Genomic DNA, 72,089 nt, shown 5'->3' on the forward strand with positions numbered 1-72,089 from the left:
TCCCTCTAAACCCATCACCACCTTCATAGGACACTCTCTAACAGTTTTATGCCCTTTTTATACTGTGGTGTCCAAAACTGCACACAGTACTCGAGGTGAGGCCTCAATAACTATAGAAAACAGCATAAAATGATAATTTCATATCTAAACTATATACCTATTGCTGACAACTGATCTGTCTAAAAAGGAATGAAAAAAAGAGGTTACTGTATTTCTAACACACAGGGAAACACACATTTCGAGGAAAAAGATTAGGTTCTGGTAAGTTATAAATGGAATCACCCTTGTCATCTGAATTTTCTTTCTAGGAACCAAACATTGTCAGCTCCAATTAAAGCTTCACTGTCACAAATATTCACTTTGCTCTCTGCTGAGCATCACATTGGCTGCCCATCATTCCAGTGAATTCTTAGCCTTGAATTAGTCCCTAAGGGTCCCCTCTAGGAGAGCAGAATTAGTTGCCCGAGGCAAGGAACTCTTATTAAATAATAATAATAGTGTTACTTAAGCAGTGAATTATATAAACTAGCCGGGAGGAAAATGCAAACTGAGAGGCAAGCTTGGCGACCTCAGCAGCTAAGAACCAATCTTGTTCTTTTTTAGCATTTACAAATTTTCTTCTCAAGGTACATACTTAGGCCTTTTTTTTTTTTCCTGTCCGTGAGAACCCCAGAAAGAATGTACTTGCCACATGCCTCCTTGTGTTACAGTATTGCCTTGAGATGTCAGGACAAATTCACTCATGTCACCCAGTTTTTGTTGAAAGAAATTGTACCTGCACACCAAGGAGTGCTTGAATGAAGCTGGATATTTTAGATATAAACTGAAAACTTTTCAATTGGTAATAATGGATTAAATATTCATATGGACAAAAGCAGATTCTAGTCAGCTATTTAGGATGCCAGGTACCTCACCTGAGCATTAAATAAGGAAGCTCGCCTAGAGAAGAAAGTGTCTCACCGAGAGAAGAAAGTATCCACAAGGACAAGTTCTTAACCATGACACTATAATCTCTGCAGTTTACTACCTTTTAAATGTAGCTTTATTAGCAGGAGTAGTTCCTCTGGCAGTGGTATTTATTAGTGTAAAGTAAAGGTAGTAGTTGTGGAAAATATCCTAGTGTGCTGTAAACATAGAGTGAACTGGACTTCTTTTGTCACAGAAAGATGGATGTTTAAGACCAAACTGTTTATCCTGTAAAGCCACTGTGGTACTTTAATTTTTCCTACATACTTCTCAGCTACAGAGTTTCAGACTTTATCACAGACACTGCTCTGCCAAGGTGAGAACAGTTAAAATATAAAAAGTGAAAATAATAAAAACCCTAGTGAATAATTGTTCAGCAAATAAGTTAGGAAATCAGACACAGCATTTACAAAAGGAGAAAATAAAATATTAAAAATGGCTAAACTGACTGAAATCTTATTTTCACATCATCAATAACTCTGGTCTTGAATGTGATTTTGGTGATCAGCCACAAGCTTTAGCAAGGATTTCAAAATCGTTTCAATCCTTCCAGATGCTGACATGGTGGTCCTATGGGACTCCAAACGCTAAGGTGCTCTGAATAACTCCAACAAAATAAATAAATAAATAAATAAATAAATAAAACTTCAAAGATAATTTTGCTGTGGTTTAGATTGCTGAATCACAAAATAATTCAGACAGGCTCTGTTCCCAAAATGTTTCTATTGGAATATACATTCTGAAACCAAGAAAGCCAGTAATGGACACCTTTTCTCTACAAAATAACTGAGATTATCCTGTTAGTGAAGAAAAAAAAAAAAAAAGCTACATAATAAAAATGAGTGTTTGGACAGAAGCACTTTTATTAAGGTATTCCAAACAAGTATATAGAATCAGTTGTTTTTTAAAATAATTGATTTTTGCTTTTAATACTTTTTCATGCTTTCACTGCTGCTAGCAATTTTGTCTTCTTTTTCCTTATTATGCAAGCAGTATGTTCACATGAGTACGCCAGTCACTCCAAAACACCGTTATCCAAGGAAGGCTGCAAGATGCCTTTCTTAAGAACTCTGTATTTTGGTAGCATATCATTAAGATGATTAGAAGCATTGTTGTAAAACTGAGGTCTCTGAGGTGCAGCTTTGTGGTTTGTTAAATTTGCTCTTCCAAAAAAAAAAAAAAAATATATATATATATAGTCCCCTGAAAATATATTTTTTTTATTGTCCCCTGGGAGAATGTGAAAGGACAAGGTAAATGTGTTTTTTATACATGAAGTTGAAAAATTAATTTAACTTAATTTCTTTAAATAATAAGCATCAGAATAAAGCAGCAGTCTAAAAATAAATAATAGTGTTTTGAGCAGCCATGCCATTGTAACACAAAGCATGGTGAGGTGTGTCTATGTGTAAGTTAATTAAACAATTAAGTTCTCAGTAGCACATGCAATAGTTATTCACCTTGTCCACCACTGAAAGACTCTAGAGCTTGGACAGATGTTTGAAGCAAATTATACCTGTCACTGCTTTCTGAAGGTCTTCTTAGTCTCCCTCAACCAAGATTAAACAAAGTCATTTTTTGTCATTTAAACATGTTGCCACTTCTTTCTCATTAAAAATGGATATTCAAAGAAGGATGTAAAGGTAAAATTTTCCACTTTGCTATGTCCCCTGAGCATACGAAACATCAGAGATATGTGCTAAATACAGCTCTGGATGTTCCCTAAATTTACTTTTTGCTCACTGCTACATCTGCTCTGATTTTGATTGGAATTTTTGTTACCATGGTTGTTCACTGTATCTATGGAGCTTGAAGTAGTCATGCCATCCAATCCTAAAGTTGTCTGTGTTTGGAGGGAGGGTGAAGTTCAGCACTGGCAATTTTGTTGTTGTTGACACAATCAAGTGTTGTGTACATACATCATATTATCATTGGTGAGCTTATTAGGTAGTGTATCTTTTCATTTTGCATCACTAGTATTTCTGTGAAGGACAATGTACGTAAGTAGTTACAAAACCTTCTAACTTGCTTGGCCTACTTAATACAAATGATCATGGAGGTAAACTGTTAATCTGAAAGTCTGGACCCTTTATACAACCCAACCTGTAAAAATGTTAACTGTATTTATATTCATTGTCTCTATATCTACAACCCAGTGTGAATTTCAGTTACTTCAATGGGACTATCAATTTGAAGGTTTCGTGGTTAGGATTCATGGGACTGACTCAGTGAATTAATCCCATTGGTGACCTAGGACCATAATGATCTTCCACTATAATGTATATGTTTATGGAGCATGAGTACATATGGAAGCACTGAGTTTCCCCAGATGATTATATTATACTCTAACAAGTTTTCAATATCACTGGTAAAAATATGAAGTTGAGGACTATTGAACACTTTTAATTTCCCCAGTGTATCCTAATGGCTGAGCATCTGGTCTAAATAACTTTGTCAATAACTGGAATGAAGTGTTTCATATCCACCCTTTGTATTTAGTAATCTCTAGTGAGGTGGTTTGCCACCATCTATGGGGAAAATGAAGTGATAAATGGATGTAGTAGATTGAACCCTGTTTTTCTGTGTAATTAATCACCTGTGAACAATTTGTAATGAATTTTCAACACATGTTCATCAACAGCCCTTGCATGTAATCACGGCATTAGGGTATGAACTGATGATCATCTCTTATTGAGTAAAGGTGATCTAGTAGTTAAGCATTAGACCAATGTCTAGCACTGGACCTTAAATCATGTAGTAACTTGTTCTTTTCTGATTAGAAGGTATTTTAACCTCAGACATATTTTGTCTGTAGATAGCACATAGGCAGTTTAGGAGCAAAAGTCATTAAAAAACACATTTGTGTTTGTGCTGGTGTAAAAATTATATATTCTTTTTTTTTCCTTACAGAAGCTTTTCCCTAGGTTTTGTACACAAAAAACATCAACCAGTAGAGGGTTTTTTTGAAAGAACATGTGTGGGTGTTCACTTTGTCTCCTTCTTCTCTTTTCTGAAATTTAGGTATAGGGTTATCTCAACAGAAGACTCATATCACAACCAGATTGATATATTGAGGACAACTTGGAATCAGGCATGAAAAGATAATAACAAAATTTTCTAAGTTTGTTCTAAATGATATAAAACTAAATTGTTAGGAGATAAGTTCAAATTTTGCATTTTCAAATATGTGCAGTTTCCTATAAAAGTCATTATAATTGGAGGCACATAATCTAAAACATATTTTTCTGTTTTAGTTACAGCAAGAAGTGTTAGAGTAATTGAGGCATTGGAAATAGTCACACATTTTCATGACAATGAGATACAAGATTCCAGAAAGGAGATGCAGTCAAAATGATTGAAATGTGTCAAACATTAACATGATAAAATCACAGATGTCCTTCTTGGACATCTTGGGAGAATTATTCACTAAAAATTAATAATGACAGTGTCAACCCTGAAATCTGTCACTTTTGTACCACCACTTTTATGTCAGGTTTTCTAATACTGACCCTGAGCAGTACAATGTTCAGGAGCAAAACTATTTTAAGAGAGTGAACTTTAAGCTACTCAGGGAGCTAGTTAGTAGAGTCCCTTGGGAGTTTGCTCTAAGGGGTTCAGGGGTCCATAAGAGCTGGAGAAGAACCAGGCACTTTTTAAGAACCACCTTTTGAAAGCACAAGAGCAGGCAATCCCACTGTGTCTCAAGTAAACAAGAGGGGCAGAAGACCAGTTTAGCTGAACAGGGAACTCCTCATGGAACAAGAAAATGTGTGATCTCTGGAAGCAAGGTCAGACTTAACAGGGAGAGTAGAGAGCTGCAGTTGAAGGGAGAAAACAAGAAAAGCCAAAGCTCAACTTGAGTTGACAATGGTCAGAGTGGTGCCAGAGTGCTGCAAAAAAAAAGTTAGGCGGATTTAGGTATGTCAACAGAAAGAGGAGGTCTAAGGAAAACATTGGACTGATACTTTGTTGTATCAAAGTATTGGACTTGTGTCCAATTGACTTATTTGTTGTATCAAAATGTATTGGACTGATACTTTGTTGTAAGATTGTCACCCAGCAAATAAGGATGAGGAAAAGGTGGAGACATTTAACACTATTTTTTTTTCTACGTTCTTAGTATTAATGATAAATATTTGGTTGGTTGGTCTTGAGTTGGAGGGCCACAACTGGGGGAGCAGTGTATTTCTATTTGTGGTTACCAACATTGTAAGGGACGAGTTGTATCAACTGAATGTTCATAAGACCATGGAGCCTGACAGGATTCACCCTGGAGTACTGAACGACTTAGTGGACATTATAGCTGGACCCCTGTCAACAATTTCCCAAAGGTTGTGGGAGTCTGGAGGTATATTATATACAGCATTAGTGTGGCCTCGCCTTGAATGTTGTGTGCAGTTCTGGGCTCCACAGTACAAAAAGGATTTTAAGATACTTAAACAAAAATGGGCAACAAAAATGGTAAAAGAGCTGGAAGGCATGTCCTATAAGGAGAGGAAGAGGACACTTCGGTTGTGGAGTTTGGAGAAAAGGAAGCTAAGAGGTGACCTCATTGCTCTCTATAACTTCCTGAGAAGGGGGAATGGAGAGGGAGGTGCCGGTCTCTTCTTCCTGGTAACCAATGATAGGATGAGTGGAAATGGCACAAAGCTGTGCCAGACGAGGTTCAGACTAGAGATTAGGAAAAAATTCTTCATCATGAGGGTAGTCAAGCACCCAGGACCAGACTTCCTGTCAGGATGGTCGATGCCCCATGCCTGTCAATGTTCAATAGGCCTTTGGAGAATGACCTTAATAATATGATTTAACTTTTGGTTATCCCTGAAGTGCTCAGGGAGTTGGACTTGATGGTCTTTCAAGGTGAACTATTCTAATTTCTAATTTCTAATTATTTGTGATTTCTAACTTCAGTTTAAGCAATGTGTTTATCAGACCACGGAAATCTGATCTAGTTGTTTCTCCTAGTTGTCAATTAAATCCTGTCCACCACTTGGAACAAGAGATGGGTTTATGATGTCACAGCCCCTTTTTCTACATCTTTTTCTGTCTGCTTCCCCCCCCCCCCCCCCCCCCCCCCTTTATTTCTTGTCCAAGTCATGTTTCATTGGCAAGGGCACTTTCACTTTTCCACTATTTCTGTGGACCACTGAGCACAGAGACAGGTAGACTAAACATCTTAGAAAGGGATTAGAAAAAATTATCAGCTCATACTATTTGATGAGTGCTTTGGCAGAGAAGAGGGAATGAAGAAGAAAGGAGCCCAGCCTGTTTCTAACCTAGACGTGGTGCTTGCATTGAGTCCCATACATGATACAAGGGGCACTATGAAATATAAAGTACTACAAGGTATCTTTAGTGTCTGACTCAATGTGAATGAGGCAGTGCCTGTTTGGTTGGCTGATTTTTTTTATTTTTTTTTCCACTCAGAATGAATATTAAGCAAGTGGTGAGCTTCCATTACTAGTCAGCTCTGAAAGATGTCCTCTCTACATACCTGTTAAACTTTAAAGGTCACATTTCTCTTATGAGAATTATGTATTGAAGAAATTATCAAGTTATTTATATCCTCTGTTAGTAGGCCTCTGAAGTACTAAGACTTGTCATGCTAGGTTATAGCTTTTCACTGTCTTCTTTTTTCACTGTCAGCTTCTCTCTCTGATGGTATCTATTTGTGTATTTGATCTATACTTCCCTCTAGAGTGAAAAAAACACTTTGTTCCTTTTTTCTTTTTTCTTTTTTTTTTTTTTTTTGTAGATTGAGTCATGGTCTAGAGTTCCCAGGAATCACTAAGATCATGATGACGAAATGTGACAATTATTTTTATTTATTTCTTTGTTAAAGCCTAAGTATTTTTTTCAATGTAAATTTCCTCATTCTACTTAAAGGTGTGGTGGTTTTACCTTGCTGAGCAGCTGAACTCCACCACAACCGCTCTCTCGCTTCCCCTCCTCAGAAGAAGAGGGGGAGAAGAAAGTATGCTGGGAAGAAAAACAAAGGCTCATGGATTGAAATAAGGATAATAGAATTAAAGGGAAAAGGAAGAGGAAAAAAAATAAGAAAAGGCATGTGCAGAAGCACAGAGAGAGGAAAAAAAAAAAAAAAAGCACACAGAACTAATTATTTTCCACTTCCCATCAACGAGCAATGTTCAGCCATGTCCCGGGAAGAAGAGCCTCAATACCCATAGCAGTTGTCTGGGAGGACAGGCATCTCCATAACAAGAGTTCCCCTCTCCTTCCCCTTTCCCATCTTTCATTGCTGAGTGTGACATCATATGGTATGGAATAATTGGTTTAGGTCAGCTGCCCTGGTGATGTCCCCTCCCCACCTCTTGCCCACCCCCAGCCTAATGGCTCTGGGGGAACTTGCAGGGAGTCTTGGTGCTGTTCCAGCACTACTCAGCAATAGAAAAAGCACTGGTGTGATACCAGTGCCGTTCTACCTACAAGTGCAGAGCACAGCACTGTATGGGCTGCTGCAGGGAAAGTTTAACATCCCAGCCAGACCCAGTTCAAAAGGTAGGCATACTCCTAAGTATCTAGATGCTACTGAGGAAGCTTATGAGTTTAAAAGTTCAGCATGGGTCAGAAAGTTGCCTTCCAAATCTTTAAGAACAAATGGGCTCTAGGTTTTTTTTGAAAGGAGGAGGAAACTCAGGTGAAGATATTTAGAAATATAACTTTAGAAGTTACACTTCCAGATAGCTGACTAAATCCTGTCTAATACTGTTATTGCATTTCTAAATGATGAATATTTGAGACTTAAAAAAGATCGAACTATCTACAACACAGTTAGGAATTTGTTTCTGCTTCCCCGGCTGTTTTCTGATGTTGCTATCATGAGACCATTTTGGTTTTCCATGGTGGCTGATATTACATATAGAAGACTATATGCCAGTCCCTCACAGGAAATCCAGCCCATACAGACACACTGACAATTAATCACTGTGTAAGAAGATCTATTCCTAATAGTCTTTTATCATATCAGCTCCACAGATCATACACACTAAAAACTGTGCTTTTCTTTCTTTTTATATCTTTTTCTTTTTTACTCTTTTTCTTTGTATTATAAGTGATACATTTTTTCAGGGTTTAGCAAGCTTTAGTGTCATGTATTAAATTTTACAGTCATCTAAAATCACCTGGCAAGAAAATGGAAAGTCCAGCAAAGCATCCTCTTTATTGAAAAAAAGGCATTAACTGATTTGGAAAACAAAGGCTCAGAAAATATTACATTCATTATGATTTGACTTACATCTGCATAAATGATCATGAACCTGGAGCTGCTCTATGTAAGTGATCCTGAGCAGTTGTTAGTGACCTCTACTGGCATCACAATAAGGCATATAAGGCTTTTAACAACATGAATACACTTTGCTTTTATGAAGCAGCAACTTATCTACACTGGACTTGAAAACAGTTTCTCTTTCAGGTAAAGATGCCCAGTTCTTTGTTTAAAATGTGGTGGCATGTAATTTGTTACTCTGCTAGTTAACACAAGAGGCAGTCAATTTCTGTCATTTTGAATATATCTGAAACCAATCAGTCATGGAAGGGATTTCTGGAGTTAGTTGGTAGCAGTTCTGCATTGCATATTTATACTGGAGTTTATGTTACTTTGGAAATATTGGCCTTGCCCAAAGGATTTTACAATAACAGCTACACTTCTTCATGTACATTTAATATATTCATTTTTTTGCAAAACTCTATATTACTTAAATGTTAATGGTTAATTTATTTGATTTGCATACATTGTTTTTTTACCTTTATTTCCTCATCAGATTATAAATAAATCCAGTTTTCCTGACTGCATGTATTTGTCACAGCACATGTTCTTATGTAGTTATTACAGCACAATGTAGTTATTACAATGGTGCATATGCCATTTGTTTCTCCTCTGTAAAATTATTAACACTATTTAAAAATAGATGAATATAAAGATGCAAAAGAGGAAAATCATAGATAGCCTTTGGAAACTATTCTGGTTCAAAAGAAGCAAAAATGAAAAGTCAATAGAAGGGTTTCACAAAAAAAAAAAAAAGTTGTTGTGAGACATGGAAGCATTTGGCAGCTGAGAAGCACATATCAACATGGAGACACCAAATAAGATGATCCCTAATTGTATTCATTTCCTCTGGGGAGAAATCATGGTGGGTTTTCTTAATTATTTTTTTTTCTGTAATTCTACTGAATTTCTGCTTGAAAATTCATTTCTTTAGGAAGACTCCACAATTCTTTAAGAATCAGGTGAAAAATGTGGGAAATGTTATATGCCCAGTGTATTAATATTTCCAAAAATTTATTAGAAAACACTAAAATGAAGCGCTCAAAGAATAGTTTGTGGTATAAGCAGTGTTAAGTTAAACCAAAATATTTTGATCAATTTACTAAAAAGCATCCAACCATTATAGACACAGTATATCACAGCCTCTACTCAAACATTTTGAGGATTTTTTTTTTGTATTTGTATTTGTGATTCAAGTGACATTTTCAAAAACCTTTAACAGTTTTCAACTAGTTAAGTAGAAAATTTCTTTCTTCAAGGCATTTCCTTGAAGAAATTTCTTTAAGAAAATTTTCTTCTGACCACTTACAGAGGTAAGCTCTGGAAATTGTGGTATATATATCTGCAGTGAAAAAGAAATTACCTTTACAGCCATGCACACAACAGCTTCAAGAAGGCTGTATATTTCAGAATGTCAGTAATAAATCCTGAACCATCACAAAATAAACAGATTGAATATAGTCCAGATCATCAGTGATGAAAAGTTATTGCCATTTGATAGTTTGATTGCTTATGTGAATTGAGTTGATGGCATCAATCTAGCATGTAGTGGGCAGTGCTAAAATACACTGCAATTGCTGAGGAGTATTTCTTGGTACAAGAGATAAAGAGTTCCAGAGGGCTGAGGGAGAGGACTGGAGAAAAGAGAAAGTGGGGAACTCTTTGAAGCAGCTTAGCAGAAGAGACGTGGAGAAGCAGGAAGTACTCAAAAATTAAAAGTCATTGTGGTGACTATGACTACTCTGGGTCTGGATATTTTACTGTGGTGTCAGCGGCAGAGGAATGATGTTGGAAAAGGCACTCAACAGAAGACTAAGAGAAATCAAGTTGGTGCCTGATCTAGGAAACAACCATTGTGATTAATTTCTGGATTTAAAGGCAAGATCCTGCCCTACTACTTCACTGTGAAGCCAAACTCAAACAAACTCCAGTGACTTCAGGATATAATGAATTAAATCACTGCAACATCTATCACCAAATCTCTAAAAGGAAGTGAAGGTTCTCTTCTAATGAAAGAAGCGAACAAATATATATGTTTGCAGGTATCACTGAGAAATAGAATATAATAAATAGTCTGACTGCAAATGTGACACATCTTTTCAATTATGGGAGGTTATGGCCTTAAACTATGCTATTGATATCATTCTGCAGATTATTGCATTACACCCAGGTGCTTTCCAGTATGAAGTGTTTTTTGCATATGTACAATTTGGTAAAAACTTGCTTGAATCAATAACAATTTCAGAACTCTGAAATATATTCAGTGATTTCATTCCAAAGCGTTCCTTGGAATATAGATTTATTGCATTATACAATGGACAATTAAACATAGGATGATAAACTTGTCCCCTCATCTATTCATATTAACTGACTGGAAATGTTTTCTTAGCTAATTGCACAAGGAAGATAAACATCAATTGTTAGGCTTAAAAGCTTTATGTGCATTTTGTTTCTCGTGACTAAATGTGCTCTGAGCTTCTTTGTTTCGGTGAATGATTTCTTTCTTTATATCTCTAATCTGTAATCAACAGTTTGTAAACATCAAATATAGAGGCTTTCAATTTGTATTTACATCAATGAAAAGTAAACACAAAATGCTTCTAGAACAGAATATAACACTTACTTCACTTAAGCATAACTGAATACCCAAGATTCAGGGTAACAGAGAATCTAACCTTTGAACCGCAATATTTAAAACTTGCATAGCTTGGTCAAAGGCCAGAAAATACATAAGTAAATAAGTAAACAAACAAATAAGGAAAACCTGTCTAACTTAGTCTCTATAAGCAGTAAAATTCAGCTGTCAAACATGAATAAAAGACCATGAAGCACTTTTATCTTTGTCTGCCACTGGCTTTAGATTTGTATAAGGATTTAAGCAAGATGGTTCGAATAGCAACCATTGCTGTTTTTCCCAGAATCATCTGCAGTAGACAAACACATCCTCTTGCAATTGCCACTATAACCATGGTAAAGATCTTCACCATAAAACATATCCCTCTATATACATGTATGAATTGAAGGTATGTACATGGGCCTGGAAGCTGAGTGTTAGGGGGGAAACGAAGGAAGAGACATATTCATATGAGGCTAACCTGGGAGTTAAGGCCCAGATAGCACTCAGTAAGACTAACATCATTGCAGAAACTCTGAAAAGCTTAAAGGAATGGAAATGTTCCAGTTAAAGAAATGTTTTTCAGGAAAGAACAATTTCAATCAGGTTGCATTTCAGATGAATTTTAGGTGTAATTCCAATGCAATCTGACTTGCAGTTAGTGGTAGATTGCCTCCTGGATGCAGTTTTTGGCTTTGAGATGGGCAAAGGAGCACACTTTCCTGGAAAAGGGGCTCAGTTTGTGAATCCTAAGTGGACTTGCCAGGTAGACTGTGCCTGGAAGATGTGGATACCGGGGGCTTCCAGGATCTGTAGTGCCAAGGAGGCAAATGATGACAGGACCTACAGGATCCTCCTCATTGTATTGGAAGCTTAGAAGCCACAAATTTGGAGTTTCTAAACCAACTGGTAAACCAAGGCAGCAGCTCTGTGGAATTTATATTAGCATGAATTTCACAGGGGGAAAAAAAAAAAAAAAAAAATGTAACAATGGAAGGAAAGCCTGTTTAGCTCAGCTTCTCTAGAAGTAGATTTCTAAAAAGAAACTTTGATACTTTTAAATCTATGAAATGATGGCCTTGTCAGATATTGGCAGGTGTGGAGGTGGGTGGTGGACACAAAGAAAACAAAACTCGGAGTTTCTGAAGTCATTTTCAGGTACTTTAAGCAAAAATGTCTGCTATGTTTTGCATCGCATGTTATGAGGACAAGTGGAAGCTACCAATAGTTCTGTATCTTGTCTCCTTGCACAGCAAGTGTATTCTCTCTATATATTAAGTAGTAATTTTCAGCACACACAAACACAAAAAGAGGATCCTTTACTCTTCTCTTGACAGCAGAAATATAGACAGAAAGAAAACAGCACAGAAATTTTACCTGAGTGTGACAAACATAGTATTGACCTTTGTCTTTTAGAATGAAAAGGTAGCCTTGTGCTGTCAGCAAGCAACAACCTATGATTTTTATGCATCAGTAGAAAAAAATAAATAGGAAGAGTTTTCGGGGAAAACACAAGATATAGCAAATTCACAGCCTGCACTTACTTTGAAAATTGAGTAGTAAATGATTAAAACTTGTATGCTCAGAGATTAATACTGAGTACATACTTGCTCTAAGAAAAAAATATTCCTCTTATTCTGCTCTTTAGAAGTAGAACACTTTTAGAACACTTCAGAATCATTGATATATTATAATCACCAGTAACAACCAATAGCTTAGAAGAATCTAAGTTTAGAAGAATCTAAGATTTAACAATCAACTACAGCTGTGCAACACTCGCAGGGGTTAGAAAGGTATCTTTTGGTCCATTATTTAATATTGCGTGCGCTACACTTCCCATCAGTTAAATTCCTATAAATTGGAGATAAATTAAGCTAGAAAGTTGAAGAGCTCTGAAAAAAAAAAAAAAAAAAAGGCGAGGGGGAGGAGGAAGAGTACTTCCCAACATCAAGGCTACCTGTGTCCATATAACTAGGGAACCAGAAGTATACATCTGGACATTGTCCAAAGAAATATAAAATCATATTTGGAATTGCAGTCAATTTGTGCTCAGTCCCTTGACAGAGATGGAAATGGAAAAAGAGCAAAGATAGCTTCAGTACATTTTTGTGCCTCTGTAAGACCTTCACCTTTGCTGTCCAGATCCCAAACAGCATAGAAACTGCTCTCTTCTGCACTCTTAAAGGTTTCTTGGAGTCATTCTGACAGTTACTTATGAGTGAGGTGCAGCTGTGTTTAGGCTGCTAGATGAGTATTTGGAGAAATAAGTTACTGTTAAATGGATTGAATATGGGCTGTATTACTTTAAAACCAGAAATGAGCAGCTCCAATGATTCTAACATTTGTTCATGTTGCAGATACAAGGTAACAACAGTAGTAAAAAAATTCCAAATACCCCTTCAGGCCAGAGATAAGATGAAGCACAAGTGTCCATACTGGGAAAAACTCTGCCACACCTGAACTGTTTTACATGAAATAAAACTGTCATGACACTGGACAGGCCAGAGATAAGATGAAGCAGAAGTGTCCATACTGGGAAAAACTCTGCCACACCTGAACTGTTTTACATGAAATAAAACTTTGTCATGACACTGGATTTGTATACACAATCAATTGGTAAAAATCTCCTTTTTTAATCTCCTCTAAAAATATCCTCTATTAATGTACCATATAGACCCTCTGCCTATATTTTTCTACAGTATCATGTTACAACTATTGCTGCAACATAGCCTAATGCAAATTCAGACAAGAGATGAATTCCTGGATCCTACTTATATCTAAGATGACATTCAGTGGTGAAACATTACGCTATGCATATGACTCTGAACCATCCTTAAGCAAAAAATAAATTTCTCAAAGAGAAAATGTCCTTGCAGGGTTCAAAGGCCATTTATGTTTTTGCTTTCCCAGCATTAAATAGCTTTAAATGGCTTATTAACTCCTGAAAAGCTCAGCTGGAAGACAGCTCATGTACATGTATATTTGCTGACGATTTATGAAAGTAACATGAGCGAGAATAACTTTGTTTCATTACCATATAACCTCCTTAAGAGAGAGCTCTCAGTGACTTTATAGCTTTAACTGTGATTAATTATAGCCATTGAGAGAATCAATCTGACAGTTAAAATAACGTTTGTTTTCCATTCCTTAATATTTTCTCGTGAAGAAGCCATCCTAGATATCAGAGCAACGTTATCTGTGTGTATTCTACTCTCCTCTGAGGAAATGACTGCAAAGGCCCATGTCACAACTCTTTTATGACTTGTATTCTCTTAAAATCTTTTTTTTCTCCTTAAAAAAAAAAAAAAAAAACTCAAAAAGTAATGCTATCTTTCAGTTTTCATTGAAATTTTTCCTGAATTGATTTTAAATTGTCTGGCAAATTGTGGCTGCACTTTTCATGCGTTACTCATTCTTTTGAACACAAATGAGAATGAGTTAAAATCAAATAAAAGCAAACAACAACCCAGAGAAGGACGATTAGAATAATTTTACCATGAACTGAAAAGACTGAAACTTCCAGGAAAACTTAGCAAACCGTTAACACCTACAGGTCTGCAGATCTCTTGTTGCTGAAGTCCCTGGCACTCAAGTACTTCCAGCTGCATCTACAATGTTAGTTTTGAAGTTCAGCAAGAAAAATTTCTATTGTAGCAGTGTGACAAAGCCAAATAACTCTTTCACGAAGGGGAAATGTGAGATGAAAAAGTAGTTCTGGAACAATTTCTTCTGGCATTGAAAAATGTCAATGTATTTCATGAAGAAATTTGTTTCTCTTTTTGTTTTCTCTTTTCAAGTTTGTTCTTGTTTAGGTCATTCAGTTAGGCATCTAATCTTTGCTGTTGTCTGCATTTTTTCTATTCTGTTTATGCAGCTTTTCAGTCAGATTCACAGCATATCTGATTTTGTCCTGCACGTTGGATAGGAAATCTGAGCATAAAACTCAGGACTGAAAGCCCCAAGTGACCAAGGAGGAGGAGGTGATCCCAATCTTCTGTTGCAATGACACCGGATGCTTGTTTTATGTTGCAACTGAAGTGTAGCACAGAGTAAGGAAAAATGGGCACTGCAAAGTCCATGTGGGAGTTACGGATATGAATTTGGGTCATCTACATTTCCATGTTTCTCCTTTGGTGTGAAAGTCTTCCTTAAAGGAAGGAAGGAATTTCCTAGACTTAAAAGTTGTCTTATACAAATCTCAGACCTAATAGTAGCTTACAAGTTAAACGAGCTGTAATTGCAGATCACTTGGCATCAACGTAAGCACCAGGCAGACTTTGAACTGTTCAGGTGAGAGACAGCTGGCGGGAAATAGATTTGGAAAGAATTTCCACAGAAATAGGTGAGTCTGTAATTTTGTCATCTGGCATTTGAAAGTTTGAAAGAGTCTGGCGTAGTCTTCATTTGGAGTTCAAAAGGGACATTTGAAATTCCTTGAATAAGTAACATTAGAGACATTTTAGACTTTTTTTTTTTTTTTTTTGAGAGAGCGATTGGTAATTTTTAATATTTTTGGTAATTTTAAATATTTTTTTTTTAGTTCCTTGAAATATGAACAAATAAACACACAGATGTACCTTTTTTTTTTTTTTTTTAATCTCAGCGTAAGATTTCTAAATGCAAGGTGTTCTAAAGAGAATCTTTAGCAAAAAGTGAAACTAAATCATTTTTCCAGTTGAAAAACATGGTACCTCCTTGTTCCTACTAGATCTTTAGACAGTGGAACACAATCCAGTAAAGCACTGAGAGCTGAGCTAAGCTTTAATGAGACTATAAATGAGTGTGAAGTTCTTTTGTGTACAGAGGTCAGAAGACCATAGTCAGAGCTTGAATTTCAGTTTCAGTATTTGGCTTTTCCTGCTATTTCTTGTTATTTGATCCTTGTATGTCTGAAGCATGCAACTTACTTTGACTCTTCTGTGCTAAATTTTTTAGTTCATAGTACAAGGATTTAAAGGAAATTTAAGTGGAATAAAGCCAGAATACTCAGCAATTTGAAGGATTAAGCCTTTTTCATATAGCCATACTTCTTTTCTTTAGAGCACTACCACTTCTCCTCTCCTTTTCTTTGAATAGTAACATTCCAGAAGGATGATGCAGAAAATGGAGTGATTGTTAGCCAAATTTTTATTCTAACTGATGCTTCTGAAACATTTCTGTTATAATTGACAAAAAGCAGCACGTAGGATTCTAATTCTTTTATTCTTCTGAGTTTCCCAAACCACTTATCTGTGTTTTGACATCAAACAATTCAACATTTTCTTCCTTCTGAGAGCCACAACCTCAAATGCTTTTAATTTCATCAAACCAGAAACTTATTTTTTGGTTAATCATTCTTCTGAATCTTGGTCCCAGAACCCTTAGCCAACACTTATCCATACATTGCTTGTCAAATAATGTATTGCAGCTCTCAGGAGTTAACCGGATGCTGAGGATTGCAAAATATTGTAAAAAAAATATTGATAAGGGGATGGTAAACCCATGCTTACCTTTAGACAAATAAAAAGGATCGTATTTGCAAAAAGTCTGAGAAACACAACTGTTAGGGACAAGAGCAGGCATGTGTGGCCAAGCAACTCTTAATGTGTACTTGAGGTGTAAATTGTCATACAGCCTTCTCCTCACATGCTAAAAGATAGCTGAGCAGATGCTAGTTCCAGCCCATAGGCTAGGCAGTGCAGTAAACTATACGGTAGAGAACTGAATTCAGATTAACATGGTTAAGGAAGCACTGGAATTCAAGATGGAGAGTCTCCATACCTCCAGCTTTCAAAAAGACCACAGCCACTGCTGGGCTTATAGATTGACAGCATCATTATGAAGGCAGCTTTGTGCTTGAATGCCAGTGGGAATTCTGGTGATCATGGAGTTTCAGAAGGACATTCAGAATCTCAGCGAAGTCAAAATGACAAAGCTTTTTTTAAAAAGATATATGGATAGCCTGTGTCTTTCCAGGACTAGATACAGAGTACACTCTGTTAAATAAATAAGTGACCAGTTTGACAACTATCAGCTTATGAAAACTAATTTGAAATTTTTATTTTTGATCTTTGCATGTAAAACTGTTGCCATTGCTTATTTTGTGGTTTCTCTACAGTTCAGTAATGAGATAAGTGATATGTGAATGCCTTAAAGGAGGTGCTATGTGAGGAGCAACTCTTTTCGTACAAGAATCCATGTGCAAAATACTATTGTCTGAAGAGCAGTCAAAGAAGCCTGTCACCAATGGCATTAATGCATTGATCCAAATAATCTGTGGATGTAAATTATGAGATATAAATTTTAAGAAAAGATCAGATAGAGGAACATGAAAGTTGATTTTACCTTTTTAAAGGTATTTTAATGAAGCCTTCTGAGGAATATTCTAAGGAATAATTTGTTAATTTGTAGTGATAAGATGACTGTTTTTCGATAGTGTTGTTTTGTTATGTTTTGTTTGCTTATTTTACTATTAAACAAAAACAGCACTATGATTATTTTTAATATATATTTTGTTCTTTTTTGAAACATCTATTATGATACCAAAACATGCTTTAAATCATAAATGACATGGTATTTTCCACTTAGAATGCAGTGTGCACAATGAATACTAATCTTTCAGTAAAGAATACTCCACCTTTACCTTATTTATTGCAGACATATTGGCATTGATCTTATCAGCTATGCTGAATCACTGCACCATAATATGGGAGCTCGCTTGTTGTATGAAGTAATCAAAGCACATTCCTTTGGATTACTATTACATTTTGAAGTAAATAACAGGTCTGAAAGCTATCTTTATCTCTTTACAGATTAGAGGATATAGAAAACCACTGTCTTTTATTTGGTTGTATAGTTGAGTAGAGATATCTATACAAACTGATTTTTTTTCTTTTTTCAATTGTTCTCTCATTCTGTTTATTAGGAGACTGAAAAAAGTTCTGAAAATACAGAGTTTTAGCAAGTATTTGCTGGGAGACTATTTGGTTTATGAAGAAACCCTGTAACAACTATAAAGATGCCTAAAGTGGCTCCACATGGAGCTAGTGAAGGTCCAGTTGGGCTTACTAGTTTATAATCTGGAACGTGTCCAAAGAAGGGCAATAAAGCTGGTGAAGGGTCTAAAGACCAAGTCTTATGAGGAGCAGCTGGGGGAACTGGGGTTGTTTAGCCTAGAGAAAAGAAGGCTCAGGGAGACCTTGTCACTCTCTACAACTACCTCAAAGGAGGTTGTAGCGGGGTGGGGGTCATTCTCTTCTCCCAGGAAACAAGCAATAGGACAAAAGGAAATGGCCTCAAGTTGTGACACGGGATGTTTAGGTTGGATATTAGGAAAAAAATTGTTCACTGGAGGGGCTATGTGGCATAAGAATAGGCTGCCTGGGGAAGTGGTTGAGTCACCGTCCCCGGAGGTGTGTAGATGGTTTAGTGGTAGACTTGGCAGTGCTAGGTTAACGGTTGGACTTGATGATCTGAGAGGTCTTTTCCAACCTAAATGATTCTATGATTCTATGATCTGACTTTGTGTGCTTAAATTAAAAGCAATTTGCAGAGCACAGTGGAACTACAGCTTACCTGTCTACAAGAGATTATGGTCAGAAAGTAAAATCAATTTTATGCTGCCTTTTTTTTTTTTTTTTTTCCAATATTCAGGGAATCTCCATCTTCTAACATCTCACTTATTGAGGAGATGAGGATTGTTCTGAATTAAAATCCCGAACCTCTCTTTTATTGCATTGGGAAATGTGGGCCTTCCAATTTCCCTCTCTGACTGACCAAGTTTTCAGCAAATTTTTATATGAAGACTTATTGTTCTGTGACAACACTTTTTTGGACTATCTCATCCACCTTTTAGAGTCGAAGACATAAGGTTGCATCTAATACTTGCATCTACTTCCCAGTGCTTTGGGAATAGGAACATTTACTGTAAATGAGTGAGACCCAGACCTCATTCCTCTAATGTTCAGCTTTTATATCACTGCAATTCCACTGGGTCCAACTCCTTTCTCTGAGCAGTGCAATTCCACTTTAGCAGAGTTTTAGTACCATTCCTTCAGATACTAAGAAAAAATAACATCAAGTACTCTCAGAGAAAAATAAAAATAAAAATAAAATTCTCTCTTCCTTTCCTTCTACATTCCGCTTGCATGAGCTCATGAAGGTTAATGACCTCTGTGTCAGGTGATAGCTAAAACCACCACTTTTTTTTTCTTTTTTTTTTTTCAGGTGTTTACTTTTTCTCATTCTAAAGACCATTTGGATCACGGGTCCAAACAAGAGCTTTTAGTTACCCTGGTTTGCTTGTTTGTGGTATCCAGCTACTAAAAAAGATCAGTATTCTTTAGCTCCTGAGATCTGGAAAGATCCAGTACATTCAATCTAAAATATCTGCAGAAGCAGCTATATGTTCATGTTCCCCTCCAGTGTCATGTAGCTCCTCATTATTCTCCATTTTGCTTTCCCCAAGTAATAGTGTCTAAAATGGAAAAACTCAAACTAGTAATACTTTTCCTTGCATCAAAGCATCTCTTGATTTTCAGAACTAATTACTTTCTTTCCATTCAATAGAAAACCCACATTAAAACATTTTTCTAAGTAGCATAGGACATTTGGTGATTTACACTTTAAAACTTCTAACCTTCCCTGACATGCAGGCTGTGTCCCATACAGTCCTTAAAATTTATTTCTACCCTTATTTAGCAGTATTACATTATTTACTCATTAACTTGTGGATAAGAAATGTGTTTTAAATATCTTTACTTAAAGTAGGGAACAGATTCTGATCAGTGATTGAGGATTTTTCCATTCCATTCAGCACACTGGCACAGAATCAGGAAAGTGGTTGTTCCCATCCCATGGGGTTGCCGTTAGAGGAAATAACTACGTAGGAATACTTTCTGTGATGTACACATTTATATAACTGTGTGTATGATGTGTTTGTATTGAAATTTGCTTTTGAGAATCAGACTGCCTGTCAGACCAGGAAAGGAGTGAGATCAGTTACTTTCCATATAACTGGATGAATTTGGTGTGTTCCCCTTGCACAACTGTGGTTAGGGAGATGAGAAAGGAATAGCAATGTTAATGGGTAGTTAAAAACTGTAGACACAGAAGCTCTCTAGTCACACAGAACTCATAGAAACTCTCTAGTCCCTATAAACTGACTTTTAGTGTTTAGGGAGAGATTAGTTTACAGTCAGATTTTATTTATTTGTTTATTTATTTTCCTGTGATCCTGGATTCTTCCTGTTAAAAACATGATATTTTGCAATACTGTCTTACTCTTGCTGTACTATCTGCTGAAATATAAAATACATAAATAATCCACAAAATATCTTGCCCCCAGAAAGAAAAAATTGTGTTTGAAAGTAGTCTAGAATCAGAAATGGATAAATAACAAAGGACAAGAAGACCTTTTCATATATATATGTACATGTTTATATTTGTGTATATACCTATTGCACATACCATTTTTAGTTTGTGCAAGGTATTCTTATTGGATTATAAAATTATATATGTCTGTGCATATACCAAAGTGTATATAAAATGATCAGGAGTCTTGCACTATGTTGTATCTGTCTTTGCTATTACAAAGTGACTGGTACATTATATTTATTAAAAATCAATATGTTTTTTACAGATACATAACCTAGACACCACTGTCTTAATGCTATATCTTTAAACTAGAAGACTCACCCATTCAGCCAAAATGCAATTTTCTAGCTTGAACTCTTGGACTCAATTTGTTTTTAAAGATAAGTTATCCATAACATCCATAACAATAACAGATACAGTGGCAGTTGCTTTAAAAAAAAAAAAAAAAAGAGAGAGAGAGTCTATTTGGGATATTTAAGATAAAGAGAAGGTTAGAAAAACACAAGATTAGTGAATATACACTTATTTTGCTTATTTCATTTTTAAGCAACTGGATTCATTATAGCTTGAGATAACATAACCAAGTGTAGCACCCAGAACAGATATATTCCTGAGCATCCCCCACACAAGATCATTGGTTATAAGAAATAGGTGGACGGGAATAAAAACAGAGACCTGATTTTTTGGGGGGGAAGGAGGGGGTTGGGGGGGGGGGGGGATTGATGTAAATACTCAGCATCCACATTACTATGGAACAAAGAGTTTCTCAGCTTATCTGTGCATTAAATTTAGGCATACGTTAAGCTAAATCTGTCCGATTTTGGGTGGCATTTGAGTTACCAACTTGAAGGACGGGCAGAGAAGTTTTTAAGGTTCAGTCATACAGACAATTGCTTACCACAGGAATTGCAAGCTCTTAAAATGTGCTAGCTTGATAGGTTGAGTATCTGTTAATTCTAGTTAAAGCTATTGTATATGCAATTGGGTTAGTAGTTCACCTGTCCCAATCTACCCATCATCTTCAATTTGTTATTTGTAAAAAGAAGTTACCGGCACAACAGGAGTCTGGCTGGCAAATGAGGCTCTGACATGCTATCACAAATTGGATAATAAAAGGTTAGCTGAGTCCCCAGCTTCTGTGCTGAAACTCCCAGTACATCTTTTTTTCAGGTAGGAAGTTGTATTGCATGAAGTGATCGCCCAGACAATTCTAGGTTGATTTAGACTTAAAGAAGCAGTTGGAAGATCAATTTTAAATATTATTTCCAATTCTCAAAGGCAATGGGTTTCCCTTCTGTTATGTACCTACAAAGTACTCTAACTTCTAAATTGGATGGGCCTTTATATATCATATCACAGTGCCAACTAAGTACTCTAGAAAGGATGTAAGTTTATATAGTACCTTGTGCAAAATTATTGGAGACTGAGGATATAAAAGAGCTTAAACACTAGACAAACTGTTAAAGGAACCAGTTGAGGCAAGATTGCAAAGATCACTCTGCACAACCATTTACAAATAAATTTACAAAATGACTATTTTTATTTGTATTGCTGTTTTAAAGATGGAGAAAATACTGTCTTGGGGATTTTCAGTGCCAAAAACTGAGTTTTGTTTTGTTCTTTGTCCTGACTGGAAGTTTCTACTGTCGTGAAATAGAAATACAAAGGCAGCAATACAGAATATTGTGTTGACCCAACAAAGAAATATACATTGGGTCCGTGAGTATCTGACAGTGAAACACCAACAAAATTTCTCCTCCAAACTACTGACTGCTAATAAAATGGCCAGCAAAATGAACTTCTGTGCCAGAGGGTTCTTTCCAGTACTGTAAGCATCTACAGTAAATTCCTTACATGTTGTTTAGTTAACTTCAAATCATCTGAATTATTAAACATGACAGAGAAAACCATCCTCATCTTAAAAAGAGCTGCACACTCCTAGAGGCTGTTGAATCCAGAGAATAGAAGTAGTGCCATATTCTTCTAGTGCCATCCCACTGATGCTACTAGACTTCCATCAGCATAATTTAACTTCTCATTTTTATGTAAAATAATCCTTTTTGGTAGTATTACAGTGCCAGCACATTGCATGCTGAAGTTAAAAATGTCTGTCACCTAAGAGCTCACTGTACACAAAGGAAGCCTTAAACTTGTTTTAGACATTTAGAAACATGTTGTGTTTAGCTGTGATTGTCTAACAAAATATTTGCATTTTAGTAAGAAAGTAGAAAATGTGTTAAGGCAGTTACATCCTTAAAAGTCTAAATGTCTAGATAAATAAATAAACAAAAACTTTCTGGATGTAGCTTTCAAATACATAGAAAAATAATGCTGAATGTTTATAATGATGCTACAATATTTACTGAGTTAGAAAACCCTCATTTTACTAAGTGACCATGAGTGTAGCATTAAGTTTGGCATTTAAGAAGTTTCAGTGTTTACTCTGAGCAGTTAGACATCACTAAAATGCAGAGTAAGGATATCAGGTAGACTGGACTATCCCAATTCCTTCTTGGGATCATTAATAGAAATATGTGATATTACTTGCTACAAAATGAAGATTGTATGCAGTTTATCATGCTAGTACAATATATAAATGTCAGTTGGATGCAGATTATTGTCAGTCATGTACACTATTTAGGATCATCCCAGTGCAATGACAGGAGGTCAAAGGAGGTTCCTTGTCAGGATATGGCAAAGATGACCCCATTTCAAGAAGCTTGGCTGGGCAACAATTAGCAGTTATACTGTGCATTAGCCAGCATGCCTATAGGCTTCAGCGCATCCTGATACAGCAGAACAAGGTCAGAGCAAAGACTATAAAGCTAGAGAACCGAAATACTAAGGGAAACATCAATGTGAGGACCCAAACAGGAAGATTCGTATGCAAAAGCATGGAGTCAGGGGCAACTGGAGTGAAATGGCCATGGATCAATTGAAGGTCACTGCTGGAATTACTGCAGTAGAATACTGAAACAGATTTCCAGTCATCAGTTTCATGGGTATTTAAGGTTTGTTTCCAGAAATATGTAAATCATACATAACTCTTACTTTTAAACAAAAAATACTATTTAATATTGCCATTAACCATTCTGCATTTTCCAAAATGATTGTTGTTCTCAGAGAACTTTTCTATATGATTGCTTTGTAAATTTAAATGAATTGTATATATTCAATCATCTGGCCAATTTTCATTAAAGTAGCATATGGGAATTAAAAATGTCCAGGTTTAATTCCATATTTTGAATCTGAAAATGACAAGATCAGAAGAATAAATGTATTTAGTTGAGGGTGGATTGATAAAAGATGTGGAAACATCTGACCTGCAGATACCCAGTGTTTGTCCTTTCTAGTCCTTAAGAGCAAACGGTTAGTGCGTTCACATGATCCATCTTCATATTATATGCAAATACATTTTTTCCATGACATCAAGGGCTACATACCAAACAGAGACCAGGGTAAAATTATTTTTATTTATTTATTTGTTTGTTTGTTTGTTTATTTATAAGAAAGTAATTGACTGAGGTTCCTAAGCATAAAATTGTTCATAAACTTGGCATTTAGGTAAAATCCACCTACACGTCCCTTGGGTGGAGGGCAGAGAATCACTGGTCAGACAAGCAGTTATTAATGCCAGAGATCCATGGAAGTTAAGACTTTTTGATCCATAGACCCCAGTGAAATACAGCACAATTTAGGTGATATTATTTTCAGTGAAAAAGTGTTAAATTGTCTCACACTGACATTCTTATACTTGCCTTTCATTAAGGAAGACCCCTAGAGCAATTTTATTCCTGATGTAAATATATAAGTGTTTATATGTTGAGCTTTCTTCTCTAAAGTTAACAAATAACAAAGCCAAGAGGCTACGTGACATAAGATGTTTTGATTCCAAGGCTATAAATGTGAATAAAAGTTTTGTTTTAGTTTTTGGATGGTTTTGGACTTGTATTATTATTGTTGTTGTTATTATTATTATTATTACTTTATTATAATTTTTTAACAGAGAATAATTCTGCTGGAAGAATGAGACATAAAATCAAAATGTTGGTCACTTTTAGTCTTTAAAAGTCTTATGTCAGTCTCAAAGAAGAATGATTTCTGCTTTTTGTCTATTAAAAAAATTCAGCATGATTAATTATACCCTAACCACATTGTCAGCTAAGTATAGCATTTCTGCTTGATGCCTGTTCCTAACAATTATTCAGCCTCAATGTATATTTTTAAAGAGCAGCTGAATCGTACTTCAGGGTGGCCTCTAAGAAAAATAAGAAATAATAATAAAAAGTGAACTTTAATGGTGTTGATATGCAACTTACCTAATCAATGAACATTTTCTGTAGATTAATGAATTCATGTTTGCAATGTCCCATCAGATATCTAACTATTGATCAATTTAGTATGAGAAGTGAAGAGGAAAAATGTATTTAGTAATGTTAAAAGAATTCAAAATATCTCTAGACAGAAACATAAATGTCTTATCCAGAGCTATCACAAGGAACTCAATAACAATAAATAGGGTCTTGTGTAGGAAAAAAAATTGCTAAATTTGAAACTTATTCCTTCCACTTTCTTCATTTTAGATTTTGTCCTGTAGTTTAATTTCTTAAAAATAAAAATGAAAATGTGTGAATGCTCTGCTGAAAAACAAACAAATAAACAAACAAAAAACAACCACAAAACAAAACAAAATTAGGATTCAGGTAGACACACATTCACCGCATTAAGAAGCTTCTAGCCTTCCCATGAAAGAAACATGCAAGTATAGTCAATCCTGTCTACAAGATAAGGGCCAAAGGAATCCAGAGGTCATTCATCCATCTGATTTACATTTTTGGAAGAGATAACAGTTTAACAGCTCTGGTTGTTCAATGCATGTTCTCTTCTTTTGTAGTAAATAGGAAAAATAAAATAAAGCTGTGATTTGGTTGAATGCAAGCCTCTTTAGGAAATCAAAATGTCTCCTCCTTGTAATAGAATAGTTTTGCATTTATATCATTTCCTTGTCTACACCAGCAACTCTGAGGATGTCCTTTTCCTGGCATGTCTCATCCTCCATCTACTTTTTATTTTCAGATTAGCTTCACCAGCCATATTTCAAATTTAGGGGTGTATGTTCTGGAAAAATAGTAGGCAAATTGCAGGAGCAACTTACAGAAGTATTCAGAAATTACATTATTTATTTATTTATTTATTTATTTATTTCCTCTCAAAGACTCATAAGATCATAGATTAATTACATGAGGTCTCTAGTTCAACTTTCTGCTCCAAGTGGGGTCAACTCTAAGATCAGACCAGATAGCTCAAGGCTTTGTCCAGTTCGAAAACCTCCAAGGGTGGAGATTGCATAACTTCCCAGGGCAACGTGACCTTCCCTGGACCACCTGCCCTTCTATGTGATGCAGTGAATTTTTTTCTTTCTTATACCCATCCCAAGACTCTCTTGTTTCAGCTTATGCCTTTGTCTCTCATGCTCCCGCCAAGCACCCCTCTGAAGCGCCTGCCTCTGTCTTCTTGTTGACTCATCTGCTGGCAGATCCAACCAAACCCATCTTTCCTCCAGGCTGAACAAACACAGTTTCCTCAGTTTCCTTTCACAGAACTTGTGCTTCACGCCCCAGTAATCCTCATGGCCTTCTGATGAGGTCTAATAAGGACTTAAAACATCCTTTTTAATTCAACACTTCTGAAGCAGAAATGTCTTTAGGGATCACTCTTACTGTTAAATTTTCAGAGTAAAAGGATATATAGTTCTACCCATAGATGATATTGCTGTGAATAATTCAAAGATGATAACCACCTGTTATGGCCACAACCTATCAGAGTTACCCGACCCACAGATATGTACAAATTGCAAATAGGCTTTTGTGGCATTCCATACTACACAAGGACATAGAAACTTTGTTTTCATGAATTTCTTTATTAATACAATTTACTGTGAGATGCTACTAGTAAAACAAAACTACTACAGAATTACCATTAACAAAGAAAATTAAGAATTAAGCAAGTATATGCTACAAGTTACTATAGAATTCCCACTGGAATTCCTACTTATCATTTACTTATGTGCACATCTATATATGTGTATCATATCATAAATAAGTGGGTGTTGGACATCAGTTCCCAGAGAAGTAGTTGCTGACTCCTATTTTCCTGGAAGGTCAGTTTGTTATCATGGTTTCTTTGTTCTGTGCCCATCAAGGTTTCTTTGTCCTGCCAACTACACCTCATTAATGAGGTTTTGTCTCTGCTTAGCTGGGAGCTCCAAGACCTCCCTGCTTTCTTTGCCAGTAAATTTAGCAGGTCACCTTTGGCTCCTTCACTATCTCCTCTTGTATATGTCAGAATGTCCTCTTTCATGGACTCCAAGCTGGGTGAATCAAGTCTTACAACACATCCCTCTCTAATATACCTGGAGATTCATTCTTTGAGATTATAAATTCAGTACTGCACAAGCAGTAAATTTACTAATATTGCTTTTACTGGGAAAAATGTTCTCATATTCACAGCAAGGATAGTAATTATGCTCACATTAGCCTCAGTTATGTTAAAAAACCCTCAATTATATTCCTTGACCTTGCTGTCCTCTATACTGATTAGCCCCTCCCAAATCAATGTCTACATCCTGAAGGGAACCACAAACAAGTAATAGGTTCCTTAAGCAGATCCCCACACCCTTCACTGAGCTGAGCATTCTGACATCCATGGCAAAGAAATGCTAGGGATAGCTCTGATTGTTCATCTGCTTAGTTTTGTGTTGTTGTTGTGTTCTTTTTGTTTGTTTTTGTAAAATATTAGCAGTAAACATTGCTGTCTGTGTGCACCCTGTGTGCACACAAGAAATACATGGAAAAACACACCCACTGATGCAATGAATTGAATCTCTCATCCTGAGAGTCAATATAATTGCATCGACTGCTACGGTTAGCTGTTTTCAATTATTGCCTCAGAATTTATTGGCTTGTCTTCCTGCTAGGGAACTTTGAGATTTAGACAGGAATTCTCTCATTCTATCCCTTCAAGGAAACTGTTGCAGCATGTAACCTTAGTTATGTTTCAGTAGTTAACATAATTATAGTTAAGAGAATACCTTAAGTCTATTGCCATTCCTGAGAAACAGATGAAGCAACAGTTGGGTGGGATACTCCACAAAACCTAAAATTACTACGTTTAAGCTACTTGTTTTCTTTACTGAATAATAAAGTCCATTAGGTCTAGAAAGCTATCCTGCCAGCCTTGAGATTAAATACCTCATGCTTCTTGCTTCTAGAGGTAATAAAGTATTACCACTGGATAGTGGGAGTGCAAGGGAGGAAAAAAAGAGAGAGAGAGAAAGAGAGAAAAGATGTGGCAGGGCAATTTCAGGGAATCTGTGGCAAGTATACATAATACAGAGCCAGGTTTTGCATGCTGAATGGGTCTGATTTTGGTACATCCATGGGAATCCAGCTATATACCCCAACTAGCCTATGAGGACAAATTTTGGTACTGACAGCTGTGGAAATAACTGGAGCTCAGCACAAGTCATCCTTGAATGCTAATTAAGGGTTGAAAGAGGGTTTTATAACTTCAGTTGTACAGTCCACAATGTACAATATCTGGGGGATTTAAGCCAGCTAATTTAAAGCTAGCCTTGGCATTCTGCAAACCCTAGTCCCCTGCATGAGTACTGGACAGACAGGCTTTGCACTGAAACCACCTGTTCTGAATTTCTTTTGTTGTTGATTGTGAGATTAGAGGAGAAATCCATTCTGCACATCCAGAGTAGGCTGTGACCTTCACTGAGAAGAGAAGTTGTGAGGGAAGCAGGGTGTGAAATTGGAGTTACCTGCTGTAATTTTGCAAAATTAAAATGAGATGAGCAGACAGTATTCCTAGCCAGCTCCTTGCAGATCAAAGATGGGCTTCTCTGTTCCAGCAGCTAACAGGCGTGTTGGTAATGAAACAAATTCACAAGCTGACATTGCTTTACCTGTGAAAAGCCATCCTCTTGCAAAGATGTTGCCCTTGATAAAAAGGGATCAGAGGGTCATACTCTTCTCCCTGCTGAAAGTTTATTACACAGGCAGATGCTCAAGCAAAACTTATTAGGGGGATTGCTTCCTCTAACTTCTATCTCCTGCCAAATGTCTGTTTTGGTGTACCACCTGAGTTGGCACATATTGAAGCCAAGACTTTTTTTTTTTTTTTTTTGGGCTCTTGACTACTTAGTGACCTCTCTTTTAACTACTGATTTTTAATCTCCATGACTCTTTTGCCTTCTACTAGACCACTTGTCACTAACACCCTGACATTCAGAGCTTGTGTGGTGTGCAGTGACCTGAAAGCAAAGCCCTGTGCTTGTCACATCACTACTTGGAGTGCTTGAAATGTGCATAAAGTACTATGTTCCCACTTAAACCCTAGGTGGACTAAAAGATGCAAGAGAAGCTACAGCACTGACCACCACATTTTCAATGAAATTGTCCCTGGGAGTATGATTACATTTTGCCATAATGCTTAAGTAGGTGACAGGCAGGTCCAGGGTGGTTTATATTGAATTTACTAAGTCATTCTTTCCACTCTTCAATGACCTGCTGTAATCTGATTTTGGCCCTGTGTGCTGCCATGGGGAAAGTGAATAATATTTGGAAGTACTCAACAGTATTGATCAAGTATAAACAATGATTTTGTAACATGTGATGGTACTAATCCTTGTGGTATTAAATATTTGTGTAGCTAATGGCGTAAATTTATCTGAGATAGCTGTCTGAGAATCCCATTGTTCTGGTAGCAGTATGCAGTTAATCATGTACTAACAGGTTATCTGACTTAATACATTAAGATATATTCTTAATTGAGATATTATATAGATTTTAATTCTCTGTTTTAGACAAACACACAAGTTTTTATCATTGTAGCTAAAAATGCTATTTCAACGTATCATATGAATGTGATCTATAATTTATATGAAAATGTTAGCAAAATTCACATTAGGTTTTTTGTTGTTGCTGCTGTTGTTGTTTGCTTTGTTGTGTATAGTTTTATTATTATTATTATTTTCTGAGAGCAAGTAATAACTTCTCATTTCCAGTTTGCTTCTGGTGCAAAACCAATCCAAATCAGTGACGACCAAGAATCATTAGCAGTCTATGTATAATTAGAAATTAGTATCTGTATAGTTATTATTTGATTGCCAGAACAGTCCAGTGGGAGCCTGTCTTGGAGAAACATATGTGGTCTTACAGCTGGTGGAGCCTTCTGTAGCCCAATTAATTAGGAATGTGCATTCACAAAAGAGTAAAGGCATTTAACTTGGTTGAATTCCAGCTACAGATAGGCACTGCAGACAAAGTCATCAAAGCTGTTTTTCCATGACTGTGACTCAATATTTTTTTTTTTTTCTGTGCAGACTGTTTATTTCTTTCTGGGAAAGCTTGAAAATGCCTCATCTTCACAGTGGTGGTGATTCCTGCTTAAGCCCTGCTTACACTCCCAGCTGGCCACCCCTCCTCTTACTTCACCTACAGAACCTGATCTAAGGGGCAGCCTTGGAGGATGCCCAACACACAGGAGCTTGGCCAAAACTAATCTGCTTCAGCAGCAGCAGTTACATGAGCAAAACATTGCTGAACACTCAAGAAATTCAGATCCATTTTCCTCCTCACCTGTAGGGACAAACTACACATCACAGATGAATACTGCAACCAATCAGATATGAAAAAGTATATGGTGAGAGCAATTCTCATCACGTATGTTCTGGGCACTGATGCTTCTCATGTAATTGTAATTCATCCTTCCTCAACCAGGCATGTACCCTAATCACTAGTCAGTCATGACTCTTTTTGCTCTTACTTTGTGGCCTGATGAATCTTTAATTCTTTCATTAAAACCAGATCAGCTTCAGCAAGAAGTCTTGTCACAGCTTCCCATTTTAGTGTCTAAATTTATTGCCATTAATTTATTGCTAGTAGTTTTTTACTGTTTTTAGGTTGCTTCCTTAAGGAAGTTTTTCTGACATGATTGTGTTGGCCGTTCATTTTCAAGTTATTAGCGTAGCTAATAACTTCTGGATCTGTTGACCAGCTTCACCAAGCTTGAAAGAAGGATAGAAATTTTGAAGATAATTGAGTACTGACAAGCATTATGAAGATGAGCAAGTGGATAGAAGGAATCAAATTAATTAATTTGTTCAAAGGCAGAGCAGGCAGAACTCAAGTGTCAGCCTTCCTGCTCAGCAGTAGTGGGATTGCCTCATGTTTCAGCCTGGCTTCAGCTATCTCTGTGCTTCCTTTTCTGCAGGGATACAAGACTTAGTGGTGAGGAGGGTGACACTGAATTTCAAGTTCCAATGGTTCAGGAAAAGAGTCTCTGTTTCTTTTGATGAAAAAAAAAATGCATACCAGAGGAACATAAAAGAGATGTCCTTGTGTGTCAGCTGCCTGGGTCCTGATCTTACATTGTTTATAATGTCATGCCAATTTACCTTTTTAACATAATTGATAACAACTGTAATTCAGTAAATGTTGTTGCCATTGTGACCTGTTAATGGAAAGAAAAAACAAAATGGAGAAAAAAACAAAGAAACAAATAAAAAACAAACAAACAAACAAACACCAACAGCTGGATTCTCAGTTCTTGTTCAAATATTCAAAGTTCACACTTGATCCCCTGGAGTAGAATGTGCGAGGAAAGCAGGAAGGCAAGAAGGAACAAAGGTAAACATTGATGTTATAGAAATATAAAATGCTATATTGGGGGCAACATAAAACTTCCTTCACTTGAACTGCATTGAGGTACCGCACTGAGATTTTTTTCTCTTGTCAGCATTGTCATTTATTATCAGCATGAGAACCTTAGGACATCTTTCCAAGATGGGAAAAAGGTGCTCCTTGTTCTTGGGAGGGAAGGTTGGTTATAGCCATTCGAATTGTGGTCATGTTTTCCCAAATTTATTGAAATGTACAATGATTTCATTTTCTCTTCATTTTCTTTGCATCTTACCTAAGGAGCTGGGATTTGACATCTAATTTTCTTCCTTACAGATGATCAACCCATTAGGCCCTTCATTTCAGTTATTTTAATTTCCCTTTACTCTTCCAGTACGCTATATGGTGGATTTTACTCTGTCTCATTTATCACATGCCATAGCTATCTTGCCTTTCTGAGGCTTGAATTATCCTAAATACATCTAGACCCTGCTCCAAAAATAGTTTATTTTATCTGTTAATCAAATTTGGAGAGAATCAATCAGTCATTTCAAATGTGAGTTTATTTATAACTCATTGGAAGGTGGATAAAGCCTGGTCTGGATATCTCCTGGTATTCATATTAGGTGATGTTGTGCTGGTTGTTAATGCACAGACTATAATAGGTATGTAATATAATTGATCTGGTTTAAAATGTGATAACATAATTCATGAAAGCAAATTACTCCATTGTTTCAAATCAAAAATTCACTTTTAATGAATGCAAAAGGCTGTTTGAGATGCTTGTTAGTTGAAACAAAGAATAAATACTACTGAGGACAATCAAAATTCTCCTCTCAGAGTACATTTCTACAACTGTGACAAGGTTATGACAAGGTTACCCACCTAGTCGACCAAGGGAAGACAGCTGATGTAATCTTTTTGGATTTCAGCAAAGCTTTTGATATTGTTTCTCACAGTATCCTTCTGGACAAAATGTCCAGCATACAGTTAGACAAATACATAATACTATGTGTGTACAACTGGCTGAAGGGCCAGGCTAAAAGGGTTGTAGTCAATGGGGTTACATCAGGCTGTCAGTCAGTCACTACTGGGGTTCCCCTGGACTTGATTTTAAGGCCAGTTCATTTAATGTTTTCATAAATGACTTGGATGCAGGACTAGAATGTATACTAAGTACATTTGCAGGTGACACTAAATTGGGAGGAGAGGCCTTGCAGAGAGATCTTGACAAATTAGAGAGGTGGGCAATCACCAACTGCATGAATTTTAATAAGAGCAAGTGCTAGATTCTGCACCTGGAGCAGGGCAACCCTGGCTGTACATCCAGACTGGGAGAAAAGAGGCTAGAGAGCAGCCCCACAGAAAGGGGTCTGGGGGTTCTGGTTGATGGTAGGCTGAATATGAGTCAGCAGTGTGCCCTGGCAGACAAAAGGGCCAAATGTATCCTGGGATTCATCAAGCGTGGCATTGCTAAAAGGTCAAGGGAGGTGATTGTCCTGCCCTCCTCTGTGCTGGTGCAGCCTCACCTCAAGCACTGCATCCAAGATCCCTGGGTTTGTTCAGCCCCGAGCAGAGCAGGCCGAGGGGAGGCCTCATGGCGGCCTGCAGCTCCCTCACGAGGGGAGCGGAGGGGCAGGCGCTGAGCTCTGCTCTCTGGGGACAGCGACAGGACCCGAGGGGACGGCATGGAGCTGGGACAGGGGAGGGTCAGGCTGGGTGTGAGGGAAAGGTTCTGCACCCGGAGGGTGCAGGGCACTGGGACAGGCTGCCAAGGCAGCAGTCATGGCACTGAGCCTGCTGGAATTCAAAAAGTGTTTGGGCAATGCTCTCAGACATATGGGCTGATTTTGAGGTGGTCCTGTGTGGAGCCAGGAAGTAGACTTGATAATCCTTCCGGGTCCCTTCCAACTCGGGATATTCTATGATTCTATGAACTCTCCGTTTTATTCATTGATTTTTATCAAATACAGGATCCACACTTCCTATAACCCTCTTATTTAGTAACATGAAAATGACTCTTGCCTTTTCTGGGGGAAGCAAACACCCCTTTATAAATATTTCATCCCAATAGGAGTCCTAATTTTCGAAAGGAAGTAACAGTTTTTGACATTTGTCATAACTTTGTCTCTTACATTTCCATAGTAATGATGTCCACAGTGAGCCAAATCTCAGCAAATGATTTCATCTGTATTATCTCAACCCAGAGAATTTAACAGAAAACGAAGCTAAACCTCAAAAATCAGGAATTAATCTTGAAATTATCTTGTTTCCGAGATAAGGCATATTTAACACTATACATGCTGGAATTTCCAGCTGCTGAAGAACAATTTGATTCCTATGTAAACTGGGATGATTTGCTATTCTGTCCAACTCTATAGATTCTGATTCCTTCTCATGCTGGAATGACTGTTCAGAACATTGTGTGGATCTACCTTCTTCCTTAGCAGGAGAAAATATTATTCAGCAAGAGGATATTGTACTAAAAATCCAAAATCTGCCGATGGACATTAAATAAAAGAAAGCAATACACTGCAGTAAATGAAAGAACAGGTGACTACATTTTTGAAACGAATAAAATTGAGTCTGTGTAATCAGACAGAACATATTCATACCAAAAAAATGTAGGTGTTACTTAGAATGACTCTTCTGTGTAGGGAAAGAGGTGAGCATAGTGGTTTCTCTAGCTTACTATTTGAGGACTGAGTGTTTTTTATATTTTGGAAACACTGGTTCAAAATTTATTAACTGGTCAAGTAATTATTATATCATCAATTAGTTTTTTGTACTGACTTTTCCAGGACTTCCAACAGCTGGGAACAATGATCTCAAGAAGAGTTTTAAAGTGTAAGTATGCATGTAAAAGAAGAAGTAGGGAAGGGTGAATACCCTACTAGAAAGGAAATCCATCAATCTACACCAGGATATAACACATACAAGAATATTAAAAAAAAAAAAAAAAAAAAAAAAAAAAGCTTATTAGGAAAGAAATTGGCCAATGCCCTGTTATGAATGAAAATATTTGAAAGGTTCTTGGATACAAGAGGTGGAAAGTTGCAGTGAGTTGAGAGATGCACTAGCGGTAAAATGGCAAAGATGAGAGGAAACTGAAAATAAATAAATCAAAGCGAAATCATTTCCCAATTCTTTATGTTGTTGAAGTAAGCTTAGTACGTTACACATACAAAATAGCTACCTAAAAGCATGATGTATTAAATTTTTAATCTGCATGAGAGAGACAAGTAGAAGGGGCAGACTAGGAAGTCTCAAAACCTTTTCTGGGAGTACCAAGGGCAGATGCTGAACAGCCAACAACAGCTGTTGTAGAAGTAGCACCTCCTGCTTCACCTCCTGGTTCCCTTGGATTCCCTGGAGACTTCACCATCAGCAACTGTTCCTGCCACTCACCAGCATATGTGCATGCAGTGAGCACTGTTCCCACAGCACCTACTGAGCCCATCATTATTAGCTTATCTCTTCAGAGGAGGAAGAAATTCTATCACACATTTATTTTTCAGAGCCAGTGATTGCAGATGTAACACCAGAGTGGGAGCCAGCAAGGGGGCGATTATACCAGGTGGAGGCGGGATGCTGAGCCATGGAATGAAATGGTGATTGTAATTTCAGAAAGCAAACAGGTTATCAGAGGGTAAATATCGAAAGAAACAAAATAAGTTGCATCATGAAATCCTGGGGAGTAGAAAGAATACATAGATACATATACACATACATACAGACATTGTGCCTATACAACCAGATAGATTATGCCATAGAGGTTATTCTTGCATTAGGTATTTGAATATTAAGAACAGATCAAAAAGACCATCACAGAAAGAAGTATTGGAAAAAGTAACACAGAAGCATATTAGCAAGACTATGAATTTGTAGATGCTACTTCTATTTTAGACTATTAGCTTAAATTACCAATTGGTAAATTGGTTAAATTGCATCTTAAAAACTAGAATCAATAAGAATGTGCTTAACTATGACACAGTGGTAAAGAGTTTTAAAAAAATGTGTAGAAATTCAGTTATTTCTCACACCTCTATTAGTATTCAACACACACATATACATATACATATATATGTATATATATATATAAAGTCCATATCATAGAATCATAGAATGTTTTGATTGGAAAGGACCTTAAAGACCATCTAATTCCACCCCTCTGCAATAGGAGGGATGCCTTCACTAGACCAAGGTGCCCACAGCCCCATCCTACCTGGCCTTGAGCACTTCCAGGAATTCCAGCACATCCACAGTTTCTCTGGGCAGCCTGTGCCAGTGCCTCACCACCATCATAGTAAAGAATATGTTTACTTAAAGCTCTTAAAAGAAATAATAATAGCAATAATATATATATATATTAGTAATAAGAGAGAAAGAGTCAATTGTCACCAAAGTAATAGGTTTATCTGTGCAAGGCTTGTGCTGTTTGAAATATTCGTAAGGGATATCTAGTGGGTGGCATCCCTGCCTATGGCAAGGAGGTTGGAGTTACATGATCTTTAAGGTCCCTTCCAACTCAAGCCACTCTGTGATTCTATGAAAAAGGAACAAGTAGTGAAGTGACAAAATTTGCAGACAACACAGAATGGTTCAGGACACTGCAGACTGAAATACATTGTGAAAAGTTGCAAAAGGTTCTCAGGACGCTGAGTGACAAGGAGATACAATGGCAGCTGGAAGGCAATTCTTGTTAAATGCAAAGCAGTACACACGGGAAAGAAATTTCAACTGCACATAAATAGATGCAACCTCTAAATTAGCTTTTGCCACTGTGATAAGTGATCTAAGAGCCACTGTTCCAGATGTTTTCAGAATTTCCACTCAGACCTGAAGAGCTGTCATAAAGGCAAATAGAACATTGCAGTTAAAAACAGCAGAGAATAAAACATAAAAAAAGCATTATGCCAAAGTTAAAAAAAAAAAAAAAAGTAGTGTGACTAGTGTGACTGTGTTTTGTGCTTGTACAGAATTCCTTTACTATATCTGAAAAAGGAGATACTAGAAAGAAATAAAGACAGATAAGAGCAAAATCATGAGGAATCTTCTCTATAAAGAGCCAGAAAGTAGTTTAGGACTTTTCAGATGAGAAATGCTGAGGAGAGTAAGATAGAGGGATGCAAAATCATGAGCTGCATGGAAAAGGAGAATGAGGAATGGTCAGAGGAAAGTTCAATATTCACTACTAGCAGAAGAAAAAAAAAAAAAAGAAGAAAAAACTGGTCTGAAGCTAGTAAAATTAAGCATGTTTTCATTCAGTATATCAGTGGAATTCAATGCCACAAGATTTTTAGAAGGTCAACTGTACAAATGGGTTTAAAACCAGTCACTTTTGTGGAAGAAAGTTCCCACAGCAGCTGTAAACACAATGCTATAAATGCAACCTGCAGCACAGATTACAGCTAATGAGAGACAGTGGACAGGTTTGAGGGACATACCACTCCAAACACCACTTCGGTTTTTCAAGCAAGCATTTTATTTATCAGTGTAGGGCCACAAGCATAACCACATAACCATTAGTAAACTTTTTGGCTCTTTCACCACCTGTAAAATTGACTTAGGTGTTGGTATCATAGAATTTCTGAAATACTGTCCTGTGTCTTTAAAGTAATTGCCCTCTGCACAATTATTCACAGTTCGTTCATTAACTTATTTAAGGTGTGTGAAGACAGCCTTTAATTGGCAAAGGGACACAGCAGATGCTTTTCAAATCCATTAAACTCCATGCACCAAATTCTGCTTCTCAAGATGGTGCCAATGGCCTGGAACTGAAAGTAAACAATTTTAGTGTGAGTTATATTCTTTCTATTTCAAGTGACTGATTAGATGTGCTAAACACTGAAATGCTCTCCTGGCAAAGGGTATATTCTGATTTTGCTGTCTGCTGCTATCTAACTTACTTATCTGAGTACATACTCAAAGCTTGTATTTCATGTATGTCTGGAAAGCTTTAAAAATTGTAGTACTGAATATTGCTGCTTTTTCTGGTCTACCTTTTCTGACTGTTCATGTAGATGTTAAGCCTACATTTCATCACAGTCAGAACGTAAGCTGACCAAAGAAACTCCCCATGTATTCTGCAACATAAAAATGCAATGTCTAGTGCCCTGTGTCTCTCAAAAGTACTTGTAAACTGTAATTTAAACCCTCTTAGCTGCCTTTTCATTGGTCTAAATATGTTCAGCTCTTGAATCCCTTCCTTGTAAGAGTTTTCCTATACAGAGGAAACTGGGACACTGTTTAGATAAGCAGTCAGATGTTCACAATGTTGTCTCAGCAAACTTTCTATTAGTCTTTGGAAAGTTGCCAGATTCCAATTTAAACTAAAGGGCACCAGAATGAACTGAGGAGGGGCAGAGAAGGGAATTAAAAAGACTAATTCAGCTGCAACCACAAATGTAGGTCTGATCCAGGATTCAGCTTTGGCAGGGCCCTTCAAATAGACTTTCTCAAACAAGGCCAAGGAGAAACATTTTATTTTAACACATCCAAGTGATGAAATATCTAAACACTTGGGTTACTTATTATATTTACTAAGTGCAGAGGAACACTGATTTAGTAGACGCACCATATAATGTCTTGTATGTGGTACACTATAGGCACACACGTTAGTACTTCCTATACTGCAGTCAATTTTGCATGCAACAAATGTTCCCTATCAGCTTTCTTTTCTGTTCTTTCCCCCTCATCCCCAACCCTGTCATTCCAGGAATAAATGTTCTGTTACTTCTTAGGAAGCTAAAGCAGATTTCTTTTTCGTGTATTTTTTTTTATTATTATTATTTTATTTTGGCTGAAGCAAGCAGGAATGTTTCAAAATATTATATTCATCCTAAATCTGCTCTCTTAGTATTTAGATTTGCAGCAAATCAACCCTTGGTGTCAGACTACCTCCTAAAGGCTTAAAGACATACACAGCTGGCTATATACAACCATAAACTCCGTGTTTTCTAACAGCAAAGACCTTGGCTAACCTCTTGTTCAGCTTCATTTCAAAGTGCCTATTAATTTAGATGACTCAGATCTGTAGCTTTCCATTCTCCTTGTAAATAATATAACTGTTTTCTAAATTGTAGCCAAACTGCTTTCATCATTACCTATGGTTCTTTTCACCAACACTAGGAATTGGTGTTCCAAGAAAACATTCCCCAAAATCACTGAAAATGAACGTCTGATACTGTTCTCAGTAAAGACAAGGAGAATTTGCAAAGTGGTTCCAATGCAGCAAATTAGAGGTGCTCAGAAGATCAGAAACCCTCAGTTTTGACCTCTAATTTGATGTGTCCTCTCACTTCTTGCAGCTGTTCCACAAATTGAATTTTAGCTAGTAATTATGGAATAGCTCAGTCTTTCTTTTTCTCTTCTGTTTCACAAGTGGAATTAAGTGCTGCCAAATGCTGCAGAGCTGTTTGGATTAAGAGTCCTGGCATTAACAATCCTGGCAGTCCTGTTAGATGTGCTTAGTTTCCTTTCTAACCTCTCTACTCAATCCCAACTCCAAAATTTGCCAGTCCAGAAGTTTGTTTGTTTTTTTTTTTTTAGAAAAAAAAAAAAGGCAAAACACCAGCACTGAAATTGTTTGATTTCCTAAATTTGCTACAAAACTTGTCATTCTGACTTGTCCACTAATTTTACTTCTCCCCCAAATGTTAAACTACCTGTTTTGCCTGTGCTTTACCTTCTCCATGTGTCTTACATTAATCACTGAACACATGCTGTATTTCACACAGGAGGTCATGTGAAACTAATATGTCCAGGTTAGAGTTTAGCTGCTCTGACATTTTACTCAAAAAAGACCTGTTGTTGAGATTAAAGCAGTGGAAGCCACCAGTGTCTGATGTTCTCCAGTGGAAATGCTGCAGGCAAAAACAGCAAGGACTGGATGGACAAAATATAATTCCTGCAAACTTCACTATGCAAGCTAGATAGCACTTGAAACTTTTTGTTTTTAGAGTGGTGCTATATGTTTTCTGACTTTAATCCATGTTTTGCTGTGATGAGACTAAGAGAGTGATATCGGGCCGAACTTCATATAAGTGTTTGCTGAAATGAGTCCTCAGTTCTTTGATGACTTCTATTCTTTGACTTATATCACCAGCTGAGGAAGCTAATAAATATGTAAAGGGGATTTGATTAAAAATGGCATGAGAAGCAGTAAAACCTGGAGTTATATGAATAATTTCACACCCAATACAAGATCATCAAATTTTATCAGCTGGTCTTGTGTAAAATGAAAATAACACCTTTTGCAGGTCAAGTAGCAATCACAGGCTAAAAGGGTAATTTGTCTATTTTGTTGTGTAAATACCCTTGGGAAGCAAAATGATGGGAAAAAATATTGTAAAAAATTTAAATCCAGAGTTGGAATTATCTACTCAATTATTATTGCTTACAAGTTAGAACCCTGAGCCCAAGCTAGGAATCAGGTTCTTCCAATGGATGGTCTGTCTTACCCTAACATAGGTTATTATTATTTTTTTTAACATATACTGGAATATGTGGCATACCTATGCAGTGGCATACACAGTTTGACTCTTATTAAAGGTTAATGTTTCATTAACTTTTAATGTTTATATTGAAATACACAGGAATTAAAGCATTACTGTATATTAATTCAATGTATTTTTTAATTATTATTTTTCTATTTCAAACATAGATGGAAGGAAGAAATTGTAGAGATTGAGAACAATTAGAAACATGGAGAAACATTTTTCTCTTGAGCACACTAAGCAAGAATAAAGTAGAGGCTTTGCTTTACTTTCTATGAAGTTTTATTTATTTTTTAATATTTTTAAAGGCTTTTTAACAAAAAGGAGATGTAGAAATGCAGAGAGAGTAAAAATCCCTGTTCAAAAAGACTTGTTGAAGTATGAAAAGGCAATTATGCTTATGAATGAAGCAGTGCATGCCAAATTTCAGTCCCAAGCAAAATGTCTGTAGCTGAGTTCTTAACTTCTGGAACAAGGGAATTGTGTGCTACATAATGCTTGTAAAACAAGCTAGTAATCCCTGCACATGCTGACATTAGAAATGAACTGAACATTCCTATTTTATAAATGAGTAATAGCGAGTCCTGAACATTTTTAATTGTTTTGTTCAGTTCTAGTACTAGGAGACCAGAAAAGGAACAAGAATGGTATTGTAATGGGATTTTCTAAAGTAATAGAAAAATCCAAATTCTGTCTACTTTCTGTGGCAAAGAAAGCCTGAGATTGTTATTCCTAGACCTGCCTCCTGTATAGGTATGGATCCTTCACACATGCACTTGAGTGCAACCCAATTAACTTTTCACAGCACGAGGGAACCTGACCCAGTCACACTTGCCAACAGTGTCCTGCCAAATACAGGATGCTGAGGTGGACATGAGGTAAAGACATTTTGCAACCTCTTTTAGCCTAGTATGTTAGAGGTGGATAGGCATTGTTAATGGCATGCTGTAGAAGACTTCAGTTCTGCAGTCTGGGCAACAACCAACATATGTAAGCACATAATGTCATGTATGTAGCAGAATATAATAAAGAAACTAGTGTGAATGCATCATAACTAGTTATTATAGTAGTTTGAGTAGTCATGTAGTCTCACTTCTTCCATAAGGTCATTGAAATATTTACAGCATCAGATAGCTTCGGAGCAAATCCCAGCTGTTTAATCAAGATAGTAATGGAATATAGTGTATTGCCTAGGAATTCTACTCACTGCTTAGTATTCTTGCTCCAGGCAGAAACAGGGGTATGTGTTTAGCGCCACGTTTACATTGCTATTAATAGTACTATATTTATGAATTGTCCTTATACTGATATTATACTAAGAAAGGGGGAAGAGGTCCCAGCCTCTTGAGGGCTTTACATATCCTCTGTGGTGGCAATCTGTACCACCTGTGTCTCCTTTCAGTCCAGTGGTTATACTCATGTTGGTATTCTGACATCTTCACATGTGCTTTCAAGTGAACTCTGCTAAGCATTGTCAATTAAGTTGAACAGGAGGGTGCCCACTCCTGTCCAGTAATTCCCAGACACTGAGAAGTGGATAGAACAGACTATTACTATATACTATATTACTATATACTATAACAGTAGAACTCATGGGTGACCTACCAATTTGGTAAAACAAGTCTCCCTTAGTTAGCACAGTGGATGTTAATTACAAAATCAGTGTTCATTTATCTACTTTAGCTGTGGTGTTGGGGTCTATTTTCTTCCTCTGGCCTGCCATGTTGTCAGAAGAGTATCTTATAGAATTATAGAATATCTTGGAAGGGACCCATAATGATCAAGTCCAACTCGTGGCTCCACGCAGGAACAAAAACAAAAATCAGCTAAGTTAAGTCCTGACATGCTGCTGTGTTCATTTTGAATCCCAAGAACACACCTGAAGGACCTCTAAATCAACATTAGAGATGCTCTGAAATCTGCTCTGTGTGTGTGGGCACAAACCTTGCAGTTGATGTGATTGATTATTCCAGCAACCGAAAATGCTCATCTTTTTACCAGTTTTGAAAGAACATTTTCTTTTCCAAATGTGGTGATTTCACTTTTTTTTTTCTGCTGTGGAGAATTTAATGGCCGTTTATTTGTTTGCTTGGGTGGTTTTGTTTTGTTTCAGAAAACAGCTTGGAGTTAACTGCCAATTCAATCCTTCAGTGTATTCCTTTTGCCAGCAGCAGTTCAATAAAGAGTCTTAGCTTATCTTCTCTTCACCTCCACAAAGTTGTCCACAGATAAACTCAGCTTTGTCATGGAAGTCAAGAGACTGCACATGAAATGTGGGTAAAGGGAACAGAAAACTCTGTTTGGGAGCTGTATGTGATTAATCACTGGCTGATATTCCCTCCACTTCTTTTTAGGTTTATTGCATAAGACTCCTGACTAATTCCCCTGAAGGGCTGTAATTTGTAAGAAAGTTGAAGTGAACAATATTATTTTAAAGCAAAACAATGTAGCATAAAGAAACACAAGCCAGTAAATACACACAGGGCAGATTCTGTAGAAGTAAATAGATAAAAATTCAATTTGATGAGGTTAATTGTACTCTGAAGGGCTTTTCTTGCCTTAAAGAAAATCTGTTTCAGTTCCCTGTAGATATTGAAAATGCTTAATGGAGACCTGTGGTTAACAGAATAGTTTCTTAATGGCTATCCTTCTCAGTGGCCTAGTCATAGATGTGAAAAAATTAAGTCCTAAACTAGAACAAAAATAAAATTTCACTACTTCTGGGGTATAAGTACTTTCCAGTACTTACCTCTCACTTTCAATAATGGGGAAAAAAAAAAGCTAATCTATCAGTCACGTGGCTTTGCATTCATAGCATGTATAGCTGCTGCACTACAAGGCAACTGTATAATGCATGATAAATCAGAGGAAAGCTTTCCACCGTATATTGTAGTGGAAGAATACATTTGTTACTAAAAAATTCTTGTAAAGGGAAAAAAAAATCTTGATCACCTGCTTGCTGGAGATCCATACATCTGTGAAGTTATAACTATCCAAACTTTTAGCTCTCTAAAAGTAGTCATGTTCTAGGGATGTCCCTAAGATGAAAGACGCCTTGCTATAACCAACATGCAGCAAGTAAGTATTCACAGTCCCTTGTGCTTGATTTAGGCATGGAAAGAAAAATACTTTGAGAAAATAGTTCAGCCACCTTTGTGAGCTCAGATAGACTAAAGGTTTCCCATACACAATTGCTATACCTCTGTGGACATTCATAATAAACTTTGTAAACTCAAATTGTGATCTCTGTCTTTATAAAAGGATCAGTTTCTTTGGGGATAAGGTAAATCAAAGCTATAAAGAAAACTACATGCAATATCACCTAACAAATGGCTTTTACCTCATTGTAGCACAGCTTTATGGTCATTTGATGCTGAACAAGAAATGAAACATCACTGATGTGGGGACCTCTATTTTATTATTATTGTTTTTCACAGAAGTCTGAATAAACCAGAATCCCTTTCGCTCCCCATTCCCAGTCTGTGTAACGTCTGCTTTCAAATAAGACATTGCACCACTGTATTGGCATTTCTGAAAGGTGAAATTAGATTTCCTGGCACGATTATTTCCTTTTCAGCCATTACAGCTATTGGCTACATCCTTTCCAAAACTAACAGGAAAATTAAGGGAAGTAAAGGGAAAATATTACCAGTCTATCACAGGACATGGATATAGACATGCACATGTGGTTAATGCATGAGTCCATTCACTGTTTCTGCCTTTATTAGACTTTGAAACAGAAATAACATAAAACACAAGCTGAACAACTTCTGTTTTTGTGTGTGTGTGTGTGTGTTTGTTTGTTTATCCTGCTTCACATGCTTAACTTTCTTGTAGAACGCTTTACCCCGTAACTTGCATTCAGAAGATTGGATCAGTGGTTCAAGCTTGTTGACACAGACAAAAGCCATTCATAGATTTAAAACTACACAGACTTTGTTTTTGTTTACGAGACCTCACCATCTTGGCTGGAAGGGTGTTGTGTTTAGAACCTCTTACAATCCCACCTGTTCCTTGTTTTAAATCTTTTCACAGACTGTTTTCAAGTACACGCTACAGTTCTGCTTTAATAACTCACTTCAAATTTTACTAGCAACAACTATATTCCTTTGCAACCTTTATTTTAAAAGTGATGTCTTTATGTCCTGTGATTACCCAGGTTACCCATTTACCTGTTCCCATTTATATTTAACCTTATTGAATGTAGGTAACTAGAACTGCATACAGTATTCTTAACAACACTTTACAAATGCCTAATACAAACAATATTAGTGCTTTCCTATTACTGTTGAAGGTATCTCACCTAATAGGTCTTCAAATTTTGTCACATTGGAGACTTATAGACATCCTGTGATCACCTTGTATCTAGAGTATCTGTATTTATTATTTCCAACCAAGTTGATATCTTATAGTAGGGGCATTATCAAATTTATTTTTTGTGTGTGTACTATTAAATTTCATCTCATTTATTCTCTATCTGAACCAATAATTTCCCATGAGGGACTGTCTTCAAAGTCATATGGGAACCAGACCTACATCTTTTACATCCTGATGTTATTCATGAGTTGTGTTTTCTTAAATAAAGCAGCAGATAGTAGTATCTCTATTGGTTCTAGTTCCTGTTAACAAGATCAGTAAATAGAAGTTGTTTTATCTCCTTGTTAGTTGAACTGGATGATAAATTAGGTCCTGCAGGATGGAAGGAATGACGAAATGTTCCAAAAGACTGATTCTCATAACAAGGATAGGATGTATTTGTTTGTAATATATGTATTCTTCAGAGACATATATTTTTCAGTTAAGGGAATAGAGACAAGGGATTTGACAGACTTTCTATCTGCTGTAATTCCCTTTAAATGCACTTATTTGGAGCATAGAAGGGTGGATTTTACTATAATTCCTATATATGCTAGACCCCCTTCCCCTAAATTGTTTTAAAAAATAAATACCATGTATCCCAAATTTCAAAATTATTTGCATTCCTACATCACAGAAAGAGTGACATAGCGCTTTTGAGTCCATTTAATACCTTTGACAGAGGCCTGTGGCAAAGCAGAAACAGGAGGTCTGTATTCTGTCTATGACAAGTATCAGAACACATCCATGGGGAAATCAAATATCTTAGACAAACCTATAAGAAGCAGAGCTGAGAAAATGGGAAGGATAAGAGAAAAAAGTTTTAGAAACAAATATGAATTGAAGATCTTCCAAATTATTAAAAGTAGACCTATAAGGTAAGAACCTGATAATAGCTATAAGGCCTATAATATCATACGACCAGATCTCTATGCTCTGAACTGCATTTTCTAGCTTAAGAAGAACAAGTAATACCAATCCAAGAGCAAATCTGAACTCTTGTCTTTGTGATTAGCCTTACTTCTTTCCAATTCAAGTTAAATTGAAAAAGAAAACCAGGAGGTTATCTCCCACATATCCATTGTAGTTTGTTGCACAAATTCTATAGCAATTATAAACCAGAATGTTCCTATACCAAAGGGATTCTGTCTTGTGTAAATCAAACTGAAACAAGTACAACACAGATCAAAAGAGTTGGAAATAGCACTGAGACCATTCATATGCAGAGGACAGCTGTGTGTACAAGCAAAACAGCTTTCAGATAAGATCAGTAGCAGAGTGTATTTGTTTGCTTAGCTGCTATCAATGCAAGCAACTGAGATCTTGAAGAACGACACAGGAAAGTCAAAACTAATTACTTTTATCTGCCTTTATGCAGAAATTTAAAACTGGAAGAATTCTTGAATTCAAAATTTCTGAATTTTGAAATATTCACTAGTTTATGAACTCAGTAGACTAATGTCTAACATAAAAAAATAATAATTATAATAATAATAAATATTAAAAAAAAAACAAAACACTGCACTCCAGGTTCCCAGTATGCTCAGTGGAGAAAGAAATATCTCTAGAAGTCACCAGTTCTGTTTCTTGTAGGTGCCCTGTCTAGGGTAGAATGGGTAGAACAAATCTGCCTGTTGAGATATCTATTCAATGACTATCTGTGGATAATAAATTGGTGATGTCACATAGAATCATTAAGGTTGGAAAAGACCTCCAAGATCATCTGGTCCAACCATCACCCTACCACCAATATCGCCCACTAAGCCATGTCCCTAAGCACCATGTCCAACCTTTTTTTAAACACCCCCAGGGATGATGACTCTACCACCTCCCCCGGCAACCTGTTCCAATGCCTGAATACTCTTTCTGAAAAGAAATTTCTCCTGCTTTCCAACCTAAACCTCCCCTGGTGCAACTTGAGGCAGTTCCCTCTTGTCCTATTGCTAGTTATCTGCAAGAAGAGGACAACCCCCAGCTCCCCACAACTTCACCTAGACTTCAAACTTTGAGGGAGCTAATCTTAGATGAAGTGAGTACCCTAAAGGGCTTGAGAAATACTTTCATTGGATTCAAAGAGTTTTAGATCAGAATACTGAGAAGAGGATAAAATGATTGCAAATAAATGTAGGGTGATGAACAGAGGCCTACCCCAAGGAGGAAGAAAGGAAAAAATAATTATGGCCTTGAATAATGGAAAGTAAAAATCTTTGTAACTTATTCCAACTTGTATTATTCCTCAGCAGCTTCTCTTAAAACAGGCGAGGATGTTGGGTGTTTGTTTATTTTTTTATTGCATTTTTTATGGCATTATTCCTTCTACTTATTCGTATATGGGATCCAATATCCCAAATTGCTCAAGTACAGGAGGGAAAAAAAACAAACAAACAAAAAAGACAGATTTAGCCTTAAAATACTGCACAAAGCTTATGGCCCTAAATTTTGACATTCTAGTTTCTTACTAAATTCAATTAAGATGCCTGACTAGCCAAATAAATTAGAGATAAAATATTCAAGCTTTTCTCAGAGACCCGAGCTGAAGACTTTCCAGATGACCCAAAGGGATCTTGCACTTGCAGGTGGCACAGCTCAAAATGGGCATTCCTCACAGACTGCATTTCTGTCATCACAAGTTGCTTTCTGCATGTTCTATATCTCTTTCTTCTATATTTCCCTGCACACTTTCTGTATTCTCTTCCTTTTCGTTTATCAAAGCACATGTGCTTTATTTCCACAAAGAAGTACCTCAACGATTTTGCTGATTTGAAGGTTTTAACACTGGCTTTAAAGTTAAATTTATTTTTTAAAGCACATTAGAACTAAATACAAAATCAACATGCAGGATGTCAGTTTTGCTAGACTTTGTGGTTTTTGTTTTTTATTTTAATTTTATTTTTTTGAGTGTGTTAGCATAAATTTCTTCCTGATATGTCTCCTTGCACTAGCAAACTTTTGTCAGAAATAGACTTGATCTTGTGCACAGAAAGAAGAATTTTCTTCAATATGTTTGTATAAAGTAGCTTGTTCTTTCATGACCTTACTGCAGTTAAGTTTATAACACATTTGAAAACAGGAAAGATCATTGTATTTCAGGTGGTTTTTGTTTGCTTGTTTGTTTTGTTTTGTTTTATGTATAAAGAGGCCTTCATAGAGAGTAGGATCTTATCTGACTGTAGTCTTCTCAAATATAAGAATCATGGTCTAACCAGTAATCTAGGCTCCCCTATAATCCACGAAGAAAGAGACAACTACAGGAAGATTTTCATCCCCCTTTAAAAAAAATCACCTTTTTGGCTGGGATAAGTCATTCACAGAAATGGCAGTCTCTTTTTCGTGTTGTTGATTTTCAGTTGTGCATCTTAATCTTAACCACTGAGCTTTTCTGAAGGTGAAGGTGAGGTGACACACACCTTTGCTGAGCCTATGCATGTGCAGGAGGTTCAGCTAGAGCTTTATTCCAAGTCCAAGCACACAGGAGACAGTGCAGTATGTGGGTCTGCTTAAGATAGGAACCAGGGGGAGGTGACCACGGGTGTCCAAAGACAGATGTACCTGTCTTTGCTCCGTGAGGCTTCAGGTAATCCAACATCCACTAGGATTGCTGCCACTGTGGTCATCACTCATACCTAGGCATAAGTAGGAAAGGGAACAAGCTGGGATGTTCGTTATGCTTCATGCTTTTCCCTGGCAGTCATTGAACTTTCCCCCTTTACGCATTTTCTGTTATACATAGCTTGTTTCTATTGCGTTTGTCTATCTTGTGCTGATTGTTCATTAAAGGAATGCATTTATCATACCACCAATTAAAATCACTGTTTAAAAGTACTGCTATGAACCATAATTCTTACAAGTCTATATAAATTGCATTTGCAGTTGCTAGGGAATGGTGCCTTATAAATCATCTGCAGCTTTGGATATTTTTAGTGCTTCCTGTCAATACCTGGTCATAAATCTCATACTATTGTCATTAGCATCCAAGTTCAACTCTTTAAGGGATTTATTTCATGGCACAAAGACAAGCTTAACATAGTGATTCATGGTTAGAAAAGAGACTATTTCCCACGGCAATTTCCCCTTTTCATTTTCATTTCTATATGTTCACATGGAGAAAATAAAAAAAAAAAAAACTGTTTGCTGTTTATTTGACATTGCTCTAAATTTTGCATATTGCTCGCATCTATAAATTTAAGGGAAGAAGAAAATTAATGCCTCAAAACAGTTCCTATGTGTTTGTGAACCTTTGTTCTCACACAGGTTACAAAAAGAGCTTGGTTTCTTTACCTAATCTACTGAGTAATCAGAAATAAGGCTATAAAAGCAACGTAGGAACACTTAGATGTAATAGTGGCTGTCCAGGAACAGTTTTCCTTCTGTTTCATGCAATGTCCTCTAGAGGTTGCTGCCGGGTGTTCTGGGCTACTTTTTTTCTCTTTATATTGCTCTTTTTATTAGTCATATCAGCACTGAGAAAGGAAACATGAACTAAATTATGTGCTAGAGATTTATTCTAATTCTCCTGACTGAAGTATTTGTTTATCCCCTACACACCCCCAGTAGATACACTAATTCAGAGCTCAGGGCTGTAAAATGTTCATAATTGTGACTTTAATCCACAGGAAAACAAACATGCAAACAACAACAAAGGCTCCCCTGGGACTATTCATGTGCTTAAAGTTAAGTGTATGCTTAGCATTCAGAGTGCTTCATGGTAGCAAACAGTAGGATCAGCTGCCTTGGTATTAGCAAAAGCTTTGAAAGAGTCTCCTATTTTTATTTCTAAATATAATAATAATAAAATATGCTTTATTCTGTTCTGTACTGAGGGAATTAATCTCCTGTATAAGAAAATTATTGCTCATTTTTGCTTCCTCCACCCACTCTGGCCATCTTTTTCATAAGAAGTATGGACAAAGAAAAGTCAAGTTAGATAGCTGAGTACCCAGAATTTAAGGATTTTGAGCAATTTTGATATTGGAGTTAAACAAAGTTATAACAACCCCAAATATCCTAACATTATAGTACCTAAGTTATTATCTTCTATTTTAATTTACGGTCTGACAACATGCCATCATTTCAAGTTAGGTTTTCCAAGGGAAAAATGCTGACACTCTGTCCACATGTAAACTTTAAATCTATTCCCCAAATTCCAATAAATCTTTTTTATTATTATTCAGTTAGTTAGTTAGTTACATATGTGTGTGAGTTGCTGGTTGTTTTGAGAAAGGTTATGTGAAAACTGAGTTAACTCCTCTGTTGAGGAAAAAGCAAGTAGATAACAAGTCGCACCTATTATACTTGGCTAGCTACTTTGTGAGTTCATAATTTTAGCTGGTCCTTACACATATGGTTTCCTTCACAGCTTTTTCTCTACAAGTTGGCCAAAGGAACCCTGCAGTGCAGACGGCAGATCAAGGAAGAGCTGAGGGCAAATGTAGAGGTCCCGGGAATGTGGAGAGTTTGATAAGGAGATGAAATTGAGCTAGGGGCTCTGTGGATGTAGAAATAAAAGGAAAATCAAGCTTCATCCGTTCTATGGTTCATGGAGCAACTGCTTCTAAAAAAGGAAATTGAAGTCTTCTCACATGCTGACCCTCAAGTCTCACCACCAAAACTTCTGGGCTTCACTATGTAATTTTAACCACTTTCTGCTTTGCTTCATCAGATTGCTGGCAGCTTTATCCCCTCTCATCAGCTAATTTTCCCTACACCCATACATCTTAAAAGTCAAATCAAATTTCATTCTCATCCTCCCTTTTCCAGTACACTAACTGGGAATGCAAACAAAAATCTACTTCATCTAAACTGTAGGACCTATATTAAATCAGGTGAAAGCTTCTAATATCTTCTTGGGAGGGTAACTTTGAAGCCAAGAAGAACTGAAGCATGCTCAGGGTAGACACAGTCTCTGTTAGTCTTTAGCACTGGAAAGTTAGCACTGGAAGTCTTTATTAAAGATATGTGATTTTTTATTTTATTTCTTATTTTTCCCCAAAGATCTGTAACTTGGTCAAATTGTCGTGAATTTGTCAAGAGGCACAATGTCACATTCAAAATTATGCCATTGACAGAGTTTTTCAAGGTATAGTTATAAAGTGTAGAAAAAGTGATGTCTCTCTTTCTGTGATCCAGTGATTCTGGTCTCCAATATTATCATGCCATGTTTGCAGATGCTTTCCATACAAAGCCTGAGATAGAAAATTTCAGCTTCAGTGGCTAAAGTTGAATAGTTTTGTAAATATTTGAAAGCATAATTTTATAATAGAAAGTTCCAGGTAACCTTATGAATACATGATATTAAATAGAAAAGGAGAATACTGTGATAAAATGAAAAGCTGTCTCATGATGCTTATGCAATAGAAGCAATTCAGGTACCTAGAAATAGGAGTCTATCAGCATCTCAGATGTCCTGGGTTTTCTGGGATGTGTCTCAGACAGAAGTCTTACAGACTGAAGGCTTACAGGAAGTCTCTAGGCTTGTCAAATGGCAAGTGGATGCCAGGCTGACCATCTGAACACATCTTAATTCACTTTAGACATCTTTTGCTTAGGTAAGTGAATCGATCCTAATATTTGCAGTGCAGGTTGCGTGAATTAAGATTCATGGTTTCTCATTTTTAAGTGAGTTCAACTATTTAATACAAAACAGACAACAAGAGCAGAATTTATTGATCTTCACATGGGTACTTGGAAATTATGGGTGTTTCTGAAGCTTGTCAATGAAGAGGAATATGGTCATTTCGAACAGGATAAATTCCACCACACATATAATATCATGTTTTTTGTTGTTGTTTTATTTTGTTTTGTTTTGTGTGTGTGTATGTCTTAGCACATATAGTTCACTTTATAAGGATGAAGCTTGGAGTGGAGGAAACACTCCACTGTATGTTCCTGGTCCTCAAGGTATATCCTTGGGACAGTTGTTGACAGGCATCTCATTTCCATGTACTGCTCAACCAGTGAAGGAGAATAGGAACCTGTCAAATAGATTTTCACTTTCAAATAAAATCTAACACATCAAAGACTATTTTCTCTCCACACCAGTACTAAGGACATTATGAGTTCCAGAATGGTCTTAAAAGTTCCCCACTCATTTACGTGAAACATCTCTTTTTGTAGAATTACAAATATTTCTAGTTCAGTATGTGAATGCTCTAGTCATTTCAATATTCCAATCAATAAACAATTCCAGTAACAGTAAAAGCTAACTGCAGCAGCAACAGTGCTACTGAATCATTAAACTACTCAGTAAATATATTTATCTCTTTCTATTCTTTCCTTTGTGTTTTTTTTTTTTTTTTTTTTTTTTTTTTAAATATTTGCCCTCAAAGTTTCCTGGAATTAATTTTTATTTTATTTTATTTTAATTTGTGCTATATGTTTCCATTGTTATATATGAGCTCTCAGCCATTAAACAGACTTTATAGTTAGCACAGTAACACATTCCAGAATTTACTGCCAACTTGATAACATTTTTAATTTAGTGAAACAACACTGTAATGCAATAGTGTCCCTAAAGAAAAATCTGTGGCATTATTGTTCTGGTGTTAAATTCCTCTAATGAAATCAATTTCAATTTATGCTGCTTTTGTTATAATATATAACTTGCTTTAAAGTGTAAATGTCCTAGCTGTCTGCTATAATGATGTTCTAAGTTTCTGCTCACAAACATGATCATCACTAGCAGAATTCATAACTGATTGGAGCCTATCAGCAGAAGGCTCTGGTGCGAAAATATTTGGGAGGGGGTGATAATTATTATTTTGAGGGGGTAATAATTATTATTTTGAGAGTAACTAGAGCACTAATACTTTTGATAATTAAAAAAAATAGAAAAATATTATGAGTCTAGGTATGATTATGAATTAAAGACACACTGATGCCAGAGGAATTACAGAGAGGGTTGCTGAGCCTCTTGTGTTTTGTTTACATGCAGATGCCAATCACCTTACATGAACTGCTTCATCTGTTTTTGGTCGGGAGGCAAGATTTAATCCAATAAGGAGCACTTGCTGAAATATATTCTGGGAGACAGCACAGCATAAATGGAATAGCACTTTAAATTATGTTATAAATTACTTAATTTATATCATGTTGGATTATGATGAGCTGGAACAAAACAATAGTCTGGTTATCCATATGGAAGATGGAGTTTGCTTTTCTGTTACTTGTTTAGGTAAGGGGTTATTTATTTATTTATTTTTATTCCAATAAGTTTTCCTTGCCAGCCAGCATCCTGACTTTGCTAACACAATGATGGCCTCTACACAAAAGCCAATTCAGGCCAGATAGGAGCAGATTTCTCTTTTCCTACCCAGTATATCTGTAGCCAACAAAAGGGGAAAGCATCCTCAACTAAATTGTTATCAGAGTTCAAACACGAGCTCAACACATAAATGTGCATATGCTTATTTAGAAACCTTTTTTTCGGGGGGGCGGAGGGGAAGATCAAATCAATCTCAAACTATCTGCAAATTACTGGAATATTATTTTTTATTGTTTCTGTACAGTAATGAAGGTTTGCTTCCAGATGGACTCAAGTCTGAATTCTTTTTGCTCCCTTAAAGTAATCAGATACATGTGTCTCGTGAGGGTTCCCACACCAGGACATCTTACTCTATTGTGTGATGAATTTCTCAAGGAATAGAGAGCTGCTTACTTTCCTCTCCTGGCCTTAGCTTCTGATGTCAGTTTTAGCCAATTCAACTGCAGGAAAATCATTACTTGATGCAACAAAAAACAAAATACAAAACAAACAAACAAACAAAACAAGCATATTTCACTTGTGCAAATTCCCTTAATTTTAGGTCTTCCTCCACATCTTTTATTGAATCTTTTCTCCTGGACTGACCAATTTGGGATCCTGGGAGCTTGTGCTCATCCATACGTCTTCCACACACATTATTCACGGTGTTTTGGGAACTGGAAAACACTCTACCCACTTTATATCTTCCCAAGTCAGTGCAGAGGCGCACTGAAGGGACAGAGAACAGACTGCAGTTCCTGTAAGACAACAAGAGGAAACAGAGTTGTCTGAGCTTCTGGGTCTTAATAGGTGCTCCTTTCTTCTGATGAAAATGATGTTAGTAGCATAACATTTGAGAGAATATTCTCTGCCTCTCCTCTTGATTGCTTTTCTCACCACGGCGGTGAAGCGGCTATAGTAGCTGATCAGGCAGGGCTTTCCCCAGATGCTACTGAAATTTTTGATAAGACTGGAGTAGTAAATGCCTAGATCACATTCATCCCTGACTGAATACACAGAGGTAAAAGACTGCACTGGGCAGATTTAAAGGCACCTTGAGATCCAACCAGAAGGAATCCCACCAAATACAGCCAGAAGAGAACCCAAAGGAATCAATAAGGAAAGGCTATGTTAAACAAACCAGTCTTATAAAGTGGAGATATTTTAATTTCTGATTTAATATATGATTTAATTTTGAGTTTGTAGTAAAAATTCCATACATAATTCTTTTGCCTGGCCAGAATGGAAGCTGCAGAATAATTCCTTTATGAAAATGAGAATTATAAAAATCAGTGCAGCTTAGAACATCTTATTACTAATGCCTGAAAATGTTTATTATTCATAATATTTAACTGTATTTTTTTCTTCTGGATTATTACATATCCAATTATAAAAATATTATTAATTGCTGATTAATACAACAACAATACTTAAAATAATGTTTTTTCATGTAATGTCCATTTAATTTTAATTTGCTATTTCAAATTCTGTGTATATTTTTACTAGTGCTTTTGACTCACATATATATACAGTCTTGAAATATAAAAAGAGAATGTTTCTGGAAGGGGATAGATGGGCATTTAGGAGTAGATAATTTAGTCTTTTGGCATAGTACTGCTCTTCAGAGGATGCATCTTTCTATGGATACTGACCAAAACATGTTTCATGATTAGACATTAATTTTGTTTTCTCAGTCACTAGGTGCCGGGAAAAAGAACTCTGAGATTTGTTTTCTTTGATTTAATGGGTCTTTAGTTCACTGAAAATGTGTTTTAGAAAACCAAATAACAAAACAATTAAATCAGAATACAGGCCGAGGAGAACTTAGCAATCAATCATCAAGAACAGTATGTAGTTCTCTCTGGAGTAAATCTTATTTTTTGGGTTAACAGTCATGTATTTTTAAAGAAAAAAATAATGCATGAAGTAAGCTGTCCCAAATGTTTATTACTGTAAGAATGAATAAGTGTTCCCTAACGTTGGCTGTTTAATTTGTTGCTTTCTTAACCCACATTTAGCCTTTGTCTTGATGCTCCAGGACACAGTGACCTTTAGTAAACATCCTCAGGAAAGACCCAGTGATACTAATGTTGGTTTACAAGCTGAGCTAATCTAACTCAGATGCTTTCGTGTATCTTCTAATTTTGATTATGGTAGTTGGTAAAAAGGCCTCGTAATTCACTTTATTCTCTAGAATCAACCAGTGCTTTGCTTATGTCTCCTTTTAGAGGGAGTTACTGTTAGTGGCAGTTTTACAGAGCTTGATTAAAGTAGACCACTGCACATGATGTTTGTTTAATATTACTTCTGAAAAGTCTTGTTCAATATTTGTGTTTTACTGATGGTTGTTGTGGTTTCATCCTGATAGACAGCTAAGCTTCACCATGCTGCTCTCTTACTCTCCCTTCTCAAAAGAACTAGGGGAGAAAATAGGATAAAAAAAAAGGTTTATGGGTTGAGATAAGGGCAAGATAACTCAACAATTATCATCATGGGCAAAGCGGACTCAAAATTGAGAGATTAATATAATTTATTGCCTATCACTAGCAGATTAGAGCAGTGCGAAACTAAAAGCAAATTAAAAACACCTTCCCCCTATCCAATCTCTTCTCCCTCCTCCCCCTGAGCGGTGCAGGAGAAGGGGGGGAGGAGGGCAGCGGTCAGTCCCTGACGCTTTGTCTCTGCTGCTCCTTCACGGTCACCCCCTGCCCCTGCTCCACGCGGGGTCCCTCCCACGGGATGCCGTCCTTCCCGAACTGAGCCTGTGGGGCTGCCCACAGGCAGCAGCTCTTCAAGAACTGCTCCCACACGGCTCCGTACCACGGGGTCCATCCCCCAGGAGCAAACTGCTCCAGCACGGCTCCCCCACGGGCGGCAGCTCCCCCCAGACCCCCTGCTCCTGCGTGGGCTCCTCTCCACGGGCTGCAGCTCCGGCCCGGGGCCTGCTCCTGCGGGGGCTCTCCATGGGCCGCAGCCTCCTCCAGGCCACATCCACCTGCTCCACCGGGGGCTCCTCCACGGGCTGCAGCGTGGAGATCTGCTCCGTGTGGGACCCGTGGGCTGCAGGGGGACAGCCTGCTCCACCAGGGGCCTCTCCACGGCCCGCAGGGGAACTGCTGCTGCGTGCCTGGAGCCCCTCCTGCCCTCCTGCTGCACTGACCTTGGGGGCTGCAGGGCTGCTTCTCTCACATTTTCTCACCCCTCTCCTATCTTCTGCTCTGCAGTTGTTTTTCACCTTTCTTAAATATGCTCACAGAGGTGCTCATTGGATCAAGCCTTGGCTGTTGTTGGGTCCCTTTTGGAGCTGGCTGGAGCTGTCTCTGATCTGACATGGGGCAGCTTCTGGGCACCTCTCACAGAAGTTGACCCTACAGCCCCCCGGCTATCAAAACCTTGCCATATAAAGCGCAATATAATGGTGAAATTAAGAGAATGTTTAACATTAAGGACATGCTTGCTCTTTCTGTTTCAAGTATTATTTTGCTTTTCATGTTATCCTATTTTATTTTCCGAATGCACTTTTTAGGTTTATAGTTTAAAATTTGGAGTATATGTTATACTAAACATGATAGAATATTAAATTATGTTACTAAGATCTTTTTAGCTTTGTAGAAGTAGAAAAGCATGCCTGAGGAAACGGGTCTACTTTTCTATACCCACATACAACTTGAAAAGGCAAAAGTATGATTTTCAAAAACATAACAAGCCACTGCATCTAGACAGGCTGAAACATTCAACTGAAGATGCTATTAATGAGACCCTCAAGAAAATACATTTCAAATTATGATGGATGGCCACTCAATGCAGTCCAAATATATATATTTTGACATTGACATGAAGTATGAAATCTCTTAAATTGCTAATTGCATAATTTTTGAAATGTTTCACTCTACAATGTTGACTTAGCTACTTGGTCTTCCAGTTCAAAATACTATTCCTTCTATTACAAAGCTATGGCAATCTTGTCAAAAAAAAAAAAGCCTATTTTTACTAAATAATTTTTCATCCTCTGATAGCACACAGATTTCTAACAACATTATGGTGTCAAAAATATCATTTTTTCTTGCTCTTTTTTCCTGCTTTTAATCACTGATCTCACTTCTTTTCATACCCATTCCAGTACAAACTGGCACATTACGTTGTCACCTCAGTAAGCAAACCTACGAAAATCATAGGCTTCTATGGATTTCAGCTGTCTAATCCCATGTCTCTCAAGACTTCATCTCTGGTACTAGTGTGTAACAAGCATTGAATTAGTCTAGAATGGGAAGACATAATCCCCTGAGTGATCTGATAGTATGTGAGGTAATATATTTAGTCCAGAAATGCACTAAATAGGGAGTTTCTTAATAGATTTTCTCAGTTTATATTGCCATTGCTTTCCTAGATATGCTCAATAAAATCTATACCTTCCAACTAATTCAGGTCAAAACCTGACCTGAATATTCTGATTTATGGACACATCCCTAATCCTAGAAATCCACTGCAAGAGCAACAGTCTCAAAAGTACCTCCTGCCCCAGTTCTCTCTCTCTCTCCTTGTAGTCCTTAGGGACAGTCTAAGTGACGTGAGCTTATCCCACATCACATGTGTGTGCTTTTATCAAATCAAAAAAAGATGCAATAAGATGTGTGGTGGAAAAAAACACTTGGTTTTGTTATCATTGGTACTGCCTTCTTAGCCATTATACATTGGGTCTGAATAACTCCATTGGGTATCTCTTACCAAAACTGATTCTTACCCAGCACCGCTGTCAACTGAGCAGTGAAGCCAGTCAACAGGGTCAGAAACAACAATGAAAACACAATGTAATACTGAGAGAGCTAAAATGGAGTCTCCCTGCTTATTGTACTCAGGAAATTCCATAAAGAAGCATAATTTCTCATTTGAAGCCCGGTTAGTAACTAAGTGCAAGAACATCAGAGTAATTCCTACTGTATAAATCCAGAGTGAATCCATGAGGGTTCCTGACTGAGAGACCTTGGAGTGGAAGATTTATTTTCTGCTAGTGTCTTCTGGCATATTTATGAGTGGAAAAAGTTCTAGGATCGATTACCTGGAAAAGAAAACCTCAAAACCAGGGAATATTGTAGTGATGTGGTGAGATGTAAAGCTTTCAGGGCTGATATTGAAACTGTTGGAGATTACATTATGTCAAAGGCACTAGCTCACCTCTGGAACTCATTCTTTCGTTAGTGGTGTCTTAGAAAATAATGATTTCATATTTTTGCAATGATTATGCTTAAAATATGCTAATATTATGAATTATATATCAACTCACATTTCATTGCTCTATTGCATTCCCCCATACACCTGAGCTCAAGCTGAATGTACATATTTATACTTACGTTGTAGGTCTTTTCAGCAGATACCATGTATTATCCAATGTTTCAGAGTCCTGCGCAGCTCAAAAAAAAAAAAAAAAATGCATTGGAGAATTAGGAGTAAAACACATACGGTGCAGAAAAGGATGAGTCCCATATAAATTCTGATACACGAGGTAAACATACACAACAGAATGAATACAGGCACTTTTGTAAGAAGGTTTAAAAAATTTCAACAGGCCATTCAGAGACACTGCTGAGAACGGTACAACTGCAGAATGCCATTCATTCTACAGAATCTAGACTTGGCATGTTTAGAAATAAAAAATAATTGTCAAACACAAAAACATAACCACAGCTTGCTTTTTTTTTTTTTTTTTCCCTTCCTGCTAGGCATCAAAAGTAAAATTTATTTTAAATGTTAAATGCTTCAGATATATTATGACAAATACAGAACAACCTTCAAAATAAATGAATTATTCTAAAGGTCAGATATGTCTTGAAATATCCAAAGAATAAAAAAGCTGAAAGCATATCAAGAAAAAAAAAAAAAAAAAAGAGAAGGAAGACAGATCAGATGTGAGAGAGTAAAGCTACAAATAAATCATTATAGAAAATTCATATTTTAAATGCACTTGCTACAAGGACATCCCTCACCTGGCTGTGTTTTTTATGATTTCAGAAATAGCCATTTGTGTTGTTTATATTATGCATTTTTCCTGAATGTACATATTAAATTAGACATATTTTTATCTAAGTCTTTCACCAGGACTGAAATTGTTTAATTTTACAGTTTCAATTTGCTTGTTTTACTTTCATGATGTCTTCATCCTTAATTTAAACAACAAGGGTTTTCAAACAGCTATCAGACACAATTTTGTAATTTTAATCTTCTGGTATTTATTGTTCCCTCCCCCGCCCCCCCCCCCCCCCCCCCCCAAAAAAAAAAAAAAACCAATTACTAAAAATTTCTCCTAGTAGCACAATGTAGATCACATTTAATAATCAGGATAATTATTTATGATGTAAATCAATGCAGCCAGGAGTAGAATTTGATAGAAAAGCCAAGCAGAATATTCAGGATTCATGAGGTGGTTGACTCAATTTCCAGGAAACAATGTTAAGAGCAATGCAGAATATAGAAGAAAGATGGTAATATATTTTGATTTATTACTAGATCATTGTTATTCTCCATGGGGGGAAAATAATAAAATAATAATAATAATAATAATAATTAATAATAATAATAATAATAATAATAATAATAAAGCTGACATATCATGGCCTTGTCCTCACTAGGTAGAAAGAAGTCTAAAACCATTGACATCATGGTATTCCTCAGTTTTGCTTGAATTTTTCCTATTTACACAAGATTAAGATCTGACCCTCTGTTCCACAAAATGCAAGGAATAGTCAGAAGTAAGTGGATTAGAATCAATTTACTGAATGAAAAGTGGTCGTTAATTGGATAATGGAAAGAGATGGCAAAAACAAGCAGGCCTGGCATTTCAAAAGGTTGGAGATGGTAGCTCAGGACCAATGAATTTATTAAGTATATGACAATTTAGCTGAATTCCAAACAATGTGAGATAAGCTTAGTGATTACATAAAAATCAGCTGGTGGGTGGCTCATAAGACATCAGTTAACTGTGACACTAAATGAAAAAGAATTTCAAATAAACTATTAACCATTACATATTTTGTACCTATATTTATTTCATTTATTTTATTTGCTGTTTCATTTTTAATTTTTAAGCAAAAGCCTGTGTGTTAACATAAATAGCATAAGGAATTTTGACAGTAGATAAAAGTTTGCAAAGTGCTTTTCCCTGATTATGCCTTGGGGACAACTAAAACCTTCAGGATTATTATTCACTATAATTAGATGTACATCAGTAGATCAGCATTTCCCAGACTTTTCCCACTACTTCTAGGTGTTTTTTTGTTTCCTTTTGATATCTGCTGCTAAAGTATATGACTAAGGGATAATTCACCATAGACATGAGGTTTTGACAAGGAGCAACAACAGCTATAAGGTTTCCTGGTTTCCTTACCGAGGCAAAAGGAACAACTTGGCTTTTCCCACGGCTGTGTAAGGAGAAGGCTTGGAGGTGGGGAAAACAGAGGAAACAAGGTGGATTGGATTGGAAAGGTGTAAACGTGAAAATTGGATAAAAGGAGCCAGCTGGATATAGAACTATTGCTGGTGACTACACCTGCCTAATGAAGCCTTGCACCCAATTATGACATATTATTAATATCCATTTCAAACTATTGTCCTAGCAGAGGGACTTGTGTGTGTATATATATATATATATGTATGTATGTATGAGGAAGTCTAAATGGCAGCAGCTGGAGAAAGGACCTTGGTCACAGTTGACCACAGATCTAAGAGTCCACCAACAGGAGACAACTGGCGTGCATATGTTTCCCTATGTAACTTCAATCCTATGTGTTTATACGTGTGTAATTCTTTAGTAAACACATCTGGAGAAGCTGTCCTGTAGGCTAAGGGGTCTGGGAGCCAGCTACTGGGGAGACCAGAAATTCAAGAGCTGGCTACTGCAAAGACCATAGATCTGGACCAGCTCCCAAAGACCCGTGTATGTATGTGTCTGCATGTGTGTAAGTCTGAGTACCTGTAACTGAAGTGGGGTTGTGGGTTACAGGATGCCAGAATCAGGGAAAGCTGGGACACAGGAGTCAGCTACAGGCTAGGCTGGGTGTCTGAGGCAGTTACTAGAGGGACCCACACTGTGTGGATTTATATACGTATTTCTATACCTATGTGTATATACACACATGTATGTTCCACCAATGGATTTCCATCCTGGTCAGCCATTGAGAAGGGACAACATCAAGCCATTGGTTCCATTCACGTTCGCATGAACACTGTGTTTTCTGTCTGTACTACTCTGTGTGGTCAGCAGTATATATGTATATTTCACAGAATCACAGAATCGAAGGGGTTGGAAGGGACCTCGAAAGATAATCGGGTCCAACCCCCCTGCCAAAGCAGGTTCCCTAGAGCAGGCTGCCCAGGTAGGCGTCCAGACGGGCCTTGAATATCTCCAGAGAGGGAAACTCCACAACCTCCCTGGGCAGCCTGTCCCAGTGCTCCGTTACCCTCACCGTGAAGAAGTTCTTTCGCATGCTGGTGCGGAAGTTCCTGTGCTCTATTTTGTGGCCATTGCCCCTTGTCCTATCCCCACAAGCCACTGAGAAGAGGTTGGTCAAATCCCTCTGTCTCCCACACCTCAGGTATTTATACACATTGATAAGATCCCCTCTCAGTCTTCTCTTCTCCAGACTGAACAGACCCAGGTCTCGCAGCCTTTCCTCATAGGGAAGATGCTTCAGGCCCTATATCATCTTTGTGGCCCTCCGCTGGACTCTTTCCAGCAGTTCCCTGTCTTTTTTGTATCAGGGAGCCCAGAACTGGACACATATTTTGGGCAGGCTTGTGTGTGCCTATGGGAAATCCATGTGCAGCTGTCCTGTGGGCTGGGCATGGGGACACAGAGCTGCAGCAGCTTCACTTCTACTGGACTAGTAGGTAGATCTGGCAGCCTCTAACATCTATCACAATGTTTCATCAGATTTCCTTAACTGATGGTAAAATCTTGTAGATGTTTTAGCCAGCAAGCTCATGTTCACTTAGAGCCGGTTTTATCTTCACTAGAGGTCATTAACCAAATATATAGCACAGTACTACCGTGTAATGAAGATTCATCAAAATCTGAATGTTTCACAGCAGCCAGTCAATGAGATATCTCTGACGGGGAAAAAAAAAAAAAAAAAAAGTTAAAACATTCTGTTTTAACATTGTCAAAACATTTGGCAGTTCTGTTGTGAGTCCTATCGAGTTGGCTTCTATATCTTGTTCAAAAGTTAGCTTAATATGACATTTCAACATAATAACGTGTTTCAGCATATGCTATCTAACACTGTATTACTAAAAGCACTGAAGCACAATTTAATGTCTCAAATAGAGTGAAGTATTCTGTATAGGAGAAAAGTTTGTAATGGTTCCCAATTACCCTGTTCAAACTTATGTCTTGGAGGAAAAAATGGCTTCTTCTTACATACCATGAGATTTAGAGAATGCCCATCCTAGACTGAATGAAACATCATTCGAGCTTAATATTCTCTGAGGGACACTGGCCATAAACAAATATTTTTAAAAGATTGAGATGACTACCGAGGAGTATCTAATTTCTCTGCTTATTTAGTAACTCTTCATTAACAATTCCTCCATTGTGTAGTGTTCCCAATCCTAGAACAAATAGGAAAAGCTGAACTTCCAGGGAACAGATAATGATTAGTTTCATAATACTTTGAGAATCACATTGTCTCTGATGCTTATCAACTCTTTTTAGCAACCTGAACTGTGAGGGACAGATCTCTGACATCAGTTCCACATTTCTTTCCTTTCCCTGAACTTGTTCCATTGCCTAGGATAAGTCCTTAATCCCTGGGACATTTCAAGGGCTTGCCTATGATAATGTGTCAGTACCTTTTATTTTTTATACATTAAATTGAACTGTGAGATATGCATTCCGGATATTAGTAGGAGATGCAAAGTATTTAGGGGCCTCTTTATGTCATGAGAAAATTCAGCGGCAAATAAGGGAACCCAGCCTTGCATTTTCAAATCCAAGAATTCTGACAAAATATACCAAAACTTATCTACACAAGGCAGTCTCAACTCCATATCATTGCAGGAAGATGGACTGTGGCAGTCATCAGGGTGGCTTTTAACCCAAATGACTCTTTATCTCTTAAAGCCAATCAATGCTTTCTTCAATTAGCCAAAAGGCAAAGAAACTGAACCCACAGAGAAACAAAATGGAAAAGTCTTTTTTTATTATTATTATTTTTTTTTTCCCTCTGGGGAATATAATAGGATCTGGAATGGATTCTCTACTATCTTATTCAGAAATGCTTTGAAATATTTAAAACCTATTTGGCTCATTCTGCTACGGAGTCAGGAAATTCATCAGGCTATAAAGGTATTTGTGGTCTGCAGGGAATTGTACAAAATGGATAGCCACTGTTACCTATGAATAACTTATTTGTCACATTTGAGTCATAACATTTCACAGCCTAATAAGGATAAATGTACAGTTTTATATGTTTAATTTACATACGTAAAACTGAACAGAGTGCTTCTGTGTGTATCATAGCAGCGTAAATAGCAGTAGATTCATGATAACAGCATTAGCTACAATAGATTCATGAATTACTATGTAATACATCCCTTTACAATTTCCACACAGCCCATATTTCTTCTCCCTCTGCTGTATGCTATATCTGGGAAGCTGGAGACTAAATATAGTATGCACTATGCCTTGAACTGGAATGGATGGATAGACTGAAGATTGCTTTCAAAATTATGTGTCTATCATGACATGAATATTCATCTTTGTCTCAAAGAAAATGTGTCCTTGGTTATTCCAACTTTTGTTAATCTTGGGTCACTGTGTTGGAAGGAAAGGAACACTTGTAGTATCAGAAAGAAAGCAAGGAGAAGCTTAACGCTCTCTTCTTTTCTGTTCATAAGTACTTTCCATGTTTTTTCTATTCTATTTCTAATCACCCTCTACCATCCAGTGGGTGTAGACGTAGGACTGGTATGACCTTCCTCCTACAGCCAGGTTATCAAGGAGCTCAGGCAAGAGATGGATGCTATGTTGTCTGCTCCAAGCTTCATTCCTTTTTTTAGTCCAATATAAAATTTGCAAGAGGTCGAGGAATGAAACTTGAAATTGCTTTTCGCAGATGAGTTCTCTAACCACTAGGCTAAGAAGGTGGAAGCTTTACTCATTCTTAGTTCTTTTAAAATATATGTATTAAAGTCTAAAATAAAGAATGCATACTAGACTCAGGAACCAGATAGTGAATAAGTTGCTATGTATGCTTTTCTTCAGTATTTTTCACTGGTTATATGCAAGACATTCTTCATGTTTCTCGTCTTATTTATTTATTTATTTATTTATTTATTTATTTATTTATTTATTTTCTGCCTGCATTTTTTTCTTCTTCTTCTTCTTCTACTGTGGTACTTTGTTCTCTGTCTGTATTATAGTGGTGACTTGTGCTATCAGATTTTGGATCATACTCTGATTGATTGCTTCCTGCTTAAGCTTGAAAGTCTGACTCTCCCTGTTACATATCTTTTATATATAATGAATATGAAAATACATATGTATTTAACTTCAATTGTCAAGCACCCACATTGCAGACAGCCTCATGGCACAGGGTGAACATTTTTTCAAGGCTCATAGCATTGCCTAGGAAAAATAGGAGGGAGCATGGAAAAGCTGGGAAATCAGTGGAAACTTGGGTATGTTTATTCAACATACCCTGTGAGGTATATCTGTATACCTTCCTCAGAATCATACCCTGAATTTAACATATTCAGGGAATAAAATTAGTTGAGAATTTTCAGTTAAAACATGTCTACGTTTCATAAAAAAATTGCTTAGATCTATGTCAGATTTTGATTAACTGCTGTTGAAAACCAGGAAGGTTTTCAATCTGTCTGAAAAGCTATTTAGGAAACAAGAAACACAGAGGCCATTGTTTTGAGGAAGCTTTTGCATGTGAACTGCTTAGGACTTCCAGTCATGCAGGTCAGCTGTCTCCTCATATGGCCAGAAATCAGGAGAATGGAAAACCAATGGGAATTGGTTTTGGAATGGAAATAAGTAAATTCATGCTGCCCTGACAGACAGGTAGCCTAGCATTGAGAAATCTGTGATATCCCTAGGACAGAGCTGCCCAAATAGATGGTCCTGTCAACTCCTAATGAAAACTGTCATGTATCATGTCAATTTTATCCATTTGCTGCTGATTCTTGGGAAGCATATGTGATTTCTCTAGCACAAAGACTTGGTGTTTCTTATTTTTTTCAGGCTATTCTTTTTTTTTTTTAATTTTGAGTTGTTTTTGTTTTTCAGGAATTCTGTGGAATAGTAATTTTCATCTAAATGAATTTTCAGATCTGAACTTTTTTCTGTAAGTTTCTACTTAGTTACTTTCAGTCTAGTGTCTCTGCTCCTAATAGAAAGTATACATCAAATCTGGAGTTAAGTCCTGCATTTGTATTTTCAGACATAATTTTCTCTGGACTTTTTGCAAACATTTGAATTTTACCACCCTATAGTGTACTTTACCATAATAAGTAGACTTCACTAAAGAAATAACTAGAATTGGAGAAACTCTAACAGATACTGTGCACTTATGGAGAATAAATATTCAGGCATACAGTAGTTAAAACTATCAGAATAAAGTAAAATGAAATGTTCTGTGTGCTTCATGGTTTAAACCAAATCCCTTGAGATGAGAATAAGATTTAATGTGGACAGATTATTACACATCTGTTGACTGGGTTTGTGTGGATTTATGCATTCTTGGGAAACATCTGGTACTTAAAACTATCAGTGAGGATGACAGTCTATAGGTCTGATCCAGTATAGCAATTTCATTGCTACATAAGATCTGGACAATCAAATGAATCCCTTTTTTCCAACAATTCTGAATTTAAATTTCTAAACATGAAATAATAGTGATTGCAACATTGTTTTAATGCAAACTGATAACAAGAACACCTACTACATAGTAATATGAAGATACATATCTTTCTCTGCCAATTATGAAGAAAACATCACATAAGCAATTGTTTTACTTATTTCCATTTTAATATTTTAAGCAGAATCTACTTAAGAGACATTTATGCTTTAACTGAACTATTTCAAAGCAACTAGAAGTTACCAACTAAACCACTTCCAAAGTGTCAATTAGTACAGTTTAGCTCTCTTTTTATTGATATCCAAATGGCTTTTGAAATGCCAGCAAAATACTTTAACATAACTAGATGCTTGATAAGTTAATGAAATCCTAACCTGCTGTTTTCTAATGTCTAATGTTGAATTAGTGACATTATATCTTTTTTTCAGACAGTAATAATCTGACTTTTAATTACATTACAAAAGAAAACTTGTCATATTGTCTATAATTAATAGCTTAACTGAGGCAGCAAGTTATAACAATTAAAAGATTGTTGAAAAGAGCATTTATCTTTATCTTATTTTTTGATTCCTTATGTTCTTTAAAATATAAATAGTATGCATATTATTCATGAAATTCTAAGCCCTTTTTTTTTTTTTTTTCTGGAATTAATAGGACTCTTTACATTAAATTAAATTAAAGTAGGATCAGGCTGTAAGTATCTGCTTCTTTTTACTAAACAAACATGCAGTACCTTCATGGCACATTTGCCTGGACATAAGAAAATTTAATGATCACATGATATTAGCACACAATATCACCATCTGGTTTTGCATATCCTGATTTTTAGGTTTGTGGATACAGCTAGGGATTCCTTTTGTGATGCATGGGGAGAATTTGGTGACACGGTCCATGCTCCAGCTGTTGGCAAGGTAGTGAAGAATATCTTCATAATTTTCCTTCTTCGTTATATTCCCTCTTCTGCTGTGAGCGAACTCCAACCCATTATCTAGCTCTGCATCTGGTGTCACAAGCAGAGCTTGTGACTTTCCTTGTTATGTTTGTTGGGCCCACTTTGAAGAACAAAGACCTTTGGAGACAGACACAATGAATTTGACAAAACCAGACAAAAGCATCTTGCTAGCAGGCTTGCTAATGTGGTGAGGAGGACTCTAAACTAGATTGTTCTGGGAGTGGATACCAAAGCCCAAAGAGAAGTTTAGATACAGGGAAGAAAGGGAGGAAGCATTTGGAGGATAGCATGACAGTCTGAAGATACTCATACTTTCCTTGAGAGGAGAACATTGGTACCAAGCAGGAGGAGGAATTTGAGATATGTTCAGAGGTGCAGATCCGGTGGCTGTTTAGGAAAGCCAGGCAAAAAAAAAGGGAGGGTGTTGTCCTTTCAAAGAAGGGGGGTTGTCCTTTCAAAAAAGAAAAAGCAGAGGCTCAACTGCACAAGACTTTGCCATAGATGTTGTGGACCATATGACAGCCTATGGTCAAGTCTCACAAGTACCCCAGTGCCAGAATGAAATTTAGATAACCATACCTTACATTTCCCATTTGGTTCTTTCTTCTGAACTGAACAAGGACAAGGAAATATCCTTTGATACAAGTAATCTGAAGAATGAAACATAAAATCATACTCTGGAGAAGATAGTAAGAAAATTATATGTCATTAAAATTTGATTGCTTGATTTAGATTCTTTTGGACTTGATAAGTCCAAAGAGTTTTACTTTAGCTTAAAACCATCTTCAAAGGAATGACATAGGAGGATAGGAGTAATGACACTTTTTTTTCTCCACAAAAGTTCTTCCTGTATCTGATCTAGATATAAGATATCTATATCTGGTATAAGATCATCCTAATCATGACATAAATAAGATCTCTGAAACACAATGCTGATGAACTCCACTGACACTTCTTGGAATTATTCAACCTTCCTTTGACCATTATGTATCTTACCTAAACAAAATGTGGCTTTAGGATAGAAAGGAATACCAGACACACAAAATTAAAAGCCTCTGTCTTGTCTCAACTTCTGCAGAATGCAAATATGGTTTTAACATTGGTGATTGCACTGATATTACGAAAACATCTTGAAACTTTAAGATCTACTTGTGTAAACTCCTTGTGTATTATTCCTCTGTTACTGGAGCATTCACATTTGAAAGACTGGAAAGTGTAGAATATAGAGATTTTTTTCCTAATATCTTAGCATTTTATTCTCTTTGTGTTTGAATGACTTGTTAGAGTTTAATCTTACTGCCTTATTTTTTCTTCCTTCTCCTCCTCTTTTCCCTCTGATTCTAGTTCATGTATCTAATTTCAAAAAGAGAAATATTCACTCAACTGAGTGACCTGAGTACTGGGTAATTAAATTAAGCAATATCACATAATAGCTTGTGTATACAAATCTGTGTAATTACAGATCATCAGCCTTTTGCAAATCAAGGAACATAGCATAGTGATTTGCTGTAATCATACCAGGATGCACTTCCTGTTGTGTATGACAGCTTTGAACTCCGGACACTATAGAGATTAATTCTGACTGCCTCCTAATGAGGGAATAACTTTTTCACTGTTCCTCTGGGGAAAGAAATGATTCATAATTACTTTGAAATAGTTTCACATTTATGGGATTTTATTTTTGTAATTTTAGGTGTTTTGGAAGGTGTAGCATTGCATATCTGGCTGTTTTTTTTTTTTTTTTTTTTAAGTTGAATGAGCCTATGGTGTAGTACAAAAGCAGGGACACTATGAATAGTAAATCTGTCAAAGAATTATTTAGGTTCTTCATATACAGACTGTGCTTTCAATTCCCCTTTAACACCTTATTACAAACATTTACACAACCCTCCAAACTGTAAGTAATATTTGACTCATTTTGAGAATAGTAAGTGAACATATGCTAGATTCTTCCCTGCTTCTGTTTCAGGCTCCATTGCAAGACTGGAGCATATTTACCTTATTTACCTCTCTATATTGTGAACCTCTTCTGAAACCTCTCTGAGGTAAAGAGGTTACTTTTTATTCATAGGGTATTGATGCAACCAGAGAAAGGATCTGTAACTAATTCAAACAGCCTGAAATGCAAATTATTGATTAATCAGATTATTTCTTCTTCCCTGAAGACTTTAATTCCCACTGCAATTTCTCCACCTGTGAAAGGTACTATGTGTTTATATCAAATACCACGGGCAAAGGCTCTGGGAAATATCACCTTCCCAAAAGTAAAAGAATTTTTAAAATAATGTGTCTAGTGTAATGGTATTGTTTATAATACTTTATAAACCATGAATGTAGAGGGAGGAAGATCTGAATTTATTACAGATCAATACTAGATTCAGCTCTTAACTTCCATTATAACACATTTTGCTGGCAGTTCAGCATTTGAGCTCTGAATAGCTTTGGCTCAACCTTCAGTTATAATCCAAAGCCTGGTGTGTCTTATGGTCCATAAGACCATAAAGGCAAGTAGGTCAGCTCTTCTAAAAAGTAAAGGTACTTGTAATACTCTGTAATTCTAAAATCAGCAATCAGAGGTCAATAGAAATCTATTTGCATTGGAAATTTTTTTCTGAAAAATAAGTCTTTCTGACACACTCAACCTTGATTCTAGCAGTTTCTCTATGCCCATTCATTATGAAACTGTGTCAGGAATAAAATATTTTTGTCTTACTACAATTGGTTATTTATTTAATTATTACATTGAAAAAAGTGAACAAATCATTAATTTTCTCCCATGGTTATTGAAGTTTTAAGACTGTGACAAAATAAAACATTTCCCTTTATACACTGACAAAGTATAAAAGTGTTCTGTCAGTAACATTAGTTGAGCTAACTGAAGTTTTCTACTTACATTTTAAAATCTCGGATAAGTGCCTGTAATTTACTGTCATATGCCTCCCATATGTTGTGATTAAGAATAAGTTTATTCAAAATTGAAAAAGGAAAAAAATCCAACACACACACACACACCAAAATATTTAATTATCTGTTCCCCTCAATAAATAAATAAATAAATAAATACAATGTTGTTTGATATATAGTTAAAGAAAAATATTGAATAAACCTAGTTAAAAATGTCATACTGGTGAAGGATCACATTAGACAGTACTTTTAAATATACAGGTTCTGCAGAGAAATTTCCATGTCTTTATTTAATGGATAAGGGAAGGGCTCAGTTGGAAGGGACCTACAAAGATCAACAAGTCCAGCTCCCTAAAAGCATATTCTCCCTAGAAGTTTATTCTCCAAAGGCCTGTTGAACATTGATAGGCATGGGGTAGCAAGCACCTTGCCAGGAAGCCTGGTCCTGGGTGCTTGACCACCCTCACCTCAGAAAGATATTTTTCCTAATATTTAGTCTGAACCTCCTACAGCACAGCTTTATGCCACTGCCATTCTTCCTGTCATTGGTTACCAGGAAGAAGAGACTGGCACAGTCTGAGACTGAAACTTTCAGATGTCTCAGTCTGAAAACTGAATACGTTCATAACAAAAAAAGGAAAATTTTGCAATAAAATCGAAAATGACTCAATAATGGATAAGACATCATTCAGGCTATTCAAAATAGCTGGTTTTTTGTTTGTTTGTTTGTTTGTTTGTTTTGTTTTTTGTTTGTTCATTTTTTTCACTCTAACCTTCTCCAGTAAGATCAGCAGAGGTAAGGTTACGAACACAATCGGTAATGATGTCAGGCAGAAATAAAAGGGTGGAACAAGGAAAGAACAAGATAGATAGTACTAAAATAACTGCTTTCTTTAAATTGGCTGGATACGATAAATTTCAGCCTATATTCCTTGGAAAAATGGTTGAATTCATCTTAAAGCAATTATTGATCATTTTGAAGAGTCACCAAACCCCACCGAAGTTCCACACACAAGGAGCACAGCAAGGGAGAAAGTCAATTCTAGGAAGGAAAAAAAAAAAAAAAGAAAAAAAAAAGTCATGCTGGGATACAGAAATCAGCGTTGATTGTGAGAATCACGAAATAAATCTTGTACAACTAAAGAAATATGTGCAGTAATTGCATGATTAAAGATGATCAGAAGACCACAAAACATGAGAAAAAGACTGCAGAAACTTGAACGGCATGCTCTCAAAGAACATGGAAGAGAGAGACAACAATCCTCTGCGCCTGTGTCATTATAGTGAACTTATTCCTATGTCCTCTCTGTAGAAAGTGAGAAGGAATGGGGTTTAAGCAGCAACAAAAACAATCCAGATTACACAGCAAGAAGAGCGTTTCATCTGCAGAAGAAAACCCACTAGAATAGAACATATTTGGGAATTTCTGAAATCAGCAACTCTGCAAGTTTCTAAGAAAAAACTTAGAAAAATGTTTGTCATTAACATTTACATTTAATTAATCCTATCTCTAGGCCATAGATTGGAGACAGCACAAATGACTTCTTGAAATTCCATCCTGCCCCATTTTCTGTGATGAATCATTTTTAAACATTTACTCTTAATCAATTTGCAAGATACTGATATGAAAAAGTTAGGTAGTAAGACCTTGGGGGAAAAAAGTAATGAAAAATTTTTCTTTCAGTAGCCTATGCCCCAAACAAAGAAGTTTCAAATACAGAAGAAAACCAAATAACACAGAAGGGAATTCTTTTCTTGTAACAGTGCCACAATCAGGAAAGTCTAGCCAAAAAGGGGGTCAAATTGGCTGGTCAGCTTGAGTCAGCTTTCACTTCCCTGTTGGACTATAAAAGGCAACTCTAGGAAGATTTGATATTGAAATAAATATATGCTAAGAAAGCATGATTATGACAGATCTGAATCATAAGAGTGACGAACATGAATGAATTATGATTAGGTCAGTAGAGATACATTTTTCTTTCATGGACAGCAGTTAAAATAGGAAAAAAGTATTTGATAATTCACAGTTGTGTTGATTTTACCGTCTCAGTGAATGGTATATTTTTGCTTTCATTTTTGGAATTAAGAGTTCTGAAGTTCTGTTCATACACCGTAAGCAAAACGAATCCTGGCTTTGTTCAAATTTGCACTGTGGTTTTCTAGTGACTTTGAGAAGCTAATTTACTGAATATGTTAATGATTGAAAAACATGAAGTTGAGTATTAGCTGCATGCAAAGATACATAGTAAATATTTGAGGATGAAACAAAATATATTGATTACATTTGTAAACTGAAATTTGGAGAATAAATAAACAAGAGTATTCAAAGCAAACTAAAACAATCAAAAACTGCAATTCATATATAAATATTTGGGGGTAGGTCCATTAAGTGATGTCAGCTGCAGTACCCTGTGAGCTACTTTCACTGGGACTCTGCCGGTTCATGTTATCTAAAGATTTAGCTTTTGATATTAATTGATAATATAGTTGTTGAAATAGGTTTTTAGTAGGCAAACTTTTTTTTTTTTTTTAATAAGTTTTGACTTACATACTTCCTTAAATTGCTTCTAAAGCTTCCTCTGAAGATATTATCGAGTTTGGTCTTATTATATACATCTAATCTTAGTGTTGCCGTTTTTTTTCATGATTCCCAGTGGAAAACAAGTATCTGTGCAGTAGAATGCATCTTTCAAGCCTTCCTTTCCTAAACTTCTCGGACAAATTACATATATACTACAGATAGGTCAAATGTTCAGACAACCAAATACTCCAGAGAGCAGCCCAAATAGCTGAATGCCAATAGCCTAATTGGGGGGTGGGGCGGGGGGTGGGGGGTGGATAAATAAATAAATTGAGAGAAAAAACCTAGTAATATCAAGAAATTCTGGAAGAGTAGTCAGGGGGCATAGAAGGACACTATGAAAGCAGTTATGGATGGTTCAACTTCCATTCCTGTGTCACATTATGTAGAGCATCTACATATTCTGCTTATGCTGGACATCTCTTCCTACTTTCACCTCATGAAGCAAGGATGCTTTCAACACCAGGTATAGGCTATCTATCTTCAAATGGAAACTGGTACTTCAGGACCTCTATAAGAAAATAATATTTCACAAATACAGGAGTGGTACCTGTGGTACAGGAGAAGTGGTACAGGAGAAGTACCAGCTCCTTCTACATTCCTTCCCTCTGCCCCTCCCTCTTTCTCTCTCTCTTTCCTCCATGCTCCCCCTTTTTATTTCTTTTTCTTTATTTCTTTTTCTTTCTCTCTTTCTGTCTCTCTTTCTCTCTTCCTTTCTATCACAAATAGATGAGTAGGCACAGTTAAGAGGCTGCTCTCATGCAGCTGCAGAAGACAAGGAATAAACTATTGAAG

At 36.6% G+C, this 72,089-nt stretch overlaps 1 long non-coding RNA gene across 1 annotated transcript; it reads left to right on the forward strand.

The window, feature by feature from the left end:
• The first annotated feature begins 6,598 nt into the window (after positions 1–6,598).
• LOC136790625 (uncharacterized) lies at positions 6,599–34,905 on the forward strand. Its single transcript, XR_010830916.1, has 3 exons — positions 6,599–7,485; positions 33,709–33,754; positions 34,426–34,905. It is a non-coding gene; the product is annotated as an uncharacterized lncRNA (long non-coding RNA).
• Positions 34,906–72,089: the final 37,184 nt, after the last annotated feature.

Source organism: Anser cygnoides, chromosome 4, assembly GCF_040182565.1.
Source record: "Anser cygnoides isolate HZ-2024a breed goose chromosome 4, Taihu_goose_T2T_genome, whole genome shotgun sequence".
Classification (NCBI taxonomy): Eukaryota; Metazoa; Chordata; class Aves; order Anseriformes; family Anatidae; genus Anser; species Anser cygnoides.